This window comes from Eleutherodactylus coqui, chromosome 10 (genome assembly GCF_035609145.1).
Source record: "Eleutherodactylus coqui strain aEleCoq1 chromosome 10, aEleCoq1.hap1, whole genome shotgun sequence".
NCBI lineage: Eukaryota > Metazoa > Chordata > Amphibia > Anura > Eleutherodactylidae > Eleutherodactylus > Eleutherodactylus coqui.
Window position 1 is genome coordinate 26,936,030 of NC_089846.1, and position 71,632 is coordinate 27,007,661.

At 46.1% G+C, this 71,632-nt stretch overlaps 3 protein-coding genes across 6 annotated transcripts in view; 2 read left to right on the forward strand and 1 right to left on the reverse strand.

The window, feature by feature from the left end:
- Positions 1–1,017: 1,017 nt before the first annotated feature.
- Positions 1,018–26,008, reverse strand: LOC136579706 (deoxyribonuclease-1-like). Its single transcript, XM_066579768.1, has 10 exons — positions 25,950–26,008; positions 22,444–22,586; positions 21,335–21,423; positions 19,031–19,114; positions 17,785–17,900; positions 10,199–10,311; positions 8,334–8,491; positions 6,489–6,585; positions 6,336–6,387; positions 1,018–1,275 (listed from the first exon to the last, which is right to left on the reverse strand). The coding sequence occupies exons 2-10, from the start codon at positions 22,579–22,581 to the stop codon at positions 1,061–1,063; spliced, it is 1,062 nt and encodes a 353-aa protein (XP_066435865.1). The 5' UTR covers positions 22,582–22,586; positions 25,950–26,008; the 3' UTR covers positions 1,018–1,060.
- Positions 26,009–32,459: 6,451 nt separating this feature from the next.
- Positions 32,460–50,371, forward strand: HAUS7 (HAUS augmin like complex subunit 7). Of its 2 annotated transcripts, none has more exons than XM_066580676.1 (10): positions 32,460–32,547; positions 36,980–37,095; positions 38,989–39,056; positions 41,455–41,516; positions 42,774–42,877; positions 44,642–44,797; positions 45,593–45,683; positions 46,929–47,138; positions 47,888–47,999; positions 49,918–50,371. In XM_066580676.1, exons 1-10 carry the CDS (start codon positions 32,488–32,490, stop codon positions 49,977–49,979), a joined length of 1,041 nt encoding a protein of 346 aa, XP_066436773.1. In that variant the 5' UTR covers positions 32,460–32,487; the 3' UTR covers positions 49,980–50,371. The 2 variants fall into 2 exon arrangements, with proteins under 2 accessions (XP_066436773.1, XP_066436774.1); XM_066580677.1 differs by lacking the exon at positions 32,460–32,547 and adding an exon at positions 32,561–32,650.
- Positions 50,372–64,265: 13,894 nt separating this feature from the next.
- Positions 64,266–71,632, forward strand: part of LOC136580263 (ficolin-2-like) — an 11,978-nt gene continuing 4,611 nt past the window's right edge. Inside the window, exons 1-5 of one of the 3 annotated variants that reach the window (XM_066580678.1) lie at positions 64,266–64,417; positions 65,722–65,835; positions 66,401–66,454; positions 68,409–68,444; positions 70,621–70,650. In XM_066580678.1, coding sequence (XP_066436775.1) covers positions 64,348–64,417; positions 65,722–65,835; positions 66,401–66,454; positions 68,409–68,444; positions 70,621–70,650 — 304 coding nt within the window. In that variant the 5' untranslated portion in view covers positions 64,266–64,347. The remainder of the gene's footprint in view (positions 64,418–65,721; positions 65,836–66,400; positions 66,455–68,408; positions 68,445–70,620; positions 70,651–71,632) is intronic. The other 2 variants (XM_066580679.1, XM_066580680.1) reach the window with 2 other exon arrangements.

Sequence of the window (71,632 nt, forward strand, 5' to 3'; positions counted from 1 at the left end):
GGTGCTGTATATGCATATGCCCCTGGCTAATGTTACTCTTTCAGCCACTGAACTGAAGATCATCTATATATACACACACACTAATATATATATATATGGTAAAAGCCCTCACTGACTGACTCGCCACTACTTCTCTAACTTCCCGATGCCGTACAAATGTGAAATTTGGCATGACTATTCGTTATGTTCTAAATAGGAAAAGCAAAGAGGTTGCAACTTGATTATTCAATTCTAAGTGCAAAAGTAAGTGACTCCCCCCCCCCTTCCTATGTAATGTACCTAATCTAATTCTCTAACTTGCCAGTAACATATAAACCTGAAATTTGGCGCAACCATTCTTTAGGTCCCAAATAGGAAAGGTACAGGAGTCACAACTTAAATATTCTATGCTAAGTGCAAAAGTAAGTGACTCCCCCCCCCCTTCCTATGTAATGTACCTAATCTAATTCTCTAACTTGCCAGTAACATATAAACCTGAAATTTGGCGCAACCATTCTTTAGGTCCCAAATAGGAAAGGTACAGGAGTCACAACTTAAATATTCTATGCTAAGTGCAAAAGTAAGGAACCCCCTATCTAAAGTACCTAATCTAATTCTCTAACTTCCCGATGACGTACAAACATGAAATTTGGCGCAATCATTCTTTAGGTCATAAATAGGAAAGGTAAAGGAGTCGCAACTTGATTATTCAATGCTAAGTTCAAAAGTAAGTGACCCCCTAAGTTATGTACCTGATCTAATTCTCTAACTACCCAGTGTCGTACAGAGGGGGGGGCACATTCTGCAGAGGGACATCGGTACATGCAGTCTGAGGAGAATCTAATGCTGCTCTATGTGTATACATATTGTATTCCTCGGTTCCTCTGAACTAACCATGACTTCAAAAAATTTTCCATGCGAACAACAGGTAAACATCTGTATCAAATTAACTTGGGCGAAGCCAGGTATATCAGCTAGTACTGTATATCAGAACAGGAGTGGAAGGAGAATTACTGTGCTAAAGAAATACAGCTGCAATATGCTTATCAGGTACTCTTTATTGGCAGCAAGACAAATAATATTAGTCTTTACAAGAGGCCTGATAGTCCGCACAGCACTTATTACTGTTGCTACATGAAGTATTGCAGTTACATGGGAAGCTATTTGAATTGGCACCACAGCGCCCCACACAGGATGTGAAATCCACCCCCAAACAGTTGCAGACACCATTTAGGGATTGGCCTCCACTTATACCAATGCTGCTGCTGATCTTGAACTTCTCATTGTTGTACAAAGCTGAAAAAAGAAGGGAACATGCCCCATTCAGTATGCCATAGACCACATGTTTTGCCCCATTCCAATGTTGAACAACAATTGGCATTCATAAGATTTAGGGTGCAGAGTGTGTAGGTGGTTCATTTAATAGCGAAAGATCTATTTTTTCTATGGGTATTATCAGAGGTGTAACTTCAAGCTGCTGGGCGCCAATGCAAAATCTATAACAGGGACCTCCAACTTTAGGGGTTGTACAAATATTTCAAGATACCCCCTGTCCAGAAGATAGGGAACTTGCTGATCGGTGGTGGTCTCATTTCTGAGACACCCACCAATCTCAAGAAGGGGAGTCCTCTGCCTGTCACTGTGGGGGTCAGAATAATGGAGCACTGGCTGAGCAAGAGCAATCGACTCTCCGTTCAGTTCAATATGGCTGATGGAAATATCCAAGTGCTTACTGCTTAGATACCTCAGCAATCTCATTGAAAATGCGTGGAGAACCAGTGTGCTTGCACAACCAGCGCTCCATTCAGTCTCCCGCAGTGAGGACAGGGGACATCGGACCCCCTTTCTTAAGATTGGCGGTGGTCCTTTAGAAAACTTTCATAAGAGTGTGGTGCCGGCCCACCCTGTAGCACTGGTCTTCCCATATAGGAAAGCGAAACCTTATGGACCCTCTAAGGCTCTAGGGCCCAGGTGCAACTGCATCCTCTGCATTCACTGTAGTTAGGCCCCTGGGTATTACACTGAATGATTCTCTAAAGTACCTGAGGCATAGATGCCCTCCAAGTAATTAATTATGGGACCTAAAAGGTGGAAGAGGTTATGGACCATGAAGGAGTCATGATCCTGACGAAAAAGACCAGCATAACCCATCAATTTGATCATCACTTTCTGAGACAAGTTGTAGAACCTCCTAGCGGCTCCACAGAAGTTGTTCTGTATAACTTGGAGTGGTCTTGTTAATCCTGGTGTCATGCTCTGTATGGAAGGTCCCATCACAATAAGGCAGCACGGTGGATCAATGGCTAGTACTTTTACCTTGCAGCTCTGAGTTCGAATCTGACCAAGTGCAACTGCTGCATGCAGTCTGTATATTCACCCCATGTTTTCATGGGTTTCCTCCCACCTTCTAATAACCACAGATTGAGAGCCCAAAATGAGGGCATGGCCCAATTTCTGTGTAAAGCGGTGCAGAATATATATGTGCTATATCAATGGATAACAAATAAATAAGTGTAAGGGATGGGGAAATCACTTCCCAAAAATTGGAGTGATGCCACTGTAGTTAAAATTGTTTGTAATATACATTATATGATTGTTTGTTGCCAATAGTGAGGGCAATTGTTCAATAATGATCCTTCTGGGGTAGTGGGTATAACACCCTAAATAACATTCTGTTGCATTTTGCATCATGTTTGCCGTATTTCAGTGGTGCACAAAAGATGGAAGATTGAGGAGTGCCATCATCATGTTTAAGTTAATGTTGCTACTGGCCCTTTACATGATCTTCGAGGGTCCTCCCTAGGCAAGAAGTAGGAGCCCCTGTGACATTGGACGTAGACACTGGGTATGGCAGGGAATACAAAAACCTACAGCCCGTAAGTTAGGTTGTTCTTGATAGCGGTGCATGCGGCCAGGACTGTTTGCCAGCCACAGCAGTTACAAGAGAAGGTCTGTTGAGGAGTATTCTGGAAGGAACCTGCCAGTAGGCGCTAGCTGCCACCTGCTCAATTAAGGCAGTGTGTCTTCCACCATCTGAGATCCTTAGATGAGCGCTGTCCAAGAAAAGGCCTGATGAGGTGGGAACAGATGAGCTAGCGGATAGTAAGCAGCTAGGCTTTAGACTGTCTGATTGGCGAACCAATGGGACCAGAAGTGGGCAGCAGCGCAGGCAGTGAGAACAACTGTTAAGTGTGTAGCCAAGTTACCAGTGAGTGACCACCAGCAGCTGCCATCTTGTATGACACAACCTTCAGTGTGATGAGAGACTTTGTAATAGCAAGCTCATTTAAACAAGTAAACTCAAAGTGTAACTGTACTTTCGAAAAAGTTTTGAGATGTCATAGAGAAATGTCAAAGGTTTTGATTGGTGGGGGTCTGTGTGCTGAAACCCCACCAATCGCTAGAACAAACAGAAGTGTTCATCCAAACATTGTCTCTGCTCACTAGCTGAAGACGGCCTCATAGACTTCCTATTGACTTCCTATTGAGTCTACTTTCAGCTAGTGAGCGCTTCTGCTTTGTTATAGCAATCAGTTGGGCTTTTAGCATCCTGATCCCTGGCAATCAAAACTTGGCGTGTCCTTATAATGTGTCCAAAATGTACTGAGAGTGCAGTTACACTTTAAGTTCTCTTTACACCAAGTCATCTGTGTTCAGGCCTCGCCTTATTTCCATGCCAGGTCCTGTGGACTTTTTACCACTTTGGGTTCTTCCTTTAAAACCGCTTGACTGCGTGGACCTTCAAGTTAGTAGTGTTAAAATATAACTTTTATTATAAATAGATAAAAGAAAAAAAGGGAGAAGACAAAACACACATAAATAGAATCAGATACAGAGTGATGGATTAAGAAGTAGGTGCCACTCATATAGATACTTAATGACCAAATTTAGTTGAGTCGGATGATCAGACTCAGTTGATACGAGTTATTGGTCTATTTAAGCATAACCAATAGTCCAAATCTGCTGGACGTGTGTCATTCAGATAAAAGAAACGACACACGTTCGACAGTTAAACATAAAGCGTAACCCAACGCGTTTCCCCCACGTAGTGGGTTCTTCAGGGGTTCCAATACGTTACTTCCAGTAATTGTACTGGGTAGTGGCTAAGAAAATATTTTTCGCCATTAGTTCCAGTGATGTACTGGGTAGTGGCTGAAAAAATAATAACTCACGGTGCGACCTCAGAATATCCAAAAAGTGGCCCCAATGACTAGCCAATGGATACGGAGGAGTCGCTACTAGATCTGTTTGGTCAGGAAATAGCAACCAGATCGATATCAAGTTGATTCTGTAGATAAAGAGGATATTTCCTGATGGATCTAGTTCCGTGGAAATTATGCACATGGGTAAAGTGAACTTAAGAACAAATCTATCCTCTGAATCAAGATATGACCAGGACAATGCACCCTGGTCAGAGACAATTATTGCCGTTAGCTAAGATTTTCAGGCTAGCTTCCTAGCGTCCTCAATCATTATGCGGGTATTCTTTTGATAGATGCTACCTATTCTATATGCTCAATAGGCTAGACCCTGCATTGGAGCCATAGGAACAAAAACTGAAATCAAAGTAAATGAAAAAACGGCGGCATGTCAGTCCTAGTGGTGGACTGACACTGCCCCTGTAAAATTCCTTTAAAACCGGATCCAATACTGGAGATCCTTCTAGGAGGTCAGAGGGCAGGGTCTGGGAACGTTGGATTAGTGTGTTATGACATACATAGAGGCTGAGTTGATGTGTGTAAAATCTAATAATGTTATCAGCAGAGACGAATATACAGAATAATCAAAATGGACATTTCATGTTATTCCTTGTCTTTCCTTTTTGGAAGAGAGGTGGTAAGCACAATTTTTGGACCTGCTTCATCCTTCTTGCTGGGCATGGCCAGCCTTAGCTACATGCGACCTGTGCGGTCACACAGGGCGCTGGCCACCAGCCTATACGATGAGCACCTGGAGGATGTAAGCTGGAGGGAATATAGCCTAAGCAGATGATCCTTCTTCTCTGCGTCGCAGCATCTTGTGGAACTACACAAATCCTCCTCCTCCTGTCTCTGTCTCCTCTCGTTTGATGTTCTGAGACGCCAATGTCAGCTCGTTTGATGCCCTGGCATTACAATTTCTTAATTCTGCTACTGTATTTATGTTATGAGCTTGGTTATGTGTCTGTATTTAGGTTATGAGCTTGGTTGCTGTATTATATCTATGTTCGGAGGTTGCTTGTGCTTTATTTATGTTATGAGCTTGGTTCTGGCATTGTATTTATTTTATGAGCTTGGTTCTGGTATTATATTTATGTACTGAGGTTGTTTATGCTTTATTTACGTTATGAACTTGGTTCTGGCGCTGTATTTATGTTATGAGCTTGGTTGCTGTATTATATCTATGTTCGGAGGTTGCTTGTGCTTTATGTTATGAGCTTGGTTCTGGCACTGTATTTACTTTACAAGCCTGGCTCTGGTATTATATCTATGTACTTAGGTTTTTTTGTGCTTTATTTATTTTATGAGCTTGGTTCTGGCACTGTATTTACATACTGAGCTTGGTTCTGATACACTGTTTATTCACTGAACTGTTCTTGATTGGGTATGCTGCTATCTTGCTGCAGAATACAGGCAGACCACCTATCAATGCAATATATATTGTTTTTTCTTACTGGGGAAAAAAAAATTCCACACTGGGTGCCATCTAATCCAAAAGCGGCACTGTTGCTGGGACTAATATCAAGAGTGAAGGCCTGTGCAGGTCCATACTGTCCAGGGAGTAACCTGAGCTGGATTCCCAAGCAGGAGTGATGGTATGTAATAGTAAGGGTGCATGCACACGGACTGTTGAAAAGTTGCGCCTGAGTCTCGTGTGCTGTACCATGTGCGGGACACCACACATTGATATGTTCTATTGTTGGCCAATAATGAGACAAAAATAGGACAAGTAAAAAAATGCCAATGCGAATACACCCATTCAAATGAACAGTTACCATTTTCATCCGATTTGTGGGCCAAAAAAGGATGGAAAAAACGTCTGTGGGCATGTAGTCTTAAAGAGATTATACAGAATTAGAAGAGCATGACCACTTTCTTCCAAAAACAGCTCTATACCTGCCTATGGGTTGGGTCCTGTAATGTCATTCAGCTCCATTGAAATAAATGTGGCTGAGCTGCAATACCACACACAACCTGTGGACAGGTGTGGCACTGCTTTTGAAAGAATACAGTCATGCTCTTCTAATCCCGGACAACTGCTCATAGTAACACAATTTGGAATCTGCAGGTAGTGCCCCAGTTGCTATCTTCACTTCTCTTCTGCAATATATTGCATTTCAAATGAAGCCCCCAAAGACTTTATGATCTACTACTCACGATCATTAAGTAACTCCACTTCCACGGGATAGTGATCGGAGACATCTTTAGCCTAAAGTGGAAAGATAAGAAGCAGCAGAACCAATTTAGTAGATATATCAGATGATACATTTAAAACAAGCAAACTCAAGCGTTACTCAGCCAGAGCCTCACCATTTCATACGTAAGATCATATGCTACATGGTAGTTGAAAGCTTTAGCTGTGCCTGGAATGACCGCCTTCTGAAAACTTGCTCCACCAACCACCAACCTGAAATCCAAAGATTCATTGGATAGTGAAGAAATGTGGTATTAAGACATAATTTGTGAAAAATATCCTACCGTTCTGTGTATACAGCCCATATGCAGACCTATGTGTCTTCATGGTTATAGACTACAAACAACTCCTGTGTGAGCTGAGCCTGAGTTAAAGCCTGGGGTATTCTGGGCATTTACTATTGATGACCTATCCTCAAGAAGGTCTGCAGCACAGGGTCCCCTGATCAACTGATCCTCAGGCCCTCTGTCAGTACAGCGGGGCCGGACGTCCGCATTAGGGTAGAAACCGGAAATGTAATAGAAACCTTTGCTCCCATTGATTTCAATGGGAGCGAAGTTGACTATTACTATTCCAGCCCTGACCATCGATGCAGATGTCTGGCCCTGCTGTACTGACAGAGTGCCCGAGGATCAGTTGATCAGTGGGGATCTCAAGCGGTGGACCCTTGCCAATCATCAATAGTAAATGCTGGTATACCCCTTTAATATTTTACTCCTTTCCCTCTGTCCCTTCTTCTTTCTAACTACAGACAATAGAAGAGGGGCAGATGGAAGAGCATAACACAGGGCAACAGCCACTACAGTGCCCCTAGTGGTTGTCATATAAATCTTAGGGTGCATTCGCACAGCTTTTGTAGTGTATGCTTAGTTAGTGCGCCAGGAAAGTTCCCGGCATGTGTTATCTTTATCCGTTTAGTCAGGGCCAACTATCGGACACTTTAGAGATCAGCCCTCTCCTTGCGGTTCTATTGTTTTGTACGGCTTCTTTCAGTTCGACCGTTTGCATGTTGGCTTTGATAGTATCAAGTTAGCGCGTTCTTTGACGGCCAGGTCTTCTTTTGCCGCTGACCACTGCAAGCATCATTGATCTTTCTAATGAATTAGCTCTCATTATGAAGCCGAAGTTCGAGAGTCTCTGTTTCGTAATTTTGCCCTCCAATGAAAGCTTTGGTTGGATGCGGTCTAGGACTGTTCTGTTCATGATCTTGGTGGTCCAAGGAATTCGTAAGAGTTTCCTCCAGCACCAAAGTTCGAAGGCATCAATCTTCCTGCGGTCCGTTTTGCAGTCCTACATTGTGATTGGGAAGATGATTCCGTTGCCTATCCGGCATTCCGTTGTAATGCTTATATCTGTGTTGTTCCAGGTCTTATCCATACTTATCATTGTGCTTTGACCCAGCCCGATTTGTCGTGTTCTTTTGGGTTCTGATTCCCCACTGCAATCGATGTTCGATCGAAGGAAGATGAAGTCTTGAACTACTTTGATTTCCTCATTGTTGACTTAGAACTTTCCTGTACCGTTACGGGCTCTTGTCATGATCTTCGTTTTCTTGATAGGCTGGCTTCCTTTACTTCCTATCCGCAGGTCCCCACTCATCTAATGGAGACCAAAAGAGTGTCCGTTGGGCCGGTATATGTTGGATTTCTATTGCTGTATAGAATAGGATAGTCAACTACACTATTCTATACAGAGGCATCCAGTACAAAAAAGTATACTACATACGGTAGTGTTTTTGGTTTTTTTTTAACCTGGGAGCCTATGAGTGACATATGCCACTATATGCCTATGCAACGACATACTTCGGAGGTATCCATTGGGAAATCCTCTCGACATATTCTTCTGACATTCAATGGAAATGCCATGTAAATGCACCCTAAGCTATGCACCTTCACAACCGTGGCTTTCCGATATAGAGATCAAAATGAATACAACTGATTGTCAAACCTTATGTCGCTCACCTGTCATATGGGCAGTGAGTGTTGGTGCTCACAGTAGAGTCTTCAGAATCTCCAATCAACCACTGAAGACTGGTTTCCTGACGGAGTCGAATATTAGGCCAGTGGGAACTCTTCACATAATTGCAGCCGGCGTTGTAATCTCCCAAGATCAGGATGTCCTGTAGGAAGAGCATGCTCAGAAGGGACTGCCAAAATCTTGTATCTTAGTTGTGCTGAGACTTTTCTTCTAGCAAATCTTACTTTCTCTTAGGCTGTATTTACACGGGCGAGTGTGATGTCGGTCAGTGACCCTACATTGCACTCGTGTATCAGTGATTATTCTGCAATTTTCATACATGTGCAATACGATTTGGTGTTGAAATGTACTTGTGTTTTTCACACATGTAAAAAAAATAGCATGTGAGTCCCATAATTGGTCAAGAGGCATATTGTCTCACCTTAAGGAGAGCACCCAAAAGGTGTGTGGAGTCACCTAGGGGGTAAGTGGGTCAGGGAATGGCATTGTCTCTCCCCAAGGATAGCACCCAGGAGAGGGTTTGAGAAGACACTTTAGAGGTGAGTGAGGAGACTTATAAGACTATGCATGCTCCTCTGGGTAATTTATGCAAATAAGGATGATGGAACATTACCTCGGCAGTGCAACCTATTGGAAGGCAGCATTCCTTCAAATCAATGTATGACTCTTTAACTATCATTGTTTTACAGACTTGTTAGAGTCGTACATTGATTCGATGGAATGCTGCCATCCAATAGGTGGCGCTGCAGAGGTATTGTTCCATCATCCTTATTGGTTCTATAGTTAAAATGGTAAAAATGCTCGCCATGCGACTTTTTTTCAATGCCATTTCAAATAATGGACGATTCTTTAACAAGAAAATAGGACATGCTGCAATCTTACTATCCTGGATTATATTAATCCAAGAGAAAAATCGCTTATATTCAGAAGGAAGGAGGTGGGGCTGTGAGAGGGGGCAGAGCCTAATGCCACACTGTTTGTTCCTGTCAGGCTAACAGGAACAGTGTGGCATTAGGCTTCTCCCCTTGATCAACCCTCTCCTGCCTACAGCTGCAGCCTCCTGTCCTATGACAGGTTTTCATAGACTGCATGCATAAGGACCATTCTGTAGCATTTGTAGATAATCCCTTTAATATTTCTTAAGTTACATTTTTCAGGTACAGAGCTTCAAATCCACTGTATTTTTATATACAGTAATAAAATTCTGGCTGCCAATAGCCACCACAAGGGGGAGCTAACTGCATACTATTTCATCATTGAGTTCAATATTTGAAATGTATACGGGAAGCTCCCTCTAGTGGTGGCTGCAGGAAGCCAGAATTTTGTTACTGAGTCCCTGAAGGGGATTTGGAGCCGTAATAGAAGAACAAACTCCAATTGCAGAAATCAATTGGCTTAGAATGTTAGCGCTATTTAGTGTTAGTGTGGACAAAGAATAGCTACTCAGCACAATTCAGCATGTGCCCTTGGCAGAGTAATGGAGGGGATACAGGAAACATTACAGACAGGTCCAGAGGTTACTACTTTAGAGGAGCGCAGACAACAGGAATAGAGTCAGTAAATGAAATGTTGAACACATCACATGCCTAAACATCCAGAAAGGTCTACAGCGGAATCACGGGCCCCCAGCTTGCTCCTTTGTGGCCCTGCTCCCCTGAATAGATCAAAAAGCAATAATCTTCTCTTTATCTCCCCTTCTTCCTAGCAGGAATGGTTTAGTAAATGCTTTAGACTGCAGAGCTATTATGTTCAGTGTCTGTCACTGTCATTCATCCCTGCACTGCTGTAATGTCGGGAATGTACAAGCCTCATAAATAAAAGATAATGCAGTAATAATAAAACAAGTAACCTCCATCAGTAGGCGCTGCTTGGCGTCTTCCCACACATCCTGGAGTGCGTCCACCTCCCGCACTGCATAATCTGGGCTAGTGTGAATGGAGACCAGGGCGAAGTCCTTCAACTCTAAGAAGGAAGCACAACAAGAGAACGTTTCTATATAGCATTGACCTGTCGTCAAGAGCATGCATACCATGGAAGCAGACCACATGGAGAAGAGGGGGCCAGCTCTAGTTGGTTGTATCCCTTTTAGTGTTGGGTGGTGAGAACCTGTGCAGGACTTCTGTTAACCACTGTCACCGTAATGTTACCACTTGGAGACCAACCCAAGGAGTCCTGTATATATATCTGATGTCAGCCTTTCTGTCGAATAGTGAGTGATGCCAGCTGCAGATCTGGGAGTGTCACTGCATACAGCAAACCAAATGAGCAATATTCGCATACCCCCAAATCATTTCTACCTCCGGTCGTTTTGAGGATTTTCTTGGCCTACTTCTTCATGACTATATGGAATGGTGTCATAATCCACCCCATATAGTAATACATATTCCTGAAACCAACAGGTCAGAGGCAAACATATGGTATTTGCAGCCTGAGCCGCTGTCCAGAAGACCAGAAGGTAAGGTGGTCCACTAACATTTTCATGATTATTGAAGATCAAGTGATGGACTTGCCCCATTGGCAACCCGACAATGGTGACAGACCAAGGAACTGCTACAGGGCCCATGATGCAGGGCGTTGCAGGGCTGAATGGGATTGTGAGCAGAGTCAGCAAAGTCCCTTCTCTAGCTCTGTGGCTCCATTTGTGCCTTTTCCAGTCCTAATGATCCTGCTCACCCACAATTTAATCCCACCAGGAGATGAGGACTGCGTGACTCCATGGTGTGAACTATCTCTGGCTGCTCCCTGCTCCATCCAGAACTGTCAAGAGTAGATGGTCCCAGTGGCAAGTGTTGGCGCCTTTTTTGTTTTGTCTTGCTTATTTTTTGTTAGAGGCTTGTCATTTTTCATGGTAACCATAGAGTTTGTGCAACAGCACTAAAGTTCATTAGATCATCCTTGAGGACTGGAAACCAGAGGGCAGTCTGAGTCAATACAGTACTGGGCACCAGGAATTAGGCACTAAATCAATGAACACCAGGGACTAGAGCTCAAAATTACCTGACTTCAGAAACTAAAACACTAAATCAAGGGATGTTAGGGACTACAATATAAAACCAATGGATACCAGGGACAATGACAAAAAGCCAGTGGATATCAGGGACTATGACAAAAAAAAAATAGGCCCCAGACACAAAAGCTGTGGATAATGGGGACTAAGATGTAAAATCATTGAAAAACCAGGGAAGCTGCAAAGACACAAAACTGGTGGATATCAGGGACAGGGACTAATATATAAAACCAATGAACATCAAGAACAAGGACTAAGATGAAAAATCAATAGCCATAAGAGAATAAGCCACAAAACCAATAAAAATCAGCAACTAAGACACCCAACCAACAGACATCAGGGACTAAGACAGAAAACCAATGGATATCAGGGACTAAGATACAAAACCAATGGACATCAAGGACAAGTACTAAGACGTAAAACCAATAGATATAAGGGAATAAGTCACAAAACCAACAGATATCAAGGACTGAGACTAAGACAGAAAACCAATGGATATCAGGGATAAAACCCCTGGACATCAGGCACTAAGGCATAAAACCATTGGACATAAACAGGGGTCTCATGGGCCCGGGTGCAACTTCCCTCAACCCTCTAACTTCTCTCAACCCCTTAACGCAGAGGCGTAATTCGAAGCTCCCGGGCCCCAATGCAAAACATGTAACAGGGCCCCCAACTATAATGCTTTATTCATAGTACTGGGCTCCCTATATGGAGAAGAGAGGCCTTATGGGCCCCTAAGGCTCCTGGGCCCGGGTGCAACCACATCCCCTATAGTTACGCCAGTGGACATAAGGGAATAAGCCACAAAACCAATAGAAATCAGCAACTAAAACACCCAACCAACAGACATCAGGGACAGGGACTAAGGCAGAACAGCAAGGTAAAAAGAGACTGACCCCCAAACCAATGGACATCAGGAACCAGAACTAAGACACCGAAACAATGAACATCAGGCGGTAAAGTACTCAGCCATTCGACTCACCACACATGCGCAGGCGCAGCTTCATTCAATCTCCTCCTCACTTTGGGGGGGCGCTGTAAGCCTGCAATGAGGAGGAAGGGAACATCTGTTCTCGGGACCGGTGGGGGTCTCAGCAGTGAGGCTTCCATTGATCAGAATGTATAACTTATCCTTGGATAGGTGGTAAAAGGTAATCCTGGTACGAGCCCTAAAACACTTTTGTATGGGGGTCCTCTGCTATTCTGGAAGTGATGGGGTCTCTATGGTCCAGAAGAAGCAGAACCTCCACATCTCTGCCAGGTAAGATTTGGGGAGGGGGAAATGAACTCTAATTTAGGCAGAAGCATTAGGCTGGGTTCACACGGCGGATTCCCGTCGGAAATCTCGCGGTTTGGCTGCAGCAAAAACCGCTGGATTTCCGCCGGGAGAACCGCCGCGGTTTAAGCCGCGGCGGCTTTGAAGCGGCTCGGCTGCATGCTTTTCCGTTGCGGCCGGCGCTCCCATAGAGGAGAGCGCGGCCGTAACATAAACAAACAAAAAAGGAAAGGTAAGGCTGGGTTCACACAGGGCGGATTTGCCGCGGTTTTGCAGCAGCAGATCCGCCCGCGGCAAAACCGCCCGCGGCCGCTAATCTCGGGATTAGCCAGCCATGTGGATGAGATTTCTCAGAAATCTCGTCCACACGGGACGGCTAATCCGCTGCGGTAAATCCGGTTGAAACCGCGGCTGCGGCCGCCGCAGCCGCGGTTTCCAAAGATTGAGCAGGTCTGTTTACCTTTCCTTTTTTGTTTATTTACGTCGCGGCCGCGCTCTCCTCTATGGGAGCGCCGGCCGCAACGGAAAAGCATGCGGCCAAACCGCGAGATTTCCGACGGGAATCCGCCCTATGTGAACCCTGCCTCAACAGACCTGCTCAATCTTTGGAAACCGCGGCTGCGGGGGTTTCAACCGGATTTACCGCAGCGGATTAGCCGTCCCGTGTGGACGAGATTTCTGAGAAATCTCATCCACATGGCTGGCTAATCCCGAGATTAGCGGCCGCGGGCGGTTTTGCAGCGGGCGGATCTGCTGCGGCAAAACCGCGGCAAATCCGCCCTGTGTGAACCCAGGCTTACTGCTATGTGATCGGCCCCTATAGTCCTAATCCTGATTTCTGCAACACTGTGTAATTGGTGCAAAACCCAGCAAGAATGAATAGCAGGCTTTATAGGCCTGGAGAGATGCGGTCTGTATTGTCCGAAATAGATGGATTACATAAGCCGTTACTAGGGAAGGAACTAATTACTGATGGCTCTGCAACGACGTGTAAGAGTTTTCAGAACTACAAAGTAATAAAAATAGATGAGCGTATATTGTGTTCAACTTTTAACCTTTGTCACATTTCACGAAGCCCCCACTCCCCTCCCACCACCGCGCTTGTGCGCCATACTTCATCACCTTAAAATCCCATTATGCTGTCACAATCTTGCATTCACTTTGTGGTGTGATTAAGCAGCGCTATTGTACGATACAAACTAATGTAATACAGATGTCTGCCCATCCGTTATATTAAAGCGCCACCTTGTGGACACTTCTATTGCTGCACTGACAAAGTTGCATGTAAAAAAAAAAAACTCCTTAAAATTTTCTGCCTGTACAAACTACCTAGCAGCAGACCAAATATATATATATATAGCAATGTAACGGATATGAGAGACACTTATATTGCAGACATGATAGTGACATAACGATGGAGGTCTGGTGAAGAATCACCTTTCTATTGTATGCTATGGGCGGTATTTGCTGCAGAATCCGGAGACGGACACCCGCTTCGGATTCCGCAATGCAAATCCGCCTGTGTGCAGACGGCCTTAGTGTATTCCTTCCTATCTGAAACCTACTTCTCAGCTGGTCATGTGATCTCAATTCTGACCATCTCAGATTTACTTGGGTTGATGTATGAAGTTTCTAGTCAATTCCTCAGTTTGTATGATAATGTTGCATGAATTCCACTTCAGAAATTGCTTAGAGGAGGACACAGACACTCGTATCACAGCTACTGATGATGATCACACAGCTATAATAGAGGAGATCACAGCTCATCCTCCTGACTGTATAATTACTGTGTGTAGCTTAGTTGGGTGAATACAGAAGGTGATGAGAATAAAACTGTCCCCCCCCCAACAGACACAGATGGTACAGCCGCTAGATAATGTTGTGCTGATGCATCATGGGATTGATGTGAAAGAAAAAAAATCTAAAATTGGTGCCTGATAGGTATCAGGCAGGCAGCTGCACTACATGAAAGTGGAGGCTATACACAGAGGAGACCTCCAGAGTGTGATAGGCAATCAGATGAGGGGTGCAGGGATGGGAAAATGTGTTTTTGCCAGAGTGGCCATTTAAAGGAATTCTCTAGGAGTAAGGGCAATAAATAAAGCCAGTTCGGGTGGTCCTCATCAAGAGAACCTGTTACCATATGCCCTTCACTCTGGTTTTACATAGGCAGTTATTCATTTGTATGCCTGACATGTGATAGTAAATAAGTATATGGCTGGCTGGAGCCTTCCCCTTTAATAAAATGTGGTTTTCTGGTGTTTTTGAAGTTGCATTCATGTCCCAACTTTAATGTAACAAAGTTTCCTCATGATGAGACAAGAGGGAGAGATGCTTTTGGCAACACTTAAAGGTGTTGTCTTGTGTAGGCAACCTCTGCCCATGTCCCATGTATGAGGACATCAGAAAGTACAGATCACCAGCTCAGGACCTGGTCAAATGGAAAGCCGCTCTGTAAGCTGTATTATATGAATGGCTGCGATGCTAGCTAATGGCCATAATGTCACATTTTCCCTTGCAGTCGCTGCAAGGTAAATGGCCAGAAAAGGACCCAACATGGCAAAATCAGCTGATTGCTATATAAAAGACGGTAACATAGACTTGTCATATCAGATGACTTTTCAGAAAAAGCTGCCATATGTTTACATGAGAATAAACTTAATTCCTAAGCAGTGATTGGCTGCAGGGGTCACATGTTACGTCATCGCTGCAGCCAGGTAGACAAAGCCTGTCGGGAAGAACTGGACTGGTGGCATTGGCTCTAATAGGTAAGCAATGCTTGTTTTTGACTTAAAATGAACTACCCCTTAAGGCCGTATTTACATGCCTATTTCCTCTCGCACATTTCGTCCGACTGCGATATAGACGTAACTTGCGCGAGAAAATTACCAATTATTTTCTATATGCTTATACATATGGGCAATTTTTCTCTCAGACCGAAAGTCCGGGATAGAAAAACCATATGCTGAGGCCGCCGCGCCAATGAAGATGTTCATCTTGCTGCTCACTGGCCAGAGTTGGAACGTGACAAATACTTTATAGGGACACTATTGTGGGAATAGGAGGACAATAACATTTTGGGGCCACAGAGGAAGGCTCTATGAGGTTGTGGGAGCACAGAGGGGCACTATAACTTTATGGGGGCATAAAGGCGACACAAAATTGATGCAGGGGGCGCAAAGGGTTCACTTTAGTTTTGTAGGGACACTGATGGTCGCTCTTACTTTGTGGGAGTATTGTAACTTTGTGAGGGCACAGAGGGGGCACTATAACTGTATGGAGCACAAAGAGGACTATAACTTTGTGGCGGCACAAAGGGAGTGTTATTAGCTTCATCATTATTACCTTGCGGCAGGGGCGTAACTATAGAGGATGTAGGGGATGCGGTTGCACCCGGGCCCAGGAGCCTTGGGGGGCCCATAAGGCCTCTCTTCTCCATATAGGAAGCCCAGTACTATGAATCAAGCATTATTGTTGGGGGCCCCATTCCAGATTTTGCATTGGGGTCCAGGAGCTTCAAGTTACGCCTCTGCCTTGCGGTATGGTACATAGGAAAATGACTGCACGGGACATAAAGGGGGTCACTATTACTGTGGGGCACAAAGGATTATTAGTTATAGGATACAAAGGGAAGCACTATTAGTGTGTAGTGCGCACCCAGAGGATGGGGTAGCTGTAAGATGTGGGGTCTGTGCAGAGATAAGTCTGGTCTAGAAGAAGTGGCCATGGTGCTCAAGGCCCGGACAAAGACGAAAAACAAAAACAGAAGACTTCAACTAGAGAAGACGTCACCTGTGATCACTGGAGGTGATTACACTGTAATCATTATTACTTATGTAGAGCTGGTATATGGATATCACTTGGTGCCAGCTTAGCAGTATTTGCTCGCCATGTTATAAAAATTGCCTAACTGATATGCTGCTTCTAAGATATATCATTTTTTTGTTATTATTATTACTTTTGGGTAGGAGGGGTAATGCATGTGTTTTAGGCGTCCTTCACACGGGTGACACAGCATCGCTGCGAGAGAAATCGCATGATATTGCATTGCTGGTCTGTGCGATATCGCTGCATCTTCTCGTGGCAATACCACAATTTTGTAGCGCTACAAAGTCGCATGTGACACTACAAAGTCGCGTGACTTTGTAGCATCGCATGCAAGAATTTTCGGGGGGGCTGGGATGGCTTGAAATATAAGCCCTACCCCAAAAATAAGCTGTATCTGAAGAAAAAAAAAAAAGTATACATCACCTCTCCCGCGCTGTCCGAGACGGCGCCGCAGTTTCTCCCCGGGTCACGGCACTGTTTCTCTCCTTCATCTTCTGGCCGAGGATTGAAAAATCTCCGCCTCCTAGAATCTCTGGCTGTGATTGGCTGATGCTTAGCCAATCACAGCCAGTGCTCGATGAATAGGTTCAATTGGTCGATGTGATTGGTTCAATTGGTTCAATCACAGCCATTCATCAAGCACTGGCTGTGATTAGCTAAGTGTCAGCCAATCACAGCCAGAGCTTCCAGGAGGTGAGAATCTTTCAATCCCCAGCCAGAAGATGAAGAAGAGAAACAGTGACGGCACCCAAGCAGAAGCTGCGGCTGCGGTGGAGAGCGCTTCTAAGGTGATCTATGTGTTTTTATTTATTTATTTCTGCAGCTAGGGCTTAGACTTGGCTTCGACAATAGGATTGCCTACTGTCAAAGTTGCATTGCACCGCACAAAAATCACGTGTTCGTGCGATGCAATGCAACAGAGAGGAAGGCTCCATAGAGAAACATGGGCTACAAAACCTCACAAGTCGCATGCATATCGCCGGACCTGCAAGGTTTTTGTGTTGGATTGTTGCATGCTACAAAACATCGGATGTGTGAAGTAACCCATAGGAAAGCATGGGCTTCACATACATGCGATTTGTAGCAATGCGACAAAATCACGTGACTTTGTCGCCTGAGTGAAGGAGGCCTTATGGCTTGCGTCTCTAATTTTGGCTGCTTGTGCTAAATCAATGGGCCACTTAAGAGACCCAGCAATGCAGCAAAAAGTTCCTGACGGACCACAGCCAGCATCCATGAAGAGTAGGAAGAGGAGTTGGGGAGGGGGACAAGCTGAACTTTTTTACACATGAGCCTCTAACTAGGCCCACCGCCCATATACCTGTTGTAATGGATGAAAACCGGGCCACAAAAGGTTCGCGTATGAAGACGTCCGTGCCGCAGTTTTCACAGCCATCGTCGTAGTGATACCACTGTGTTGGCTTTAATATGTCCTCTCTGCAGAATTAAAAACAAGACAAGGGTAAACCATAGCTCATTAACCCAGTTCCATCTGGCTGGGGGTTTTTAATGGGACGACACAGTCTGCTCTTCACTTTCAGGCATCTTTCATATCTGTCATGGTCCAAGACTCTGCCAAGACAGGTGTTCAGATCTCCCAACCCCGAAGAAATTAGTCTTGACTGATGCTGTCAAGTGTAACTGCACTCCCAGGCTGACTAATTAAAGTACTAATTTTCTCAATTTAGGTTACACATCTTATGAGCAGTCTGTCTGAGGTCTGGTGTGCAAGGAGACTTCCCCCAGCATCTCCCTTAGGCGTCCTATTCATTGGCTGCAGCTCAAGACCAACATATAGAATGGTCTGCAGATATTGAGACGCATCATATGAATATACACTCATTGACAAAAACAATAATGCATCCAGATAGAAATGTCGGTTTGCTGCAAAACTCAGCAAGCAGTAATGTCTCAGGCATTTATGGAAATGATTACAGTTGTGGTCTGATCAGACATCGGGTCTTGCCAGTAGAGGCCTTAAACGTGATTCTCTGTTGCCATATATGTAGGGTCTCAGAGGTGACCTTTGTGTAGTAGACCTCTCGTTGAGAGATCGTTGACCACTAGACGCCTCTACGACGCACTTAAAGACATTTTACCCAGGTAACAGACTTTTACAGAGGGCGTAATATTGGAATGAGCGAAGCAGCATGGTCATTTGGACATATTGCCCACCATCTAGGCCGTTCTGATCAAGCTTGTTAGGAGGTGGTGGGACAGTGAGGCACAAGGCAAACAGACTCTGGGCGCCCCAGACAGACCACCAGTAGAGAGGATTGTTTGATCCACCGACAAGCACGAGAGGGATCCAACAGTTTCATTGCCCACGGGCCAGAGACAGGTGGCACCTTTATTATAGACCCCATTTCCAGACACTTAGCTGAAGGAAATTTGGTGTCACAGCACCCATCACATGTCCGGCAATTAACACCCCAACACCGTCGCCTTTTTTAGTAGCGATGTCCTAAACAATAAACCAGGACTGCTACAGACTGGAACTGTATTAGGGACTGTTTGGGAGCCAGCTATGGTCTTATTCGGGTATGGAGGCCTCAAGAAGCACTTACCTGTATATATACACATACTTCTCCCGGTATGAGCTACGGCCCAGGTGGTCAGAGATCAGCACATTGTAGTTGAGGTTTGTGACCCTGGTATAAAAGAGATAGAGAATATTTATGAAAGGTGCATTCCTAGTACAATTAATACACTGTATTGTGTCCAGCGCAGGTCCTAAGGGGTATGGCACCGGGATTTTAATATCTGTGCCATGGCAGATCCTACCATAGGCCATGCGCTAAACAGAACAGAGTATATAAGCTTTGCTTAAAGTACACTGGCGAGAGCGATATTTGAATGTGATGGACGCCCCGATAACGCTCTCGCAATCCTTCTGAGGGCCTGGATACGAGGCGTTTCCACAGAAAAAAAGCATCCCATCCCAGCAGGGCTAAAGGAATCTCCTGCTGTGGCTGTCACAGCTGCGGCAGGAGATAGTGATCTTCTACCATTGTTTTTATTGGGGCCGGCGGTAGCAGCGCCAGCCCCATTGAAATCAATGGGAGATGCTTGAGATCCTCTGCCACTGCTGTGACAGCAGTGGCAGGGGACTCCCTGTAGCAAGAATTTTTTTTTTTGGGGGGGGGGGGCTTAAAAAATAAGCTTTCACCCCTCCTACCCGAAAATAATCCATGAATTGTAGGAAAAAAATAAAAAACATTAATACATTACCTTGGAAACGCAGTCATCTCTGGCACGTCTTCTAGCAGGTCCCCAGCACTCCAGCACTCTTCTTCTCCTTTTCTTCTGGACGGGGGTTTAAAAACCCCTGCCCCTTGAAACACTGCCTCTGATTGGCTGAGCGCTGTGACTAATCAGAGGCAGTGCTTTCAAAAGGCAGGGATTTTTAAATCCCCGGCCAGAAGAAAAGGAGAAGAAGAGTGTCGGAGACCTGCTAGAAGACGTGCTAGAGATTCTTTCAATGGGGCTGGCACTGCTGCTGCCGACCCCATTTGAAACAGTAGGGCGAGTTTACAAACAGAATGGACATGCCACAATTTTGTTTTAACGCTGCCTTACAAGCGTTAAAATATCGCATATGTGCATGGAGCCATTTGCAGCCATTGGCTTCATATTTTTGTGATTTCTCGCAGCGCTGGGAAATCGTGCGATTTCATCACCAGTGTGAAGGCACCCTAAAGCATACCTGCATTTCAGATGACTTTCTAGAATCATCTGCTAGGTGTATACATGAGGAAGAGCATTATATCTGGCCATTATATGACTTGTACAGTAGTCTTGCCAAGAGACAATGAAAACAAAAAAAGAGACATCAATTTGGGCAGTTAGTATTTTTTTTGTGCAAGTGAAAAACAGATGACACACAACATACAAGCACACGCATGCAGTGAAATCGGTCTGTTTTTCACAGACTGAATTTGCATAAGCCCATGTAAATGAGCTCTAATTCTTGGTCGTTCCTGAGCTGGTTGGTGTAGACTAGCTAATATGATGGCTCCATACATTCCTCATAGAGAAGGACAGGACCTCTTCTTCTCTATCTCTCTGTAGCACACTGTCATAACTAACAGTATCACGGAGGACATTATACAGCTGTACTGAGCAGTGTAGAGGTGATTCCAGCACTAAGGCAGAAATAGAATGTTTACTATTAGCTGCAACCACATCTCTGTGAGTCTCACTCCCTCTGCAGCAGCTTTTATCTCCCTCTCACCTCTCAATAAACTTCTAGAGACAGCATGAGACAATATCCTCCCTTCCCGTCTTGTTGTCTTTGTTACTAGAGACAGATTTCACATGACAACAGGCAGTGGACAGCAAATAAGTTGGAAGGGAGACCTCTAGTGGGCAGTACTTTAGAGGGATCTTTCAGCCCAAAAAACAAACAAACATCGGTTTAGGTAAAATAAACAGATTTGCGCTTTTGTTACTTATCACACAAACCCCAAAAAATTCTGAAACTGACGTGAGCATTTAAGCCTTATGCACACAGGGGGGGTCAGACTCCACATGCGGGATTCCCCCCTATGCCCAGCTGGTGACCCCTGCGTACCTGTCCGGCGGCTTTGCACAGCACTGAGGATGTGCTGTCCGGCACTCCGCAATGCATGCACAGTAGCCGCCGGTGCTCTGGAGTGACGCGGATCCCGCGATACTTCCGCAGTACTCACTGTGGAAGAGCTGTGGGACGGCCGGGTTCCATTGACTTCATGGACCTCTCGGCAATCTGAGACGGCTAGTAACAGTGAACAGTAAATTATATTCAGGGGTAGGACATGCTGGGAGTTATAGTGTTACAACAACTCCAGAGCCACAAGTGCACTGATCTACTATTGTTAACATTTACTCACGAGTTGAGCTCTCGGACGAGGCTTATAATAGCCGTGTCGTCGTTACTCATGACCTCCTGAACAGCGATAAGTTCATATCTCCTGAGGATCTGCAATAATGAGTAAAAAAACATGAATTATAACATGCAGGAAGATCAAATGAGTGGACAGGCTGGGTCTTTTTCCCAGAAACAGCACCACTTTTGTCCATGGGCTATGTCTGGTATTGCAGGTGAGCCCTATTTAAGTGAATGGCGCTGAACTGCAATACCAAATATAGTCAAAGTATAAGAGAGACGCTGTTTTTCTAAGCTAATACCCACCCTCTAAAGGCCATACACACAGACCATGCAATGGCTATGGGGTCCTTGGAGTGAGAAGGTTCAGTTCTGGTTGGTTCCATCCACTTTGCTACTGATTGGCAAAAACCTATGATGGATTCCCCTTATATGGTGCAAATGGTCTCTAGAAACTTATCACAAGTATATATGTGAACATTATTGTAGCAGCGCCTCACCTCACCCTCCATTTGCGGCCGTCAGTCCCCATTGCATCTTCCTGGCTATCAGTACCACCCTTTGGGTGCATGAGCACACCCAGCTTGCCACTTAAAGGACTAATGCACACCCAGCTTTTTCATCTCCAACCAATCCTGATGCTTCCCTGTTTAAGGCACCCTTCCCAACCTGAGGGTGCCTGAGCAATAAGTTAAATCCACTTTTGCAAAGGTGCCATTAATTCTGAATGACTCTTGGTTTCACCCGAGCTTGTATACTCAGCTTTCCTGATTTCTCCTGTCCTGACCTCAGCTTGTACCTTGACCATGATTTCCTGATTGCTGCCTGCCTGTCTCTCTGCTTATGGAAGAACTCCACCAATCCTTATCTCAGACTATGTCTCTGCCCGTCTCTCTGGTACCATGCTGTCTGTGTCAGCTACCACTGTGCCAAGACTACTTTTAGGGATAAAGTTTAGCCGTTCCCCTACAGCAAAGACCAGATCCCCAAAAAAGGGGTTAAAGGGTGAAAACCAGGGGACGTCTAGAAGCTGCCCTCGGGAGCAGCGCAAAGCCAAATCAGTCAGTGACACAGCGGGTCCATGCTAGCTGCATGACAATGATACATTCTTACCCGGATCAGAAGGTTTAGGACGGCAGGGTCTTCAACCTTGGAAATTCCAAACCTTGCAATGTTAAAGGAGGCGATTTTAAGACTAAAACTAGCCTGTAGGAAGCAGGCTGCCAGCACCAGCAGGAGTCCGGACTTCATTCTTCCTACAGACAAGGAAAGTAAAATCGTATTTCCAATGTAATTGAGGAGGATATAGTCAAACGGTGAGAAGGACAAGAATGCAGCAAAGGATGCCAGGTGTATAGGGTTACAGGAGAGTCAACCTGCAACACAGAACAGGCTTTCAGATAGTTATCACCGAGTGGCATCATGATGGTCTCACTGCAGGGGCATCAACTGTAAATGGCTGGTGAACTGCAATACAAAAGTAAGTATTACAGAACACCCATCATTTATAAGTCAACCTAGTACTCTTGAAACAGACTCTCCGACAGATCAGATCCGGATAACCTCCTCAAATAAAGACATTTGTAGCAAGTTAAGATTAGAAGAACCCCACCGAATTTCAAAAACCCATTTATTATATTAAATCCCTGGCTAGCCATAGCTATGTGTGATCTTTGTGGTTGCACAGGGCACTGCCAGCAGCTTGTAGTACAGACACTAGGCGGATGTAGGCTGGGGGCGATCAGTCTCCTTAGGCCTAGTACCCACGGCCATGACGGGCTACGCAAGCGGAATTCCGCAGCGGAGTCCGTCACGGTGCCCACCCAAAGACTCCATACTCACCTCCGGATCCGCTGCCCGATGTCCCGCATCCCGCGCCAGCATGACGCGCCGGCAGTGTCATGTGACGCGCCGGCAGCTTCATATGACACGCCCACAGCATCACATGACACACCAGCCGCGTCATATGACGTGGGCATCGGTGGCGGGAAAGCGTTTTCACCCTATCTAGCGCTGTGCTACAGCGGAAGATAGCGTGACGGACGGCTTCCATTGACTGCAATGGAGGCCGTCCGCGCGTACGCCCGCGGCAAATAGAACATGCTGTGGGTGATTACGGGTGATCTCACGGGATGGAATTCCCCATCATGAGCATTGCACTATTAGGTTCAATAGAACCTAATAGCTGCGGGGCAATGCCGCGGATTTCCGTCCGTGGGAATTAGGCCTAAGCCAGATGATCTTGTTCCTCTGTGCAGCAACTTCTTGTGTAGCTACTAGAGATGAGCGAACGTGTTCGGCTCCGCCCCTTTTCGCCCGAGCACCGAACTTTGCGAGCAATTCCGTGCTCGGGCGAAAAAAGTTCGGGGGTCGCCGTGGCAGCGCGGGGGGGTGCGGCGGGGAGTGGGGGGGAGAGGGAGAGAGAGAGGGCTCCCCCCTGTTCCCCGCTGCTGCCGCCCGCGCCGCCGCACCTCCCCCCGCCGCCCGGCGCCGGCCGAATACTTACGCGCGGACACTGAAGTCCTCGGATAAGCCGGTGTCTGGGTGCGTAAGTGTTCGTTAAGAACACGTTCGCTCATCTCTAGTAGCTACATACATCATCCTCCTCTGCTTTGAAATTCCAAGGTACCACTGTCAGCTCACCGGCACCACCACAACACAATCCTTGGTTTGGTTCTGGTGCTATATTCATGTTATGAGTTTGGTTCTGGTGCTGTACTTATGTTATGAGCTTGGTTCTGGTGCTATACTTATGTTCTGAGGTTGGTTCTGGTGCTGTACTTATGTTCTGTGGTTGGTTCTGGTGCTGTACTTATGTTCTGTGGTTGGTTCTGGTACAGTATTTATTCACTAAGCTGTTCTGGTGTGGGGATCTGCTTTTTTACTGTCTTCTGCACAAGCAGAATACAGGCAGACTGCCTATCAGTACAATATATATAGGTTTTGTACTTAAAAAGGGGGGATGTGGCAAAGAAAACTCTGCCATGTAAACTCGGGCTGGTACTAATTAAGTCTGAAGTAAATAGTAGGTTTGTTAGACGAATTATTAAAAATGCACCATTTATGAGGGAGTCAGAGCTGGAGTTAGAGTTGGGGTATGGAACAATAGAGGAGCTGGAAGTTTAGGTTACTGTCTCCATAGCCCTATGGACCTCGATAAATTAAACAAAGCGGACAGACCTACAAAAAGCATCTTTGTGTCGGGAGGACCCAGCACTTCTTTTTATTTCAATAGGCACCATGTAGTACTTAACTTCTCCTGTGGCAGCAGTGCAGGGGAATTTCTCACTTGCTGTAAGGTTCACCTACAGATTGCAGATGATCACTTGAAGGTCACGGTAGAGTGACAGCTTATGATCAGCTTAATGTCAGGGAACCTTTTTACAAATATAGATCATCCAAAGAGGACGACCCCTTTTATTACTTGTACTATAGAGAATAATACAAGCTTCCAAGATAAATTGTGATTTCATTACTTTCTGTAACCCCCTTTAAGTGTATCCGTAACAAGTTTTGCGCCTATTGGACATGGTCAGGTGAGGTTTTTAGTCTAGGTATATACAATAATACTGTTAATCACTGGCAGCAAGCACATTGCAAGAGCTTATTCAGACAGCTGTGGCTGAGAGCCGTTCAAGAAATCAGATGCAAAATTTCAGACAGCGCACTGACGCGTTCCATGACAAAAATAGGACACAGAGCGATTTTTTTTCACGCGGACCATCGATCTGTAAGCCAATGGTAGGCTCACTAGGTGAGCCCAGAGGTTCTGGACCAATGACCGCTGCAACATCTTACCGGTGCGAACCATTCAGAAGTGGCACAGCTTCATCATGCTAATCATGGCTGGTGTCTCGTGGGAACCAAACAAGATGGCACAGCAGAAAACAACTACAAATGTAGCAGTTCCTTACAAGATTATCACTGTGCCACACTGTTAATGTAGCAAGTCTATGCTATTTACAGAGCCTGTGTACTGTGGATTTTCGTTGTTTATTAGTAATCAAATTATATTTTTTAAAAAACTAACTGCACCCTATATTGCCCCAAACTATAATATCTGGATGAGCAAGTGGAGTAACCGCCCTGAAAAGGGCGACCCTGTACTGGAACCTGACTTGCCTTTCTCTATCTTTCCCTCATTAAAAATAGGGATTGGATTTTTAATTAGAGACAGATAGAGAGAGGCAGGTCAGGTTCCAGTACGCGGTTGCCCTTTTCAGGGCGGTTACTCCGCTTGCTCATCCAGATATTATAGTTTGGGACATTATAGGGTGCAGTTAGTTTTTTTTTTATATAATTTGATTACTAATAAAAATTGAAATTTTAATTAAAGGAATAAAAGGATACAGTATACTTTTCCGTGAATCTCTAAAAACATTTTTGGGCTGTGACTATATATTTTGGGGAGCGTTTACTCTGTGACCATACAAAGGTTTGTAAATAGAGACCCCCTGCAAAGCATCAAGGTCCTGTGTTTCAAAGGGATGATAATTTTAGCACCTACCCCTAATGCTACATGGGTTTGGTACAGAAAATAACTGTAGTGCATGTGCTGAATACAACAATACGGTAGACAAGGCCATCTGGCCCCAAAAAGCAGAAATAGAAAACCTCACCTGCTGCACAGAGATCCCGGCTGGATATGTATTGCTGGACAATGAAATCCGCACGAATGGTAGCGACTCCTCATTGCTTATTTTTATTGGTGCCTTTTATATGCACGATACTGACTGTGAGAAAAGAAAGGCGAAGTCCCAGCTGACGCGTTTTCCTATTTGGTCGCTGTAAATAAGCATATTAATCAATATGTTGGAGGTCATCAGTGTTTTTAGACAGTAGACCTATATTCCTAGATAGGAAATTACCAGAGCCGTGGTCATGTGATTCCTGGATCTCTGACCGTATATACCTTCTTATAGACTTTAAATATCCATGATTTCCTCTTCTTGCAGCACCCAGGTTGATCGTGGGGGAGTTCCCATCAGCAAATCTTAAAGGGGTTGTCTGGTTGACTTAAAATAATTTTAAAAAACACGTATTTACCCTCCTCGGCCTCAGCAATCCAACGCTGCAGCCCCGTGATTCTCCCGATCTCACGGAAGTCAGGTGACTGCTGCCTGCCAATCAGAGGCCACAGTGTCACTGCCCATTCTCCTGGCGTCAATGCTCACATCCTGGGTGCGACATGATGCCAGGAGCTTCGGAATGCTAAAGCTGGGGCTTCTGATTGGCAGGCAGTGGTCACCTGACTTTCCAGGTCAATAGAGACTGGGAGAATCATTGGGCTGTTAAGCTGGATCACTGGGGCGGAGGAGGGTAAATACGCATTTGTTTTAGGTCAATTGGCTCTAAATGTAATAGATGAAGTTGTAACCAAAGAACCTCTTTAAAGGGAACCTGCCTAAAACACTTCTTCTGTAGAAGTCTATGGGAGAGCATGGGACTCTGGGAAGAGTTGGATTTTCGGCTGACAAGCGGACTTTAGTGGCGGGCAATGCGGGAACCAGATAGCGGTTGAGTATGGAACCAGATAGTGGGTGAGTATGGAACCAGATAGTGGGTGAGTATGGAACCAGATAGCGGGTATGAAAAATACATCACCCAGCTCCCTGTCACTTGCCCTAACTTACCCCTGGATTTAAATGGGCTCATTCACATGTGCAATCGCCTGAAAAAGTACATGGCGCGCTATCTTTGTACATGTTACCGTATTTCTCTGAAAATAAGACACTATCTTGTATTAATTTTTGCCCCAAAAGAGGCACAGTGTCTTATTTTCAGGGGATGTCTTAATACTTACCTAGTAAGCGGCGTCTGGGTCCCTCACACTGTTCTCCGGCGCTGCTGCAGGCTTCCGTGTAGTCCTCAGCGCTAAGCAAGCATCCACTTCCTGGTAACGGGGCTTGCATACCCCGCCTCCAGCAGGAGATCGCTGTGATTGGTTAAGGAATGCTGCGTCAGAGCCAATCAGAGCCTCGATGAACGAATGACAGCCATTCAATAATGTCATTCAATGAATGGCTGTGATTGGTTAATGGAGTGCCGGCTCTGATTGACTGAGGTGGCGTTCGATGAATCAATCAGAGCAATCGCTTGATGGAGGCGGGAGATTCAAGCCCACAACCAAGAAGAAATGCTGTCGGCGTTCAGGACTACATGGAAGCCTGCAGCAGCGCCGGAGACCAGCGCAAGGGACCCGGACGCCGCCTTCTAGGTATTACTTTTTTTAATTTTATGTAGTGTAGTTAGGGCTTATTTTCAGAGAAGGACTTATATTTTAAGCCATCCCCCGAAAATCAGGGTGGGACTTATTTGTGGGAAAACACGTTACGTACTGTAATAATAGCCCATTTAAATCAATGAAGAAAGTTAAAAATAAAAAACTTTATCTGCGCTTCTTAGGAATTGCCTCATTTTCCAAAAGCCTCTGGATGACCCAAATCCAAAAAGGGAAGTTTATTTACATAAATAAAATCCAGAGGTGATTAACCTCTCTTTTGCAGAAACAAACCAATAAAACATCCAATAACCCTGCGCAACGCGTTTCGGCGTTAACAAACGCCTTTATGAAGAATAATAATCTCTAAAACTGGTCACTATATATAATAAATGTAACCTTTTGCAATCCAATTTTGGATTCAGAGTTTCTTAGAGGGCTTTCTCTTTCTGCCATTATATAATGGCGCCATCTGCTGGCTAGAGCCAGTACTGCGGTATGTGACATGCTGGAGAGGCAGCCGACAACGGAGGGGCCAGTAATCTACAGTAAGAATACCCTGCCGGACGTCTTCCGACATCAGAGCTGTACAACCTCCAATCAGAATGTCTTCAGACGTCAGACAGTGGATTGGAAAGGGTTAACCATGTGAGCTGTTAGGAGAGGACCAACCTCTATTCCGCTCCGGGGTGCAGCGCCATTTTCAGCGTTCACCATCCAGTGATGTCATCACAATGCTGCTGGAACGCTCAATGCGCTCCACGGAGCATATCACATGACTGCATCCCTCCGTGACGCGGCCACTCCTATTCAATCTTATGGAGCGCAAGCTGCGTGTCACCGGACTGTGATGCGGGGCTCTAGAGTGGCACGTGACTCCTCAATAATGAGGACATCTCAATACTGCTGAAACGCTCCGTGCGCTCCACGGAGCGTGCCATGTGACCGCAAACCACTGCGTCACAGCGGATACACCAGTCCCCAAAGGTCTCAATGATTCTTTAGAAAAATTATGAAAAATTATTAAAAAAAAAAATTATGAAAAATCATGAGAGGGATATTTTATGATCATTCCGGGTATATTTATGTTTAAATTGTGTTTATACATATATGAGCGTTGTGTGCACAGATAGTCCCCTACTTGCGAACATTCGATTTACGAATTTCGCAAGATACGAACAATCTGTCCTGCACAGTATGATGTCATGCTATGGCATTACATCATACTGTGCAGGGATCGGGCAGGCTTCTATCAAGCCTATCCGGTCACATCACGGGACACTGTGCGGTTGCTAGGCAGCCGGGGACCTCCTGAAAGGCCCTAGGGCTGTCTATGCAGAGCGCCTATCAAGCCGTGCGCTTGATAGACACTCTGCATAGGCAGCCCTGGGGGCTTTCAAGAGGCCCCGGCTGCCTAGCAACCGCACAGCGCCCCGCGATCTCATCGTGGGACGCTGTACGGGCCCCCTGAACATCAGGTGCAGGCTGTTCCTTACAGCGGGCACCCGGCGGCGGCAGTTCCGACGAGCCGCGCCGCTCGTCAGAACTGTTAACACTTTAAATACCAGTCAGAGCGGTATTTAAAGTGTTAACAGTTCCGACAAGCGGCGCGGCTCGTCGGAACTGCCGCCGCCGGGTGCCCGCTGTAAGAACAGCCGCCACCCGACGTTGTGTGGAGCGGGATCCACCCGCGATCCCGCTCCATACAACCATTTGTTCGGACTTGCGAACAAAATGGACTTGCGAACAGACTCCTGGAACGGAACCTGTTCGCAAGTAGGGAACTAACTGTATATATTTAGATATTTATATGTACAACATGTATGCTTTAACCCCTTGAGTGGCAGGTTTCCTACCACCCTGTCGTGCCCACCAGGGCAGGTTCTTTAAAATGGTCTAATCATTGAATTTCAACTAATTTTGCAGTTGCGTCTCAAGAGCCATAACTTTTTCCTTTTTCCATTGACATGGCCATATGAGGGCTTGTTTTTTGTGGGACAAGTTGTGATTTCTTAAACAGGGAGGAGGAAAAAAAGAAATGGGGAAAAAAGAAAAAAAGGGGCCATGTCATTAAGGGGTTAAATAACGTATTAACTTCCTTCTCTGGGTCATTACGACGCACGGATACCACATGTGTGATTGTATTTTTGATTTTTTTACAAAGTAAAGGGAGACAAGTGTTTTTATTATTTTTTTATATAATTTTTTACCTTTTTTTTTTTTTTAATTTTTGTTTTTTGTCCCTTTAGGGGACTTCCACAGGGACCCATCAGGACCCCTGATCACATTCCGGGGGTCCGATGGTGACAGCCCTTTACATGCTGCAGTGACAGCCCTTTACATGCTGCAGTCACATAGACTGCAGCATGTAAAGGGTTAACACAGCAGAGATCGGAGGTTTTCTCTGATCTCTGCTGTAAGAGCAGGTACCTAGCTGTCCTCTCACAGCCAAGCACCAAGCTCTCCCTGCCACAGAGACCATGGGCTTGCTTCTGACAAGCCGATGGTCTCTATGGCAACCTGTAAACAAAGCAGGAGACATTAGAAGCAGGAGATTGCCGGTATATCGGCAATATCTTCTGCTGGTTTTTCAAAGCCCTTGCTTTGTTCTCTGTGGGACTGTGCAGGCAGAGCACACTGACACAGCTTGTGGCATTGTGCTCTGCAGCTCCCATAGTGATACACAGCCCGGAAATCTTCCGGGCTATGTCGCTATGAGCAGTGGAGCTCGTCCCGGAAAATTTCCGGGCGTGCCACTCAAGGGGTTAATCTATGTGCATATTTATTCATGATGTGGGGGGTTTTGATAATGTTCATGATGAATCTGATTTTATGTCTATATGAACCTAATGATCCTGTAATAGAATTAGATCTAGTACACAGTGCTGCCGTGTATTTAGGCAGGGAGGGCAGGACGTCTGACATTGGTTCTATACTCGGTTTCCGTTTGTCATTTGGACCCATTCTTTATTTTGTGCATCTTTTAGGTATGTTATACATTTATCCTCCCCCGTGTTTTATGTGAATATTGGTATGTTCTTACGAGTCTTGTTCTGTAAGATTGTATGTAGGGGGCTGTGACACGGTGGTCTGCAGTCACGTGGATTCGGGTCATCCAGAGGTTTTTGGAAAACGAGGTAATTCCTAAGAAGCGCAGATAAAGTTTTTTATTTCATTTTCTTCATTTATATCTTCCCCCGGCCTTTGTAAAAGGAGCGGAGTGTTACTTGGTCCGCAGCTCTCCAGGCGACTGGATATCGGGGAAACCTCGGCAAAGATATCAATATACTTCTACTTGGAGTCAAGGTGCAAGCGGGTCACCATTAGGGGATCACCATTAGGGGGGGTCACCATTAGGGGGTCACCATTAGGGGGCATGTTTGGCACCGGGTGAGTTCAATTACATCCCTTTATATCCATAAAAGTTCTAGTCGGTGTGCGAGGCGCTCTCCTTGATATGTTTCCCATTTAACCCTTTCCAATCCATTGTCTGACGTCTCAAGCCATTCTGATTGAAGGCTGTACAGCTCCAATGTCAGAAGACGTCCGGCAGGGTATTCTTCCTGTAGATTACTGGCCGCTCTGTTGTCCAGGGGGCCTCTCCAGGATGTCCCATACCGCAGTACAGGCTCTAGCCAACAGATGGCGCCATTGTAAAATGATGGAAAGCGAAGGCCCCCTAGGAAACCCTGAATCCAAAATTGGATTGCAAAGGGTTAAATCAATGGAGGAGCATAAATAAGCACAAAAGGCGCAGGATACCGGTGTCTATGCTTGGTTTTCACGCACAAAATCAACATTTGTTTTATTCAATGTGTGTAAATACGCAGCATCCTTGTTTAGGCCGGCGGCACACGGGCGGATTTACATTGTGGTATCTGGAGCGGGCGTCCGCCTCCGGATTCCGCAGCAAGTAGAGCCCATAGCATGCCATGGAAAAGCGTTTTTGCCTGCGGCACGAGCGGAAATCAATTGTGGTTTTCTCCTCGCAGAGGAAAAATTGTAGCATAAATTCGCAATTGATTTCCGCTCGTGTACCGCAGTGGAATCCGACCGATGATCCCGCGGGTACCTGTCTTTTCTTCTTTTCTGTACTGCGGATGGTCCCTCCCCCCTCTCTAAAAAAGAAAAAAATGTAATAAAAGTTCTACAACACATTGGATGTACCCCAGCGGGCCGTTAAAAGTACAACTCATTGAAAAAAAAACCCTTGTACGGCTGTCGGCGAGTTATGGTTCTTGCAATGCGACAATGACAGTCGCCTGGTCCGTAAGGCACAAAATAGTCCGGTCACTACGGTGTTAAAGGGGTAAGTACATGGTGTCCGGCACGGTCTATGGTGTCCCTGACCGGCAGGTTACGGTGGCGCCTGAATGTAAAGGTGCGTTTATTTGCTCCCTGGAATCTGCTAGGGTACTATCACATGTAGCGAGGAATCGTTTGCCTGAGCGAAGGAACAAACGATGACGCCGTTCGCTCGGGGCGGTCAGTTTAAACGCAAAGATAAAGCGTTCATCATGCAGTTCGCTGTATAAGTGAATGAGAACGACTGAACGCGCGCTGCTTGAATGACGAACGGAAAGCGAACGATTCTCATTGGTCGTTCAGTCGTTGGCGCTCCTCTAAACCCAACGAGTTCCATCTAACAGCCCCCTTAGGAATTCTCTATGGAAAATGCTAGTCTCATCCCCGGGCTGCACACACAACGCCACTACACTGCAAGCGCCACACAGAAGTAGTCACAGAAATGCTTAGCAACCAATAGCAGCCAGGGGTCTGATGCGCAAAGCTAAAACAACCAATCAGCAGTTCCAGAAGGCGGGTCTTATGTAAATATTCCATCAGCCAATGAGGGCCGGCTACGCTATCATACGAAAGCACAAATCAGATGGCAGCGCTGAATCGCGCCAGCCAATCGGAGGCCGCGGCGGGGAGCGATGAAGATGGCGGGAGGAGAGGAGTTGCTGAAGGCGGCTGAGCTGTTCGAGCGGCTGCAGGTGACCGGTCTGTAGAGAAGGCGATGCCGCTTGCGGGGCGTGCTGGGACTTGTAGTTCTACAACAGTTCTGGAGAGTGATCCTAAGAGAAGGGAGTTGGAATGGTGATGTTTAACCCCTTCATCTCCCAGTTATGCTATAAGTGCTGGGACTTGTAGTTCTCCCACAATGCACTGCTGCTGGGGTCTCGCTGATAGTTGTCAGGTTTTGATGATTTCCAGGCGGAGTAACTGAGGGCCCTGGCTTACCCCATTAGGTTGTATGTTGCCTGCATGTGATACACAGTAACATACGTGTTTTACGCCCCGCGGCCGGGCTCCCTGCAGTTTATCATTGCCAGAGGCCCCCATGTTGTGGCCCATGGGAATTGCGCAAAATATCTGTGCCAGCATATCTGCAGCGCGTTCTATCTCTGTGTGTATTACACGTGCGGATATGGCAAGATGGTGTGTGGCCGCAGCGCGTGTTATAGTGCACCGGCTGTCTGAGCCGCCTGCAGGCTATCATGGGGCGTATCAGGCGCCAAAGTAAGACGGAGAGTCTTAAACACGGCCGCCGAAGGTGAGCGCTCGTTCACTGGTGGCTGCGTGTCACCTAAAAGTAGTCGTGGGTTGACCAACCCCTTTAAGACCCGGTGCGGTACGTATACGGCGCTCGGTCCCATCCGATAGCAAAAAATACGGCGAGGGATTAAAGCCTCTGCTGCTGCAGTCACACAGGTCGGGGCCTCAGCTGTTAGTCCCAGCCGAGGACCCAGAGGAGAAGTGAGTAACGGGGAGCTACATGCTGAGAGGACGGGGAGCTGCATGCTGAGAGGACGGGGAGCTGCATGCTGAGAGGACGGGGAGCTGCATGCTGAGAGGACGGGGAGCTGCATGCTGAGAGGACGGGGAGCTGCATGCTGAGAGGACGGGGAGCTGCATGCTGAGAGGACGGGGAGCTGCATGCTGAGAGGACGGGGAGCTGCATGCTGAGAGGACGGGGAGCTGCATGCTGAGAGGACGGGGAGCTGCATGCTGAGAGGACGGGGCGCTGCATGCTGAGAGGACGGGGCGCTGCATGCTGAGAGGACGGGGCGCTGCATGCTGAGAGGACGGGGCGCTGCATGCTGAGAGGACGGGCGCTGCATGCTGAGAGGACGGGGCGCTGCATGCTGAGAGGACGGGGCGCTGCATGCTGAGAGGACGGGGCGCTGCATGCTGAGAGGACGGGGCGCTGCATGCTGAGAGGACGGGGCGCTGCATGCTGAGAGGACGGGGCGCTGCATGCTGAGAGGACGGGGCGCTGCATGCTGAGAGGACGGGGCGCTGCATGCTGAGAGGACGGGGCGCTGCATGCTGAGAGGACGGGGCGCTGCATGCTGAGAGGACGGGGCGCTGCATGCTGAGAGGACGGGGCGCTGCATGCTGAGAGGACGGGGCGCTGCATGCTGAGAGGACGGGGCGCTGCATGCTGAGAGGACGGGGCGCTGCATGCTGAGAGGACGGGGCGCTGCATGCTGAGAGGACGGGGCGCTGCATGCTGAGAGGACGGGGCGCTGCATGCTGAGAGGACGGGGAGCTGCATGCTGAGAGGACGGGGAGGTGCATGCTGAGAGGACGGGGAGCTGCATGCTGAGAGGACGGGGAGCTGCATGCTGAGAGGACGGGGAGCTGCATGCTGAGAGGACGGGGAGCTGCATGCTGAGAGGACGGGGCGCTGCATGCTGAGAGGACGGGGCGCTGCATGCTGAGAGGACGGGCGCTGCATGCTGAGAGGACGGGGCGCTGCATGCTGAGAGGACGGGCGCTGCATGCTGAGAGGACGGGCGCTGCATGCTGAGAGGACGGGGCGCTGCATGCTGAGAGGACGGGGCGCTGCATGCTGAGAGGACGGGGCGCTGCATGCTGAGAGGACGGGGCGCTGCATGCTGAGAGGACGGGGCGCTGCATGCTGAGAGGACGGGGCGCTGCATGCTGAGAGGACGGGGCGCTGCATGCTGAGAGGACGGGGCGCTGCATGCTGAGAGGACGGGGCGCTGCATGCTGAGAGGACGGGGCGCTGCATGCTGAGAGGACGGGGCGCTGCATGCTGAGAGGACGGGGCGCTGCATGCTGAGAGGACGGGGCGCTGCATGCTGAGAGGACGGGGCGCTGCATGCTGAGAGGACGGGGCGCTGCATGCTGAGAGGACGGGGCGCTGCATGCTGAGAGGACGGGGCGCTGCATGCTGAGAGGACGGGGCGCTGCATGCTGAGAGGACGGGGAGCTGCATGCTGAGAGGACGGGGAGCTGCATGCTGAGAGGACGGGGAGCTGCATGCTGAGAGGACGGGGAGGTGCATGCTGAGACACAGAAGGGTTTCCTTGACGATGCGGAGCCGGCTGAGCCCGGTCCCGGAGTCAGGCCTCATGCACGCGGGCAGATTTGCAGAGTTCGCGGCGGGCGTTTCCTCCGGGCTCCGCAGCTAATACCGCCCACAGCTATGGAGGAGCGGCTCTTCCTGCACACGAGCGCAGAACCATTGCGGTTTCTGCTTGCAGAGGAAAATCGCACCTTGCTCCGTTTTTGCACGGCTTCCACGCAGACGGCTTTCATTGAAGTCAACAGAAGCCGTCCGATCCGCAGCTCGCCCGCAATTGCCGCTGTGGAAAGGTCGCAGATTCCGCGTCATTGCCTGGTGACGGCGCGGGAAAAGCAGGAGATAAAAAAGAAAAACCACATGTACTGCGCAGAGAAACTGGAGGAGCCCGGGGGGCGGGACTGAACCCTCACATTACACATCATGAATAATAATAGCGCCAGAGTCACGGGAGACCAATCACAACTGAAGGGGAAAAAATATGGCTGTAACTCCACCCCCAAAACAGCCTGGTCCTTAAGGGGTTAATCATCGTCTGATGTAAGCAGATAATCGCTGTCTCTCATGTCCATCCAACAACTTTTCAGGGCGGTGAGCGCCCCCTGCTGATTGATTTCTGCCTCTTTTTTAGGCCATTTTGCCCCTCCCACTTAATGCTGATTGGTCCCTGTAAACGCATAAATACACGCAAGTGATCCGCGACTGAACGGTCCCTGCTGGTCTGCGAACGAACACGTTGCTGCGGGCTGGTTGGTTTTGGTCCAGCGAGGGACTACGCTGTTTACTTGTAGACCGCTCGCACGTGTTTATGTGGACTACCCAATGATGAGCGTGCGTTGGGGAGGGTCGAAACTGAAAATGCATGCCTGCCAAAGAACCTCCCACCCCTAACTAGTCGGAAAAACTATATTTTAGCCCCCCGTGTCAATGATTGCAGCGGTCCATTTAGCTGTTATGAAATGGAACAAATGAAGATGGAACAATACCTCCGCAGCGCCACCTACTGGATGGCAGCATTCCTGCAAATCCATGTCAGGCCCTTTATACAGGTCTGTAAAGCAATGATTGGGAACTGGAAGCCGTACAACAATCGCTCGGTGTAAAAGGCGTCCCATGTGACAGCGCTGCATCTGTGTGGCCCAAAGCCCCTACTGACGTATAATGGGGTCTTGCATGGCCCAAGTAACCTTATACATGGATGGTGGGGAGTAACGATCAGGACGTTGTGTAACGCAGGTTTTCCGGCTGTGATGTGGTTGTATTTTAGCACCCATATTATACTTGCGCCCCCGTATCCCCTTAATTCTGGCTTAAAGGGGTATTCCCATCTCAGCACGTTATCCCCATTCACAGGATAGGCAATAACTTGCTGCTTGGTGGGAGTCCGACTAGTGGGACCCTCGCTGATCCTGATATCCCACCCTGAAGCTCTAGCAGTGGAGTCCCTGCATGCTTGCCTTCAGTGGGACCCCCAGAGATTGCCGAGTTCAAGCACTCCGCTAACTCCAGTGGTCCCATTGAATTGAAGGGAGCGGACATGCATGAGATGTAATAGGCGGGACGACCCCTTTAAGCTGCCCACCCCACACAGAGCTCTGGTGGCTTGTCAATCATCCGGTGGTCTGTTCATACATACAAACCCGCTAGCAACAAATCAGACTAAACTGGCCAACGCAAGACGAAGCTTAAGAAAAGTCTGAAAACCAAAGTCCGTGTGCCCAAAGTATCAAATTCAGCCGATCCTGCCGTACGGTTATGGATTTAGCCGACCATGCTTGAAGTTTTCCGACTTTATGGATCACATTGTTTTTGCAGACTAAGGCTGCCGTTGGCCGCCACAAACAATAGTAAAGCTCTGTGCCGGCCGGGCAGAGGCCTAAAGGACACACATCTGGCTGGTGTTGGGTGAAGGGAGACTTATGGGTATCACAGGGGGAACAAGTGTTCCTAAAGTGTCCTAACTTCGTATATACATTCGGTTGCTTATCGTGTTGTGATTCGGATGCCCATGCCAGTCTCCAATGCCAACTGTCAGAACCGCATGTATCGATCTGCAGGCTGCTAACATGTAACTGTTGCTTCTACTCTTACAGAAGTTGTCTTGCCCGGCTCTTGAGGGAGTCTATGTGACGGAAGCGCAGAATATTCACGAGCTCCTCTGCACCCCGTCTGCTCATCGCCTGGACATCCTGGAATGGATCTGTACAAGGTAGCGCCCACAGCGTCGTAGACCGCATACTGGTTCTGTTATCCTCTATGGAGGAGATGCCTTGTATGGAGCCTTTAAAGGGGTATTTCTGTCTCAGTAAGTTAGCCCCTATCTGCTGGATAGGGGATAACTTCTTGATTGGATGAGGTCTGACTCCTGGGAGTCCGGCCAATCACCAGATATTCCCTGGTGGATCCCAAAGTTTTAACAGCTCTGGCGGCCACTCCAATTATTTCAATGGGACCGCTGGAGATTGCCAAGAACTTGAACTCTGCTATATCTTGCAGTCCCATAGAAGTGAATGGAGCGGTGGAATATACGTGGCTACTGCTGTCAAAACTTCAGGCCACATTGGGTATAACATCTTGGGATTGATGGGGTTCCCAGCGGCCAGACCGCCACCAATCAGGAAGTTATCTCCTATCCTGTAGCTAGGCAGTAACTTGCTGAGATGGGGGTTGTCCATGATTACTGAGACATGGCTGCTTTCTTTCACGAACAGCACCACACTTTTCCATGGGTTGTGTCTGGTATTGCAGCTCAGCTTCAGTGAAGTGAATAGGGATGAGCTGTAATACCACACAAACTGTGGACAGGTGCCGTGTGGTTTTTGGAATGCAGCGGCCATATTTTTCTCACCTTGGACTACCTCTTGATTCTATTACATTTCTAGTATGATATCAGAGGACACCAACGTTTCCGTCCTTGAAGTCGCTTCTTTAGATACCCCTTTAATTAGTCTATCGCTGATCAAAAGTTTATTAATGGACTATCAGTATGGCCCTACCGATCAGATATCAGCTGATGCAGCCCATAGACAAGAGTGACGCGGTTTCTTGAAACACGCATACTTTTATATTTGTTCATTGATGACTTTTTAATTGCGAATTGCCTCTAAATCAGTTGGACAGCAGATAAGGGTAGAGCAGAGGACAACCTTCTACAGGCAAATAGGAAGATGGAACAATGCCTCAGCAGCACCACCTATGGGAAGGCAGCATTCCTGCAAGTCAATGCCAGACCTTTTTAACAAGTCTTGTAGCAATGACTGGGAATATAAGCCAAAGCCAGAATCTTCTCCAGAAGGAAAAGATCTGGTTTTGGCTTATATTCCCAGTCATTGTTACAAGACTTGTTAAAAAGGTCTGGCATTGACTTTGCAGGAATGCTGCCTTCCCATAGGTGGTGCTGCTGACACATTGTTCCATCTTCCCACCATTTACATATAAACCCCCCCCCCCCCCCCCCCCCCCCCCGATACAATTGACATGCCGCAGCTTTGAATTCCGTGCGGCATGTCCATTTTAGCCCGGCTTGGCTGCAACAGGATCTCTGCAGCATGTGAATGATATTTTTGCAAATCTCGCCCACTTTGCTGGGTAAGCTCGGCCTTAAGATTGCCGGCGGAAAGTCTGCATGGAAATTCTGCAGCAATTCCGCCCCGTGTGAACCTGGCCTTATAGCAATCTGACAAGAACAGCCATAGCTGCAGTTGACGACAACCCCCAAAAATGTTACACACCTGCAGCAAACAATCATCATGTCACCAACCAGTGCTAAAGGGAGTTCAGCAGTGACATCCTGAGGCTTCCATAGCAGAGAATTGGGTTTTCAGCTATTGCCTTTCCTCTGATCAGTAAAGGCAGAGAGACTTGCATACAGACTACAGTAGTGGCCATGGGTAATAGTTGGACATCAGAAGTGATGTATCCCAGTGAGCGCTCGCTGCTGGATTCCAGCCCAGATCCAGTCATTACAAACTCTAATTATTAGTCGTGAAACCTCTTCCACGTCAAAGTGAGCGGTCGTCATTCTGCTGTACGATCCTGATATTAATAACGTGCTGCATCCACCGGTACAGGAATGTGACGTGTTGGTCTTCTCCCTACGCAGAGCTTACCCCCCTCTTCAGGACCTCTTCTCTACTTTGAAAGAATCTCAGGCAGAATTAAAAGTGAAAGGTAACGTTCTCACATTGCATTTTGTATACTTTAATATTACATCATAGATCTAGGAATCTATTACAAGATTCATCTCTGATGTATGATGAAAGGAATGCTTACATCAGGAGTGTAATGAGAACACCTCAGATTGAAGCCAAGACGGCGATCAGCTTGGCCGTACCTTACAGCATCCACCATGAATGACTATGTAGTAACTTGTCTCTCCCTTCCAGTCCTCTGTGGGGTCTGTAGACCCTCGTAGGTCAGATGGAAAGGGTTGTGTTCAAAGATCATTTGTCATCAGGCTAAACCCCATTTACTTGTAAGGTGCTACTATAAGTGGAGACGACTACTCCTGCTCTTCAGTGTCCCTAAATCTCATTGTAGCCGCAAATGGCTTACAAAACAACGGCCCCTCTCGGCCTGACTGGTTGGGAGTCGACCGTGTGGCTGAATCCGCAGTAGTTTTGATGCGCCTGCAAGGTCTGATTTCAGCCAATCTAGTCATGAGGCGACCGTTTTCCGTGTGGCACACAGCCAGACCTGGATTTAGTGATGCTGATCGTGGTGTGTAGTAGCATCTAGATTCTGTAGGATGCTCTTAGTAAGGGTGAAATTCAGTTCTCTATATGGAACTAGAAAAAATGAAACCACAATTTTTTTTTTCTGCAATTAAAAAAAAAAAAAAAAAGTTCCTAATATGCCCTAAAATATCTGGCATCCTTATGACCACAATAACCTTCTATTTACTTGGTGTAAGTCAATGAAAGGGAGGGTAGAAAACAGAATTGACTAGGGAATTTGTACCCCCTAAAATAAAGTAAGAAAGATTGAATACAAATGCAAAAAAAATTCCTGCCATTTACCCCTTAAGCACACGTCTAATTTGTATTAAATTTTTTTGTCATTTTGTTTTATCCTCACCGTTTAAAAAAACAATAAAGAATAAGTATTTTTGTTAAAAAAATCATTAGAAGCCGAGTCCAATGTTCCCCGCTTGAAGAGGGCTGCAGCCAAACGTGTGCACTGCCACTTAAACTTAAGTGTAGGGAACTGATAGAGGTAGTGGAGCGCTGTACTCTATGTTGGACATTCCCATAGAGGCTAAATGGAGCAGCAGCATGCATTCTCGATTGCTGCTTCATTCACACATGTGAACCCCACCCCCCTTTTTTTCGGCATTGGGATTCATCTCCAGCGATCAAACATTTTATCTTGTGGTTAGGTGACAAGTGACAATCTTGGGACAACCTCTCTTATGTGGATATTCTCATTTCATACATTTATGGCATATAAATGTCTAATAGAGGCGAGTCTTCACCACCTTTTGCCAGCCTAGGGGTCCTCCCAACCTGACTTGCCTCCATGACCCCCAGAGGTAGGGATTTGAGAAGTGGCCTATTAGCTGTTCTACGCTTTAACTTCAGTAGAAAGTAATGGGAGTTACAGAAACAGAGTAGCGCAGTCAGGTGGCAGCAGAATTTGTAGCTGGTCCCATCTTGCATCACTGAGGGTCACTTGTAGAAAAAGTGTCTTCTGCAACAGAAAACGACTTTTTGTGCAAGTAGCAACCTGTACGGAGAGGGTCATCAGCATCACAAGAGGTCAAGTGATTACTAGATGACTCGAAAGTACTTGCCTTCAAAACGTACTAAGAGGAGATTCGTACTAAGAACAGATTCCACAACATTATGTAATGTACTAATTACACTATGGATCGTTTTACTGTAGGAAACTTGGGCTTTGAAGAAAGCCCTTCATAGCGCAGCGGCAACAATGAGTAGAGGCACTTGTTGGGTATGGCTCTCTTCAACGCGCCAATAATAACGTCTGTCTGTCGCCACAATTTGTGGTTTTGACCGTTGAGCTAGAGTAACAAGGATAAACCTGTATGTAGTTCTACTATAATGACTAATAGTGGGATGTAACAATGGGATATTCAGGCCATGTTTAGGAGTTGTGAGACTGGTTGTATTGCTTCAGTAAAACCCTGTTCCCCATGCTATAACACAACTAACCAGCTCTCACCGCTGTGTGCCACACTGCCGCTCTGTGCCTCCCTTCTGACGTCACGTTTACAGGCTACCCCAGCATGTTTATGGGAAGTCCCAGGTGCTGCAGCCAATGACAGAGCTCAGCGTTGGACCACTGAGCTGTCATTGGCTGCAGTGCCTGTGACCTCCCGTAAACCAGGCAGGACTGCAGTCTGTAAACAAAAGTTGAGGACCGAGCAGTACTATGGGAGTATACGCTGACTGGTGGTTGTTATATGCGTAACGGGGTTTACTGAGAAAATAAACTGACACCCCCTTTAACTGTTGCACAATAATATTATGACAAATCCGATATAAGTATGTAATATAAACTCTGTAATCTGTAGCATAATTTTGTTGATGTTTGTATTTATGTATTGCAGAGATGGCAAAACTTGGCTTTGAGCTCATGTTGTGTCACCCCGATGATGTGGACCTTATAACGGTACGTGACTGTCAATAGATCAGTGGCGATCGACTATTTATGGCATTCACAGTAATGTTCTACTAGGTTTCTACACAAGAGAGGAAACCATTTAGTGCTGTGGAAAAAGTATTTGCGCCCCACAATCCTGTTATTTAAATGAGTATTCTCAAAATCTAAAGTAATTCCCTATCCACCACTGAGATCCCAACCAAACCCGAGAACAGGGCTCCAGTGTCCCCTCTCCTGTCACAGTGGGGTATGCTTCGCCCATGGAGCAATGGCCGAGTATTCACCAGCCGCAGCTTCATTCACTTCAATGGGGCTGTCAGAAATTGCAGTATGCTTGTATGTCGGCTATCTCCGCAGTCTCATTGAAAGTGAATGGACTTTCACCATGCGTTCGCGGCCATCGTTGCATTCAGTCTCCTTTTCACTGTGGGGAGTGGAAGGGGGTTCATGGGATGCCCTTTCTTGGTATCTATGGGGGTCCGGGTGGTGAGACCCACACTGGTCATAAAGTTATCCCCTATCCTATGGCTAAGGATTAGCTTTAGATTTTGGGATAACCACTTCAATTGTTACTGACCCTGTCGGGTCTTGTATGGACAGACGTATAATTGGGAGGAACACGACTGGTTTTAGGTAAAGATGACAAATGTCATGTTGAAGCATCAGTGGAGGTCCGGGCGCCGAGACCACTGCTGATTGCTGACATAAAGGGGCTGCAGCGCTGTGCCCCGCAGCTGTCTGTTGGCTGCTCTTGGCAGCTGAAGATGTAAGCATAGATTCTTTTTTTTTTTTTTATATATATTTTTTTTTGTGTCCATCTTCAGCTAGTGAAAGGAGCCAACAAGCAACTATGACGTCCAAAGGGGCTCAGCGCTTGAGTGAGCGCTACTTCCTCTTCATTTCAGCAATCGGTCAATCAGCTGGGGAACCAACTTGGCACCCTGACCCCCACTTCCGCGTATTGCTCTGACAAGTCAAAATTTTGTGGGTTTTTTGGTTTTTTTGCTTTTTATTGAAGCTCAGTTACTCTTTAAGAAACTACATTATGTAGCCCTCACCTCATCCGTATAAACGTTATTACCTATGGCAGGAGTACTTGCAGGTGACACTTTGCTGTGCGTGTGACACGTGTTTTCTGTGTAATGTTCCAAAAAAAACACCAGTCGCTATTACTTATGTAATAAAGTATCTAGAGAGGGGCGCATTCTTGTATGATGTGTCGTGCCTTAAAGGGTTTCCTCCCATAATGCTTTATGTATTCTACAGGGAAATGTTAGTCCAAGCAGACAGCTGGTGTTCATGGGACACTTGCTGGATATTATTCAGACTTGTGAGGATGCGTTCGCCAACTCTGAGTCCGTAACGCCAGGGTAAGTGATTGTTTCCATTCTTTACCCTAATGGAGTTTCTGACCGGGATGCGCACGCCGTGGCCTCCCACCGGGTCTGTGACCGGGGTGCGCGCGCCGTGGCCTCCCACCGGGTCTGTGACCGGGGTGCGCGCGCCGTGGCCTCCCACCGGGTCTGTGACCGGGGTGCGCGCGCCGTGGCCTCCCACCGGGTCTGTGACCGGGGTGCGCGCGCCGTGGCCTCCCACCGGGTCTGTGACCGGGGTGCGCGCGCCGTGGCCTCCCACCGGGTCTGTGACCGGGGTGCGCGCGCCGTGGCCTCCCACCGGGTCTGTGACCGGGGTGCGCGCGCCGTGGCCTCCCACCGGGTCTGTGACCGGGGTGCGCGCGCCGTGGCCTCCCACCGGGCCTGTGACCGGGGTGCGCGCGCCGTGGCCTCCCACCGGGCCTGTGACCGGGGTGCGCGCGCCGTGGCCTCCCACCGGGCCTGTGACCGGGGTGCGCGCGCCGTGGCCTCCCACCGGGCCTGTGACCGGGGTGCGCGCGCCGTGGCCTCCCACCGGGCCTGTGACCGGGGTGCGCGCGCCGTGGCCTCCCACCGGGCCTGTGACCGGGGTGCGCGCGCCGTGGCCTCCCACCGGGCCTGTGACCGGGGTGCGCGCGCCGTGGCCTCCCACCGGGCCTGTGACCGGGGTGCGCGCGCCGTGGCCTCCCACCGGGCCTGTGACCGGGGTGCGCGCGCCGTGGCCTCCCACCGGGCCTGTGAGGGCTTCTTCACATCATGTGGAACCATGTTCTTTTTGTAAATTTCCGAACGGGTTCTCAGTCCTGTTCAGGAACCCATAAATGTAGGCCTTGTTCATACTACCTGTGTTAGGCATACATATTGTAAGTATGTGCTAAGTGTAAAGAAGTATGCCTTTTTTGGCTTTCATCCATAGACCCATTCACTTCAAAGTTAGAAAAAGAAACTTATAATATGAAGGAAGGGGAATTACATAATTTTCATATTTATAAAAACTGGTAGTTTGATGGGGGAGGACAGAATAGTATAGTAAGCCCGCAACCCACCGACACCACTGCAGTGTGATCAGGGGGTGCTGATGGGCTAGCAAGGCAACATCAAAATCACTGTATACTTCAGTATTGCCGTATGTAGTACAAGTGATCAGATAACTGGCAGTTCGGGTCCCTTGTGGGGCCTAAATAAAAGTGGAAAAAATAATTAAATCCCAGTTCCCAAAAATTGATCAAAAAGTTTTGTTTCCCAAAATGGTGGTAATAAACTACAGCTCCCACCGTGCAAAAAAAAAACCAAAAATAAATTCTCAGATCTCAGAATACGGCAATGAAAAGCAATTTTTTTAAAAAGAAAATGTTGTTCACTTTTAAAAAATAGAGAAACTTAATCCAAATAAATTTGGTATAGTCGTAACCGTACCGCGCCATAGCACAGCGTTCAGATGTCATTTATAGTGCACTGCGAACAGTGTGAAAACGTGATCCATAAATGGCGCAGTTCTGTTTTGTTTTTGTTTTTTTTTTGTTTTATTTCTCCCCACTCAGAAATTTGTAAGTGGGTTTTTTTTTTTTTAAGATACTACTCAAAAATACTCATATCGCCAAAAACAATGACTCGTACAGCCGTGTCAATGGAATAATTACGTTATGGCTGTGGGAATACACTGGGATGAAAAATCTGTGGTCCTGAAATGGTTAAAGGCCGCAGCTCCTCTTTTCAGATGTGTAACCTTTGCATCGTAAGAATATCTCTTTTCTATTGCAGTGGCGACCGGAACTTTGTTACCTGCACTCGTGAGAATGCGGACCTCTTAAAGGAACTCATCACAAGTCCCCACTTCCAGGCAACCCTGGCACCAGAGTGCAACCCCTGGCCTGCGGACCTGAAGCGTCTGTTAGTCCCAGAGGAGCTGCAGAAAAGGTAACTCGAATATGGGGTTCCTAGCCGTGAATGATGTGCAGCAGCATATTCTGTATCAAGTGCTTCCATAGACCAAAGCGTCCAGAAAAGTCAGTCTTAGTTTTGTAGAAGCAGCGGCACGCTTAAACACAAGCTGTGCCGCTTATCTCCATTCAAGTGAATCGTGCTGAGCTGCAATACCAGGCACAACCAGTGGAAGCAAGCGACACCGTGGGGCTGTACTGTAGTAGCAAAGAAAAATGTATCACAATGCCATCCCTTGCTCTATTAGTGCATAACATCCTAAGGGTGTGACAAGGAAGGGGGGGCTGGAATGGGAGGCTTTTTGACCTGGCGCTCCTGTTCTGGCGACTGTCTGACTGGTATTACAGACTGGCCATTCATGTGAATGCTGGTCCTGTCATACTACGCTTCCACTGCAGGAGAAATCTGTAGCTGGCTGTGAACTCCCCAGCTGATTGCTGGGGTGCAGAGAGCAGGACTTGGGGCGATGCGCTATTTGGGCCCCGCACTCATGGAGGGGTTGTGCTGATACAGCAGCTACACATGAAGGCGTACAGGTCTGCCCGCAGGTCATTCTCTGCTGTGAATCTTCACTGCAGGTTTCATTGCTCTCAATGTAGAGAGACCTTTTTGCTGTGGATTTATGGTGGAAAACGGTCTGTCTGCACTTAAACCTAATTGTATTGTCCTCCTCCCTCCTATTACTGCTGGTTTACCGTCTGTGTGTATATATAGCTAGATATAGAGTCGTTACCTCTTGTTGCCATTTACTGTACACTGTTTCTCACACAGGACCCTTCCTTGCAGCAATGATGACTCCATCAGTCACCACATCCAGGAGTTACAGAAAATCTCATTGCATATTGAAGATCTTAAACATGAGGTACGTTATGCATACAAAGATGACTCCAAACCTTTGCTCTGTTGCCTCATTTACTGCTGGATTATCACTTCTTGTCAGTGGAAAGAGCAGTCCATACCAGCCACAGTGCTGTAAATTGTATAGTGGCAGTGCCTGGTATTGCAGTTCAGTCCCTTTAACATTACATTCGCACAACAATAAACAGTATATAACAGTGCAGATATAAATATATAACACATGCAGTTACACCTGTACCTTCCCCACTTGCATACTTGTACTTTGCACTTGGAGTGCAAAGGAGTTTTCCCATTTCTAATCGTGGGGGGACGCAGTGTTTGTGAAGCTTAAACATGCATACTCTCCTCCTGCTGCGCTCTTCATCCCCATCGCTGCTCCAGTCCTCTGTTTACTTTAGCTGCAGCGGTGATGTGGGTTGTTGACTGCTGCAGCCAATAGGAGGCTGGACAAGGACATTATCGGTGACGTCCCATTAACCTGCATCGAGGCATCTACATTACAAGTGCGCGTGACCTGTTTATGGGATGTCGCCACACCTTCTGGCCATGTGACCTCACCTGTTGCATGCCGTTGTGGTGGTCTGGCGCCATGGTAAATTTATTTTTTATATAGGTTTGGATAGGGGGTGCCCAAAACTATATAGAAGAAATTACTTGGAAAACCTATTTAAACATGAGTCCAGTATGTGTGCCAAGCAGGATTGTCCTGTCTTGTGCTTATAAAATCTGTATGACTCCATACACATTACATATTGATACTTGAAGCTCTTTGGCAAATTTAAAGAGAACCTGTCACTATAGAGCGGTATTGTAATAACTTGTGTATGATCTATAATTTAACACGTTGGTACCCTGACAGTCATACCGCTAAGTGTGACACTGCCTACTAAAATGTGTCAAAGGGGGGCCTAAAGAGAGAACACTCCCTGGTGTGTGTGTGTGTGTGTGTGTGTGTGTGTGTGTGTGTTTTTGTTGTTGTTTGTTTTTGGTCACCTGGTTTGGCACTTTCCACTGTCTTTGTCACTTTGACTATTTAGTTGGCACGATTATGCCCCGTAGTATCTGAACAGACGTTTCGTTGTATATCTTAATGTTACATTCTTGTGGTGTAAAGTGTCCCTTGGAAACCAAAGGTAAGATTTTCACAAGATTTATTTATTTTTTTGTTCCCCATTATGCAGGTTTTACAACTACAGTACCCCAATATTCATCAATGTTTGACCCAATGTTATGTTGTCTTTCTCCTTAGTGCCCGTTCCTCTGCAGCTCTGTGCCCGGGGAGGAAGCTGTCATTCAGAAGCTCAAGTTGGCGCTGACTGACTTCCACCAACTCATTGCAGCTTTTCTTCAGGTATATGAGAATGACTTTCAAGAACACTGCGGACACCCGGCGCCTCCTATGAGCCCCTCAGGCCCTCTCTTCCAATCGGCTCACCAGTTGCTGACTGCATTCTGCAAGGTACATTCATTTTCTATTTCTTACTTGAAGGGGTTGTCATGCCAGAAAATTCATTTTTCCACTGGATAGGTGATAAATGTATGATTGCTGGCACCGCCCACGGGGTCACAGAAGAGTTGCACCCAGAGCCTCCCTCCCTCACCACCCCAGGTGAATGGATCGGCATTGCACACGTGTGACCAACAGTACACTTGTTTCCTATGGAGATAACGGAATGCTGCACATGGTTATCTCCTATAGTAGTGAATGGTGGTAGTCTCACATGCACAGTGGCTTTACATTTACCCAGGAGACCTGGGGGTGTGCCATTCTCATGGTTGTTGGGAATTCCAGCAAACATACCTTTTATCGCCTTTCCTGTGGATAGATCAATTGTTTTTAGTAGTAAAAACCCTTCAATGTTTTCAAGACCAGAGATTTTAATCTTTTTTTTTTTTTTGTCTCAATCTTCCAAGAGCCGAAACTTTGTTTGTTTTTTTCTGTTGGCATATCTAATTTGAGGGCGTGTTTTGTTTTTTTTTGTTTTTTTTTTTCCTACATTTTTATTTTGTCCCACTAGGATCTGAATGTGCGATCACTTGATTGCTTATATAATATACTGAAATATTTTTCTTATTTCTGGAAATTGGTGGTGGTCAGAGATCAGACTCTACCAATGTGATCTCGTGCGTGGCCAAGACATATCAATAAATCATTTTGACTGGATTTTCCTTCTAAATGTATCTGTGCTGTCATCTCCTACTTCTCAGGAAGTTGAAGCAATAGCCCAGTTTATAGAATCTTCCAGAACGATTGAAGGCGTGGTGAAGAAAACGCAGCAAGCGAAGGAGTGCTGGGGAGGAAGCGGCACGGCCACGCTGTGTAAGTAAGCCTATAGTATATAGCGGGGTCATTGCTAGTAGATGGCCAAGCCAATGTCTAAGCTGTAGGCAATAGACTCACATCTAAAGGAAATGGCAGCTGCAGACTCGGCCCGCCAAGACTAGCAGGGTTATGAGCAGGCACAGAATACACCAATAGACGGGGATGTAGCTCTGCATGGATGCCTTTCTCAAACCTTTTCCCTGTTTGTTTTTTGTTTTTGTTTTTTTATGCTGGTGTAAAGCAAATGGGTGACTAAGTACAGCATCGTTGTCACTCAATGTAAGGATAACTTAACATTTTTTTTTTCTTGCGCTGCCAGCGGAGGATGCAGACGACAAGCAGGGTGTCCCCCCGCTTGTCTTCTGCATCCAGCTGTTCCCTGCTCGGGGCGCCTGGCTGTTATACAGCTCGGAGCGGAGGATGCAGAAGACAAGCTGGGTGTCCCTGCTTGTCTTCTGCATCCAGATGTTTTCTGCACGGAGCCCCTGGCTGTTATACAGCCGAGCGCTCCGAGCGGGGTATGGAGAGCACAGCTGGACCGCTCTGTTCTTCATACCCATCCCATTATCAGGGAGCGGGATACAGCTGAAACAATAGTATCAGCTGTATCCTGCTGTGAATCCCTGATAAGGCTCATCATTGTCTTTCAGCACGCTGAAACACAACGAGTGACGGCTTAACGAAAACTGCACAATATCAGTGCAGTTACACACAACGATTATCGCTCAAAAGACGGCTTTTGAGCGATAATCATTGTCTAAATGAGCCTTCACAGGCCAAAAGGGGAACCACTTTTAGGGCCTCAGGTGACAAGACCGTTCATCTAATCACCACAACTCTAATTATTTACATATCTGCCTGAGGTGTAACTGCACACTCGCGGGAGCGATATCTGGCTGTGATTCACGGTCCAAGATCTCCCTCACAATTCTTCAGAAAATCCCCGGATGCGAGGTGTTTTCACATGGAAACAGCCTCGTATCACAGCAGGGCTGAAGAAATCTCCTGCTGCAGCTGTCACAGCCGTGGAAGGAGATGGCGATCTTCTTCCATTGATTTCAATGGGGCCAGCACTGCTGCTGGCAGCCTCACTGAAAACATGGAAACCCCTGGATGCGAGGTGTTTTCATTTGAAAACTACCTCGCATCCCTGCAGGGGTTCCCCTCATATCCACTGCGGCTGTCAGTTTTGGCAGAAGATTGTGCTGTTTTTAGTGCAGCCGGTTACAGCTGCATCGGCTCCTTTGAAATCAATGGGAGAAGATCGCTGACTCAATCCTCTGCTGCAGCCATCACAGCCACAGCAGGGGATAGTGATGTTCTCCTATTGGTTTCAACGGGGGAGACGCTGCTGCCGCCTGCCCTGTTGAAGACAATGGGTGATTTGTTTTCTGCATCGCAATGCGGTGCCATGCAGGGAAACCTTGCAAATGTGAATGACCCCGTTCAAAAGAATCGGTTTCATATTTGCGTCTCGCAACCCACAAATCGCGCATGATTTTATCGCCAGTGTGAAGGCGCCCTAAGATGTAACTGCATGCCGAGTTTTGCAGCAAAATGACAACTTCTAGGGGAGATTTTTCAAATATATTTTTTTTCTTCTGCCACTTCACCTTGACAAACCACAGCCCTGTGTACGGCCTGGGATTCAGCATACCTTGAATACATGTGCCATTTTACTTCACGTTGAAGGACATCCACTTTTGGATTGAGCACTAATAGCATTTATGCTGAAGGCTGGACAGCCGCAGACGTGGCAGCCTGCCTGGGAGTCAGCAATACACTTAATAGGACTATCTCTCCCTCCCATGATAAGCAAGGGACTTGTCACAAGGTGCGACACATTTGGTGCGGCCGTATTATGCTGGAATGAGTGATCTATTTATTCCTTTTTTTTCCCTTTTTCTCTGGTTAGATGAGAAAATCCAGGAACTAAAGCAAAACTACGAGTCCTTCCAGAGCTCGCTGCAAGACTGAGAAAACAAGTGACCGGGGGACCTGTCAGCGGGACTCGAGTCCAGGCTTAAAGTGGCCGCCATTACTACAACTCATCATATCTGCTAGCACTGTAAATGAGGAGCGCCTGTCACTTTAAAAGTCAATCATGAGACAAAATGGCAAAAATTAGTGCAGATTGTTTCCCCCTTTGCTGTGGAGTTCTGCGCTGCCGCCAGGGCTGCAACAGTCACTCCGTGCCATAGGAGTATGTAAGAGGGAAATCTGCACGTGTGCCTCTTTAAGAAGCAAACTATTATGTTTTGCACTGTAAGACTTTGTATTGTACATATATTGTGTGAATGGAACATTGATGCGATATTGTAATATGTGGTCGTAAGGATTAAAAATAAAATAAATATCTCCCTAATTGAGTTTCTTCTTCTAACCTGTTTGAGAGGCCAGATGACATTCTGGATACTCTATAATGAAGAAGAATGTGGCTAGAACAGACCTCTTCAGTACAGGGACTGACTACGATGTCCTAATACTTATACTAGTGAGCATAATCGTATGCAAACAGGTGGGAAGGAATCATCAGATACGTCATGTGACTAAACAGAAAACCGTGACATTTTCTGAGGGCAGACTTTCGCTCTCTGCTCCTCTGACCATTATAATGTCTCATATGTTACACACAACAGGTTCGCTTTTAAATTTGCAGGACCGCTTAAAGTGAATGTCAGCTCAAACAGGCTGTCCAAACTGCAGGCATGAGGCTACGGAGCAGGAGGAGCCGAGCAGATTGATATACAGCTTTATGGGGAAAGATTCAGTATAACTTATTCAGCTTAGAAAAGGTTTAAATGACTGAACAGTCCAATGGGCGGTCCTATCTTTTACAGCTATGATGGCATCCCATTCTTGCCTAATCAGTGCTTGGGGATTGTCTACCTGTTTTTCAAAGATGGACCACGGATACTCAATGGGCTTAAGATCTGGGGAGTTTGAACCCAAAATTTCAATGTGGTGTGTGTTTCTTTTTTCTCCTTCCTGCTGGCACTAGGCGAACCAGTTTTAAGTTAGGCCTCATGTCCACGGGGAAAATCAGGTCCATTGCGGATATGTATTGCGGATTTCTGCTGCGGATGAGCTTAAATTCCCTTTTTTTTTTCCATGCGGGAGATCAATTGAGCTATGAGCTCCCACACGCGTGATCCGCACTTAAATGGAGCATGTCGCGGGTTTTTTAACGCGCATTAAATTTTTAAATCACTTTAAAATACCATCTGCGGCTATTTATCTACCCGCGGGTGGTCAATGCATTCCAATGGGAAATTTTAGGTGTGGATCACGCACGCGGGTGATCCGCTGCGGATTTTAAATATTATTTCCCCATGGACATGAGGCCTTAGGCAGCGTTTCCCCCGCACGTGGATCCGCGCCCCATAGGGATGCATTGGACACCCGCAGGTAGTTAAATACCTGCGGATGTCATTTTTCCTGTCAGGCGCGGATCCGCGTGCGGGGGAAAAAAAATGGACATGCTCCATTTTCGTGCGCGAGACCCGTACCAGAATTAAACTTGCCTGCTCCGCACGATGCGGTTCTTCCCTTCTTCGCAGCCGGATCTTCTTTCTTCGGCCGGCAGATGTGCCTGGCACGCTTCCGGCGGGCCGAGCACATCTGCCGGGCCGAAGAAAGAAGATCCGGCTGCGAAGAAGGGAAGAACCGCATTTTCCGGAGCAGGTGAGTTTATTCTGATTTTTAGGCCTCCTGTTTGTGGGGCAGGAGGGACCCGCTACGGATTCTACATGAAGAATCTGTAGCGGGCCTGATTTTCGCCGTGGACATGAGGCCTTCGTGTCCATAGCAGGCAGACTTCTTCACTGGTATTCAGCTGTTATTCTTCAAGATCTGGGAGTACAGGGCTGGCACTGGACTCTATTACCCCACCGCAGAGGGCAAACAGACTAGAGTTAACCAGTCTGAGCCTGACCCTCAGAAGATGAAGCATGGTCAACCGTCATTGATCCTGACCTGCCAGCTATAGTGGCCCACTGTATTGGAGTACTCTTTCTACCTAAAGGCAGTGGTGCACACTGGGCATCTCGGAGGTTTACAGTGGAAATGTGAGTATTCTTATCCACCTACCCCTTTTCTTCCCACTGCTGCTACCAGCACTACATCCCTTCCACTCTTCTCTCCCACGCCACCATACCCTCTACAGTGGACGTTCCTCAGTGTGGCTGGACAAGCAGAAGATATGGATAAAGTATTTCTACATCAGATGGAGAAGTTCTGCAAAGTACAACATAGTGATCATGGGAGATTTTAACTATTCAGACATTTGCTAGGAATCTCTCTCAGGCAAAAGTAGTGGGTTCAACAAATTCTTATCGGCTCTGGATGACAACTTTATCTTCCAAAATGTAAAAGGGGGGGGGGGGTGGACAAGGGGATCTGCTATCTTGGCCCAAATTCTTACCAACAGGGAGGAAATGGTTGAGGAAGGAAGGATGGTAGGGATCTTAGGAGACAGGGATCAAGCTATCCTTGAATTTTGAATAAGAAGGGGAGGGGGGGGGGGGGAGTGATGGTGTGGATAGATCATCAACTCTCCCAAGTCTTTCCTCATCATCGCAACATATGGACTTTCTGGGTCTCTCCTTTGACTTTTGCATGTGCCTGTATCCTACCCCTACCAAAGAAATTGCATCTCCTTCAGGGGCAGGTGCATGCTGCCTGTAACCTCAGACTCCGCTGACGATTTGGGGCAGTCATGGCAGAGGAAGCGAAGATCGCCTTCCAGCGCTCTCGGCAGTATTCATTCCAGGCGTGGACAATTTGGATAGCTGATTTTCTGAGCAGGGAGACAGTCAACCCGGGAGAATGGGAGTTGCACCCTGAAGTGTTCTAAACACTTAAGACACCCGGGTGACCCATATTTTTGTCATTTGTATGCCCTCCAGCATCAACTGCAAGCTCCTGACTTTTGTTCCAGGTCTCAGGAGCTCGAGGAGTGTCTACCCTCGTAATTCCCTGGACCGACTTCCATTTCCCATAGTCTTTTCATTCATTCCACAACTTGTGAGAATCACCAGAAGGCCTTCTATCCTGATGTACTTCACTCTAGACTGTCCCCGATGTGTGGTACATGGATCTTGTCAGCACTCCGTGGCGCCTTTATCCTCTCTTACAGGGACCCCTCTTCCACCTGAATTTCTCCATGCTTCGTATAACGGCGTTGTAGTTGAATCTGCAGTCCTGAGAGCCTGTGGATTTGCGGAACCCATTATTCAGACTATGATGAAGGCAAAAGAGCCCTTCTCTTCCAGGGTTTACCATTGTGTGTGGAAGACTTTGTTGTAAACAGCGCAACTACCATCCTTTGCGGTATTTGCTATCCTGCCTTCTGTCTTTTCTTCAGGAGGGTCTGGACATGGGTTTGGGCCTCAGCTCCCTGATAGGACAGTTGTCTGCACTGTCCATTCTGTTTCAACACTCCCTGGCTTCTAAGTTAGCTTTCCATACCTTTCTACTAGGGGTTGCCCACACCATCCCTCCATTCTGTTCTCCTGGCCCACCTTGGGACCTCAGTTTGATACTGGACGTGATGTAGTCCCATCCTTTCGAGCTGTTACATAACATTCCATCTAGTTTTTTTTTATCATGGAAAGTGGCCTTTTTGGTGGCAATCATGACTATCCGCTGGGTTTCTGAGCTTGCAGCCTTTCCGGTCAAACTTCCATTCATCATCTTCCATCAAGACAAGACTGTTCTGCATCCTGTGCCATGCTTTCTCCGTAAGGTGGTGTTGACCTTCCACATTAATGAAGACATTGTCTTGCCTTCATTCAGCCACTCATACTAGAAATGTACTCTCAACAAATTGGTCTTGGTTCAAGTCTTGAGAAATATACCTCTCACAGACGTCGTCTTTCAGATGCACTGACTCTTTGTGAACCCGGGTGGCCCGACGTTGCCCTCTGCCTTCCGAAGCTGTTGGATCACATCAACAGTGGCGGAGGCCTGCCGTGCAAGGGTAAGGAGCCTCCATTCTGTATTAGGCCTCATGTCCACGGGCATAATTGAATTGCGGATCACCCGCAGTTCAATATGCCCCACAGGCAATCAGTGGGCATCCGCAGGTAATTTATTACCTGCGGATGTCATTCTTTTCCCGGCGTGTCACTTGCATGTGCGGGCAAAAATATGCAGCATGCTCAATTATCTGCGGATTCCTGCACTCATGGCTTCCATTAAAGTTGACACTGTGGACGTGTCGCGGATCCGTGGGAAAGCAGGACATTTGAAGAAAAAAAATGCATGCACATTCGTGCAGCGCGCCAAGCACATCGGCCGTGCAGAAGAAAGATCGGGCCGGGATGGAGAAGACTCCCACCAAATCTGGACAGGTGAGTAAAATGTCGATGGATGCGGGCACGGGTGCATTCCACTGCAGATTTCTGCACTTGGAATCCGTGTGTGCCCATTGACATGTGACCTTACTGTGCATTCGACTCAGGCAATGGGTGTTTCCACCCTTGAACCTCTCTCTCCACACCATTTCAAAGTTCTACTGGGTGCACATTTTTGCATCTGATGTTGCCGGTCGGTCAAAGAGTTTTGTAGACAGCCATTAACTGACCGCGTGTGTCATTGTATACCTTTCCCCACCCCCTGGGACTGCTCTGGAACGTCTGGTCTTCAGCTGTGTCCCCCAATGCAACCGACGAGTAAATTTAGATTTTTGTACTTGCAGTAAAATCGTTCTTGTCAGATTTATTAAGGGACACAGAACCCGCCCAAAGTAATCTTAACATTCAGAGATCAACCTTCTGGAGCGGTTTCCCTACCGTTGCATATGGTGTTAAGCTGTTTTTATGGGGGAGGTTTTAATGCTTACCGTTTCACGTTAACCATTTTAGCCTTTTCCAGCTTACTGCCAGCTCCTATTGCTTGCATACAAAATGGTTAGCTTAGTGCCTGCAGGAGGGGTATAGCTGGTAGGAGGAGCTAACACTTTTTTGCTTGGTGTCCAACTCCTAGTGGCAGTAGCTATACCCACGGTCTTCAGCTGTATCCCCCAATGCAAATTAGGTTTATTTAAATACTTCAGCACTAATATAACAAGAATAATAATCTTATACACTGTAAAATTTAATAACATAATGTGCTATTTTTTATTTTTTTTTAACCAATTAAGGACCAGGTGCAGTAAATATACGGCGCCTGCCCCTGCACTTAAAACCCCATTGATAGTAAAATTACGGTGGGACTTTAAGCCTCCTGTTCTGCAATCAATCAGAGGAAGGACGGGTTATGAGCTGTTAGTAACAGCTGATAACCTGGAGGAGAAGGTAGGTTGGTTTTTCTTTAACCCTTTCTGCCTTTTCTTTCCCCGAGCACACCGTGCTCAATGAGCACTGTTTACTCAAAAGTAAAAGTTCAACTTTCACTCCGGAAGCCGGGGGTCACGTGACTGCCAGGGTTCCCTGCTACAGCAGAGCTGGAGGGTCATACTAGAACCTTTGTGACTATCACCTATTGTAATATGTGTCTATAATAAATAATCGGGGGATCCTCAGTACCTGCGTTTGTGTACTTGTGGTGTTTGATGGGCATGCTGGGATGTGTACTTGGTAGTTGTTTCTACCTTGGGCTCCTACTGTGGCACTTGTGTTTGCACCTATTTTCCCTTTTTTTCCATCACATTGGCGCATGTCCCTGGATGAAATATTCTGCAGAGTTCCCTATTCTGAATAGCAGGCGCCTGCACCAGGAGGAATGTCTCACAGGGTATATACAGTAAGAGAACCCCGACGGACATCTTCCAACAGCGGAGCTGTAAAGTCTTAAATCAGAATGTCTTCAGAGGTCAGACAGTGGATTGGAAAGGGTTAAAACTCTGAAGTTTCTTTATTGTTATATATACCGCTATGTAGCTTGTGGAAATAGACATTACCCTATTACTGCAGATTTGGGTTGGTAATAGAGGACACTGAATCGGTTTGTAAAACTCAAAAATAAGCCCCCCTGACTTGTTTTTTACTGTAGATGCGGCTTCATCAGAGGGTCGGGCTCAGTAAATGCGAGGCACGCCGTAGTTAAGGGTGATTTATGCACTAGCAACATAATACAAAAAGTCAGTGCCAACAGTGCTGTCCAATCATAGACCTAGAATGGCCGCAGCCTCTCAGTTCAGCCATTTGTCGGCCGAGGAATTACACTAGGCAACTAAAAAAGATTTTTTTTGTGTCTGGGAAATCGGTGGTATTTTCACAGTATTTGGATAACAAATGGTTATTAACAGTTATTGAGCCAAAACTTTGTCACATTGCTGACCAAGATTATATGTAGAGTGCAGGGTCATGATTATATGCAGAGAGTTCATCAAAACACGGGCAAAGAAGCACTCTTTGGCAACAAAGGCAAAAATGAATGCAACCTACAAAGCCTATTTTGGGATAGAAAAGGAGTCAAGGAAAGCGCCAAACACCTTTCCAGATATCGATAGTATATTGTATCAACTCACCTGGTGCCAGACATGTCACCCTAGGGTGAACATGTCAGCACCTAGTGTCCAGGTAGGCATATAGCATTTTTCTTTAACAGGAAATCCACTGAATTATAGTTCACTGGAGAGCTGCAGATGTCACCCAAAAAAATCCGTGCCTCATAAGAGGTCGGATCATACAAAGATAGAGAAAAGAACAAAACGGTACTCCGCTGCTTTATGTAGAACAAAGACCGATTCTTTTAAAAGATTACAATGGTCAGTAACGGTTAATAGTCAAAAAACATTTATTATTATTACAATCTAAGGTCACAGCCTCATATAAAAAGTAAGTAGATACTTGCGGGACAAATATGCGACGCGTTTCGACGTGCTAGACGTCTTTCTCAAGCATCATTTTGGGATGGCTGTGGGTGATCAGGATAAGTCATGGGCACCTGACTTCACTTCAGCTATGATAATTGCAAGAAAACTCTTGAGAGTTGGTTCAGAGGCGAAAATAGAGCCATGAAGTTTGCAATACCAAGAATTTGGCGGGAGCCAACTGATCATTCCTCCAACTGTTATTTCTACATAGTAGACCCTTCCAAACGTAAAAGGGGAAAGAATGCAGTTGCTGTGATGTATTCAAACATTCCTTCGTCTATGGCCCTGGTAACACATTGCTCTGATCCCAAGGATGTCGCTCAAGGTTCATATCCGGGATTCTTATCTACATAAATTCAAGCAGAACATGGGATCATACTCCGAGGAACAAGGAGAAAGGTTCCACCAAGATATGCAGCAGTTTGAGCGTCGCTATCAAGGATAATACAGCGGGAATATGATGGGCGACTACATCTGGGGGCCTGTCCGGGAAAGTGACCAAGTACACAATCGTCAATTGAAAAGAAGCAGATATTTTCATTCATTGTGAACTGTATGCACATACCCTGCATGGTATAATGACTTTGGCTCAAGATTGTAAGCAATTTCTTTTCTCACTGCGTATGTTCTTAAAACATTCGAAATTCAAAATCATATATTTTTAATTATCGACGTCCTGAACACAAAAGCAAACTTTTTTTGAAATGAAAGTTTATTTTCCATTATATTTTACAATAAGCTGACAGGAACAAATAAACTTTTCTTAGACACAAAAATCGCATTGCCTAGTGGTACCTGAGGAAGGGGATCCCATCCAATCATGGCACTGTCCTCATATAGCGCATCAGCTGTGACCTCCAGGTCCTGCAGCACCAGCTCAATAGAGACTGTGTCCAGGATAGATAGATGTGGTGAAAGCCCTCATTGACTGACTGACTGACTGACTGACTCGACACTAATTCTCTAACTTTCTGGTGGCGTACAAATGTGAAATTTGGCAGGAACATTCTTAAGGTCCTAAATAGGAAAAGGGAAGGGGTCACAACTCGATTATTCAATGCCTATTGCAAAAAGCAAGTGCGCCCCTATGTAATGTTACTTCCTGGTGCTGTACAAGGCCGAAATTTGGCACAAGCATTCTTTAGGTCCTAAAGCGGAAAAGTAAAGGCGTAACAACTCGATTATTCAATACTACCGTGTTTCCCCAAAAATAAGACAGTGTCTTATATTAATTTTTGTTCAAAAACGTTTAACTTTTTTTTACATATATAGCTGCCTGGACACTATTTAAATTGACTTTTTTAATTAACTGTTAGCAGGGCTTAATTTTGGAGTAGGGCTTATATTTCAAGCATCCTCAAAAAGCCTGAAAAATCATTTTGCATCCTCAAAAATTCTGGAAAATCATGCTATGTCTTATTTTCAGGGTATGTCTTATTTTCAGGGAAACAGGGTAATTGCAAAAATAAATGCACCCCTATGTAATGTAACTTCCTGGTGTCGCACAAGCATGAAATTTGGCGCGAGCATTCTTTAGGTCCTAAATGCCTAATGCCTCTAATGCCTCTCTATGTGTATACATATTTTATTCTTCGGTTCCTCTAAAGTAACCTTAACTTCATAAAATTTTCTGTGTGAACAACAGGTACCAAATTAACTTGGGCGAAGCCGGGTATATCAGCCAGTTATATAATAGAATCAGACTGCTGGAGAGCTCATACCAGACATAAATGTATTACCTCTGACATTATATCTCCACGTAAATGCGAACAACATCTATTGGACCAGTGGCTGCAAAAGAGGCAGCAATGCAAAAGACACCCTGGCAGAAGCCGCCATCAGACTTCCAGTCTGAATAAATCCAAGGTGCAAGTTAGAAATCTAGTGATGACATTACAGTAGAGATGAGCGAGCGTACTCGGAAAAGCACTACTCGCTCAAGTAATGTGCTTTATCCGAGTATCGCTGTGCTCGTCCCTGAAGATTTGGGTGCCGGCACGGAGCGGGGAGCTGCAGGGGAGAGCGGGGAGGAACTGAGGGGAGATCTTTCTCTCCCTCTCTCCCGCCCGCTCTCCCCTGCTCCCCGCTGCGACTCACCTGTCAGCCGCAGCGGCACCCGAATCTTCAGACCCGAGCACAGCGATACTCGGATAAAGCACATTACTCGAGCGAGTAGTGCTTTTCCGAGTACGCTCGCTCATCTTTACATTACAGCCCCATATCTAACTTTAAGAGACTGTCCGGGCGAGCGGCATCAGGGTGCTTAGAAAGTCCCTGACTGTAGCAGGAGGCTCCGTTAGAGTACCGTAGTTACTCAATACCAGTAATGCTGCAGTTAGGTAGTAGATTTACATCAGAGATCTAGAGTACATTTGACAGACAGTTATCATTCCGTTATCCATGGGAGCTATGGTTTTAATTTACTTGGGTATTTTTGTTTTTTTAATAAATGTCAAACGTTATATTTTAGTGGGACATTACTCTGTATCGCTAAGCCTTCGGCGATGTTTGTGATATACTTCCTACTAAGTACAGGGTATTCGGATTTTCTTTTTTTCTAATAAACCACACTATCGTCGGTGGGGACAATCTGCCCGTACACTATGTTCCCATTTCCATGCATTGCACATGCCTGAGGTATCCGAACTGAAAACTTTTTAAGTCTGATTTTCACTGTAGTGGGCATGCACCAAGCCACAGATCGGGCACATGTGCCCTGTATACACTTAAGTTCAACCTTCCGATCAGTCGTGGGCACACCTGACTGGCACATAACATCGCTGAATGCAGGACAATGGTGGCACTTTTATTGGTGGACAGAACTTTCCATTATATGACTAGTACATCTATCATTTGTGGACGATACAACTAATGGATATTGCCAGCACGGACTGGTTGTATAGATACTACCAGGTACCTCTTATATAATCGCCTCTAGCAGCGGGGTCATGAGGCTATAGCCCCTCACCCCTGAGAACGCCACCGCACGATGGCGGAACATGTTGAGGGGGAGGGGGCTTTCTGTTTTTTTAATAGGGCTTCCTGATGACCATCTCTGTAATTTAGCGTGACTCTCGTGCTGCAGACGTAAGTCGCATTGTCTTATTACCAGTCTGGAGTGATGGTAATTACTACTCAGTTCGCTCCTTACGTCCATCATAGTTTACACATGTTATACGGTACTATATAATGGGTATTTATTTCTCAGGAACTCTGGGTTTCTAATTTTTTGCCTTTTTAGGTCTAATTTTATTATGTTCTAGTGAAGTTTTTTAGTATAGGGATGATTTACTTAGGGGAAATTTTAGCTTCGTATACAAATTTGTTTAAACAATAGCGACTATGTCATGAAGTTCTAGAGTCCCTAGAGAGAAATTTGTGGCTTAATTAATGACAATTAAGATAAGATAGAAGGCAGGAAGTTACATCCTAGGTTTTTTAGTCCTCAATGCTCCTATTGTATTCTATCGGAAAGGCTTCTTCCCATTTGACGCATAAGTATTTGCATAATTTAGGATTAATGCTTCCCAATAAACACATCCAAGAACAATCAATAGCAATACCTGTTCTCCCCTCTTTTGAGTCAGTCGCCGAACACACTGTAGTCTTATTCATAGGGTTCATAACAATACAACACGACGCGCTTTTGTCCCTAGAGAGGAATTTCCGTCCTAATCATAACTAAGATGACATACAATACAATAAGAGCATTGATGGCTAAAAAAACAAGAGGCAACAAAAGACCGGTATTGCTGTAGATTTTTTTAAATATTTACTAGCATGTATTAAACCTAAATTACGCACATAATTACGTGTCAAATGGGACAAGAAGAAGCATCTCCGATAGAATACAATAGGAGCAATGAGGACTAAAGAACCTAGACTGCAGGAAATTAAATCCTAGGTTTTTTAGCCCTCCATGCTCCTCTTGTATTCTGACACGCTCCAGATCTAGTTTAGCCACCTACTCCTTAAAGTGTCTTTGTCCCTTTTTTGAGCGCATACATGTTAATAAAGTCTACAATTTATTATTTTGTGTTTGGGGGGGTATAACCATCAAGCTATTCTCTTGCCTCTGGCAATTTTCTTGGTAACAGATTAACCATCACTGTGAATACCAGTATTTTACACCAGAATGGTCATCAAGCATCCAATACACCCCGATGACTGGTGGACATGCGCCGGCATTGGCATATGATAGTAAGATATACAGTGGCGATCGGAATTGGATCATTCTGTCAAGAACCCTCGGTAAGCACTGGTGATATCTCAATGTTGGACATCTGCCTCATATGTGATCTTACTAGATACTTATTATACTATTTATAAGACCTGTCATTGATACTGTGCTCACTATAGCCCGGTTCTTGCTGATGACGCCTGTATAGGCGAAACGTGTCGGGAGAGGCTACATGTATTTTAGCTCAGAACTAATTGCCGTTTTCTCTTAGTGTCTGTAGAGATCATGGCCGGCGCTCGATCCCAGTACGTTAGTTTATCCAAAAAATAATTCATTACTCTCCAAAGTAAGTAGATGGGTTGGAGATGAATCCAACATGCATTTGTCCTAGATTCTTATTATACTTTATATGGCGTTTTAATGATTATAATAAGGTTATGTTTTAATACTGTAGGGGGTCATAACCTGTAGGCCTTGTGTTGCCCCTGGGCATTTTTGGTTTTGTGTGTAGTACATAATAGTGATGGTGTCACAATGGAGAAGGTACAATGTCACCATGATGATGATTGGTCAGTGACTTTACAAGGAGCGATTGGATTGGTTTACTGGATTATCATTCAAGTATGCATAGGCTGATATACTTCTGTGAAAATTAGATTGGTGTACAGACTTTATATGTCTCGCCTCTAGTCTTTTTGAGATCTATCAGCCATGGGGTATTTATCATAAAGCCCCGTCTCCCTTTATGAAGGCAGATTTTCTGCTGAAACATGGGAAAGCTTTGTGTGCTTTTAGGTCAGGGCCACTTATGGATGATTGAGAATATAGTGTAGTGATCCAGAAGGTTCCTATACAAAGCTGTCGCTGGGGTGAGGTGGTTTGGGCATTCAGCTACATCCCACAACAAGTTAAACGTAGTGCCCCTTAAGTGGAGGGAAATCTGCATAGCAACAGGGTCCAATAGGCCTTAGCTATTGGTTGCTGTCAGCCCCATTTCTCATTGGCTACTTTGCCCTATGAGCAGGTTTTTAGTATTGGCTGATAGACAATGAGAGGGAGCCCGTGATTGGTCAGGGGAGAAACCGAAGAAAAGGTCCTGCATGGGAAGACCGGAAGTGCAGAGCGATTGTTTAGGGAAAGCAAGCAGAGCCGACATCTGTGCAGTGAGGAAGAGAGTAGTGAGAGATGGGGTGAGGAAAAGCCGAACAATGAGCGGAGCGTGGAGAAGTCCTGGTACGGGTGCACAGTGACTGCTGTTTGGGAAAGTGCTGGTGATTAGATTACTTTTTTTATTATTAAAAATATGGTAAAAGGTTTTTTTTAAAAAAAAAAACAATTCTATTACTTTTTCTAAAATTGATTTGTACTTTTTTTTTTTTTTTAAGTCCCCAATGGGCAATCTATCAAGCCAGGCCACATGCATGGGAGTACTGATTGCAGCTGTTACAGGTGTCAGTTGTGAGAAATGGCCAGCACCACATTCTGTGTAGTGTAATTGACCCCCCGATCCCTCTCCATACAAACCCCGAATCTCCATTATGTAGCTGTACATCATGGAATGTTATGGCGTCCATGTATTTTGTGCGGATATAGCCAAAGAACATGTCGGTTCTGCTACCGCTGTTTATGATTTTCCTTTTATAGCATTCCCCATTAATGACATAAGTTGTTTTTTTTCTGTGGGTCGGTATGATTAAAACGATACCAAAATTATGTGGTGTTTTTTTTGTTTTTTTTTTGTTCCTCCACTTCGGAATATCGATTAATTTTTGGCATTGCTGCATTTAAAGTCGCATAACCTTATTTTTCATGTCGCGCTGCTGTGTGGGGGCTTGTTTTTTACATGACTTGTTGTAGTTTTTATTGGCACCATTTTCGTATACATATGATGTTTGCTCACCAATGACAGCCAAGCGAAACACGAGCTACAGGCTGTACCCAATGCTCTCCCAGCACCGGACTGTGGCTCAGCAGCACCTAAGGCCGGCTTCACACAAATGCATGAGCGTTCCTTTTTGTGTGCACATTGTCGTATTTTACTGTACTTTTTGCCTCCACAAGACATTTTTTTTTTTTGCGAGACCGAAATGTGTTTGCAAAATTATGGGAATGAGAACTAACTAGAGATGAGCGAACCTACTCGTTTCGAGTAATTACTCGATCGAGCACCGCGATTTTTGAGTACTTCCGTACTCTGGTGAAAAGATTCGGGGGGGGCGGGGGGAGGCGTGGCGGAGCGGGGGGTAGCAGCAGGGAACAGGGGGGAGCCCGCTCTCTCTCCCTCTCCCCCCCACTCCCCGCTGCAACCCCCCCACTCACCCACGGCGCCCCCCGAATCTTTTCGCCCGAGTATGGAAGTACTCGAAAATCACGTTGCTCAGGCGAAAAAGGGACGTGGCCGAGTACGCTCGCTCATCTCTAGAACTAACCCATTGAAATCGATGAGTTGTACTCTGTGTGCACAAATATAAGTTAGCGTGAAGCCGGCCTAAGAGCAGAGCTGTCCACCACACTGTAGTCCCGCCACATACAGCTGCTCACATTGTGGACTATGGGTGAAACACAGCAGCAGCCAGAGCGCTATAAGTAATTTTTCTCTTCGGATGCAGTTGCTCTTCCTCCACCATGCCGCAGTACTACATGTTTCATCAATGTACCCGGACATGTTACTTCAGGCAGATACTTTTGGATTCTTGGAAGGCCGATCTACAGATGGCAGCGGATGGGTAAACATGTCTAAGCAAGGAGTTTAGTGTAAATACAGACCTTTTGTAAAGGAGATGAAGTCTCTATTTTTTGGACATGATGTGTAAATAGTGTTTGAATGGTCATCGGAAGGTTATGATATCATCACTGAGCGCCAGCTGGTAGTCTGGACCTGTAGTAGTCAGTACTAGCACATTGTTGTCCCATAATAGTTGTGGAAATGTTGGTGTGACTCCAGGCTTTAGATGTAATGGTGGATTAGTAGGATTCCGATTGCAAACATTAACTCTTAATTATACTATATGCCCTTGTACTTGCCAGTACTAACTATATATATATATATATATAATGTATACTTGGGTTATTCCAGGACAAATCACCCAAGGACATATTTGTTCCTTACTAGAATGTATATGAAAAAAAAATCAATTTTCTTACCCATCGAGTCAATGAATACAGACGGGTCAATTTTCCACAAGGTCACTAGTTTTTGAGAACTGCTTAAGTTTCTAGTGCTGTCTTGTGTTCCCAATGACAGAATAGGGAGGGGCTCAGACAGGGTGATGGCTATAAGACGACTTGTTCCTTACACCCCTGGCTTTGTCTGAGGGATCTGAGAGAGCACAAATCACATCATCATGTGGATGTCATGGATGGCAGTGATCTGGACGGTGGCCGTCTTCTGTGATGCTGACGATTCCTGCCCAGGTGAGCCTTTTCTCACTTTTATACTGGTTTGGTTAGTAATAAGGTGAGTACTGATATTGAATCCATGAACTGGAATAAGGCTATATATATGTTATCTGGAAATACTGTAGTTCTGTTGTGGAGTTCTACTTCAAGTGGACATTTTATTTCAACTTTTTTCCCTAAAAAATTAGTTGTTTTTTTTTTAAGATCCACACCTCCCCCCAAGTAGATCTGCAGCCATAGAATGAAAACATAAGCACATTCTAGCAAAATGCATATTTATGGAAGATCTAACAAGGTATTGTAACAGATACCTATGCCCCCATAATTGGTACTTGTCTAGTGATAAAATACCTTTGGTACTAGTGACTCAATAAGTTGGAACCGCTAACATAATTGTGATGAGACTCACATTAAAATCGATCATCTGTTTCGCCGGGGTCCCAAGTGGTGACCCCAAACTGATCAACTCTTGATGACCCAAGCTAAAGATAGGGCATCAATAGTATCTTCCCAGAAAACCCCTTCAGGAAGCTTATCTCCACAAGAGGGAAGGATTGGGGATGTTTAATTCCAACAGCTTTTTCCTTCTTACCCGTGACATCTGCGGTTTGGTTGAAAATTGGGCCATTCCTGTACCTGTTAGATGGTCAGCGTTCAGTAAGGTGTATGGCCATCTTGGCTTATGGGGGAGATTTTATTTACAATTTCTTTTTATTGGATAGACCTATACCAAAGTTTACAAACCATGTTCAAGGAAGTACAAAAATGTTATTGGTAATGTTTTCTGTTTGGCCAACTTACTAGCTCCTCCATACGCTTGATCCGATTGGCCTTTGCCACAATTTTGCAGCAGAAATAAAAGTGCAGATATTGTGTTTAGAGGGGTGATATTATTGGGTCTAGCTAGGACAGTCATATCCAAGGTGAGTTTAACATTAGTTAAACCCTTAGTTAGACCCTTTTCACCGAAGGTCACATCAGCCTTATGGTTGCCTTCAAAGTACCATTGTAATTGTAAGACTGTATAGGAATAGTGCCCCCCCCCCCCCCCCTCATAGTCGCCCCAGTAATAATAGTGCTCCCATAGTGGCTGCAGTAGTAATAGTTCTCCCACAGTTGCCCCATAGTGGCCCCAGTATAGTGCCACCACCGCTGGACTGGAGCTGCAGGCTGGGTATGTGGGATGCATGTTAAGCTGCTGCCTGGGCAACATTAATTGAGATGGCGGGACAAATTCGGCCTACGTGACTTGTGTGCTGTAATACATCTTTAACTTTTGTCCTTTTCCTTTTTTCGATCATTTCCATGTTTGGTCACAGAAGTGAAGATTTTAGGTGTTGGAGACTCGGACAAGTTGACCATACTCAGAGGGTGTCCAGGCTTTCCTGGATCTCCTGGACAAAAAGGAGAAATGGGATCAGCTGGAATAACAGGTACATGGTAACCCAACCTGGATGATATAATTCAAAGTGTGATCTGGTAATTAGTCTGAATGGTATATAGCAGTGTTTCCCAAATCCCAGTCCTCATAGACCTCCACAGGTCATGTTTTCTGGATTTCCTCAGTATTGAACAGATGATGTAATTGTCGGTGCATCAGACATTGCCACAGGGGTTCTTACTATAGGAGATCCTGAAAACATGGAAAAGACTGGTATAGGCTATGCTTCATATAACCATAGACTGGAAGCATAAAAAGAATATACTGTACACCGCATACAATTGTTCCTTCTTCCGTCCTTTATAGTATTGCAGACGGATGCATAAGAAGGAAGTTTCAAAATGTTAAAATTGCAAATACACGGCTGTAATATGGGCGTATATGTCATCCGTATCACAATCTTACTATCTGGACCAGACTTGACATCACTATAGGGCTCTCTCTGTTGGGCACCAATGCCATTTATATTATACGCCCTGAAAGTATAATAGATGTTTTTGTATGACTTCTTACTTCCTTTCATGTTCTTTCTAAGCTATGTTCCATTAATATTTTAGGAGAAAGGGGACTTCCGGGCAGCGCTGGAAAGGTTGGTCCTCCTGGTATAAGTGGTAAGTCGTAATGGAACGGTCTCCATAGGATTTCAGTGGAAAGAAGTTTGCCCATTAATGTAAACAAATCCACAAGTAATGCTATAAATGTCTGATAGATGGCGGTCCTACCAATATATCATCAGCATTTTGGAAGAATAAAGGTCCCTTCTTCAAGCTGATGTAACTGGTAGCATAGATGGGGAGGCTGATGGCACACATGCCATTCTCTCTTGAAGTTGATGGTCCGGAAAGCCAACAGATCCTCTTTAGAAGGGTTATTCCTACCTCGATATATCGCCTCGTGTTCATTTGACCGCTCCCAGCCATGTCTAGGTTCTCCTTTTGGGTGTTTTTACATTGATTGACATTTCATGCCCTGATGTCATTGTGCCGCTGGCCTTAATGTGCGCTCAAATAAAAGGAGAATTGGCGAACCCATTGAAATCAATGGGCTCTATTTTCTGCGTATTGCATGCACAAATTTTGCACACACAAATACACCCGTGTGAAGCCGTCCTTACAGTTTTCCAATCCCATCTCCCGTGGTTATAGCCCCTTCTCCAGGTCTGCTTCAGTTCTGCTGCCTGATCCCTTCCCCAGCTGATTGGTAAATCCTCCTCCCTATTGGTGACTTAGTAGTACATGCAGAAAGACGACCCACCTAGCTTTTATAGAACCACTTCAGGACTTCTACGCATAGCCACAAGCTGGCCTATAGAACTGAATAGATGTACAGAGAGGTGTCGGTCAAAGAGCTATTACACATGCACATCCATGCACGCTCCCTAGAACCTAGCCATTAGCAATGGAAAAGCTTCTGTAACAATGGCGCATGCGCAACCAATCATGCCGGACTGTGGAGTGGCTGTAAATCCCTGGGAACCATCTGTCACCAACCTGGATGAATCATCAAGAATATCTGGAGAACAAGAAACTTTAAGAAAATGAAGCTAATTGGTCAGAGTATTGATTCTGCTGTAAGAGGGGAGATGATAACCTGGTTGGGAAAACCCTTTCACGACCTTTTTTTTTTTTTGTCCCCACCTTCCAAGGACCATAACTTTTTTTTTTTTTTACATCAACGTAGCTACATAGGGTTAATTTTTTGTGGAACTAGTTGTATCTTCTAATTTAAAGTACCATATAAATTACTGAAGAGCTTAAAAACTGTTGCGTGGGGAAGAAAAATGCAGGGCAAGCTGTACTTTTTATTGGTACCATTTTGGGATACATATATCTTTTTGATTATTTTTTATTCTTTTTTTTTAAGAAAACTAAAATAAATTCTGGCATTCTGTACTGTTTTTGCATTGTTCATTGTGCAGCAGAAATGGTGTATTTTAATAGTTCAGACTTTTACGAACATGGTGATAGTAAATATGCGGGGTTTAATTTCCATTGCTTACATTTTTATGGGAAAATTGTTTTTTTTCTAACTAATATAGATTTTAGATTTTATTTAACCTCTTTTGACATTTTTTAAACCCCCGTAGGAGACTTCAGTAAGTTTCAGTGTTGCCTATTAAGCCCTGCCACTGGCAGAGCTTTATTTCCATCCGTGCATTGCAGCCTGGGGCCTTCACTAGCCCATCAGCATCCCATAATTGCATCTTGGAGAACTGATGGGGCCTTACTCCAGCTGGCTGTTTAGACACCCTAACAGTTTAGACAGTGATGTCTAAATAGTAAACTGCTGCAGTCAGAGCTAACTCCGATTGAGGCAATTGCTGGTAGCTGTCAGGTATCAAAAGCAGTTGATGGCCACCGGGTATGGGGCGGACATGGCTCCTAAGCTTGGTACTTGCACCGCATAATGTATATTTAAGTGATGTAGTTGGGAAGGGGTTAAACATATTTGTCGTAGTTAATTTCTAATTAAAATACAATTTCCTTGTAAAGTCTTTGCTTCCTGTTAAATAGATGCCATCCACATCTGTTTTCTTATTGCATGTATATCTTTGCCTTGGTATAGGTGTTGCAGGCTCCAAAGGCGAAAAAGGTGAAAGAGGTAAGTCATTCCAATTCACAATCCTATATATAACATCCAGCTTAGAAAAAGACATCAGTTGTAACCAGAAATGGGTCAACAATGTGATGCAGCAGCCAAGAAGGCAAACACAATTCTGGGATGTATTAAGGGAAGCACAGAGTCTAGATCACGTGAGGTCATTATCTCCCTCTACTCTTCCTTGGTCAAACATCATCTGGAATACAGTGTCCAGTTCTGGGCACCCCACTTTAAAAAAAGACAGAGACAAAATGGAGCAAGTTCAGAGAAGAGTTACCAAGATGGTGAGCAGTCTGCAAATCATGTCCTATGAGGAACGGTTAAAGGATCTCGGAATGTTTAGCTTGCAAAAAGGAAGGCTGAGAGGAGACTTAATAGCAGTCTACAAATATCTGAAGGGTTGTCACAGTGCAGAGGGATCAGCCCTATTCTCATCTGTACAAGGAAAGACTAGAAGCAATGGGATGAAACTGAAAGGGGGGAGACACAAATTAGATATTAGAAGACCCTTTCTGACAGTACGGGTGATCAATGAGTGGAACAGGTTGCTATGGGAGGTGGTGAGTTCTCCTTCAATGGAAGTGTTCAAATAAAGGCTAAACAGACAACCGTCTTGTATTATTTAAGGTTATTGCATTGAGCAGGGGGTTGGACCCGATGACCCTGGAGGTCCCTTCATACTCTACTATTCTATGATTCAAGCAATGGGAAAGCACCTGATTTAAAGGGGTTGTCTGCTCACAGAAAATGAACAAGGTGGCCACTGCCACTGGCCCCATTAAAAACTATGGGCGATATCGCAAAAAGAAAGGACATGTTGCGTTTTTTTCCCCCCTGCATAGCATTGCAATGTGCTGCAATGCAGGAAAACATCGCAACTGTGAATGAACCCATTTTATGTTCGTGTAGCGAATATCCCGTCAATCTAGTTACAAAAGACCAATACAGAAATGAATGCCTGGTTCAACTTTTGCGTGTGCAAGAGACTGCACTTAAAAAGCTCATGGGAAGAGTGTAAAGGGGGTTGAAGAGAGCTGAGCACAAATCAGATGGGTTGGCAGGCTCAGACAATCGGGTGACAAGGCAGAGACAGGAGGAGACTGTTGAGGAGAGGATGACAGTTGGGAGCACAGAAAGCTGCTGACGCGGTGGCCCTGACCGGAGATCCTGTTACAAGTGAGACCGAGGATCCGAGTGATGATATATCTTATAATGAAATAGACAGACATGGGCTACAGACTACTGCCCTGTAAATGTCCCCTGTGAGTTATACAGACTTTTGGGACCATCCTGCTACTGAGAGAGATCAAACACCCTCTTCCATCATTAGGTCAAGTGTCAGGCCCAATGCAGACGGGCAGGTTTTTGCTGCGGAATCCGGACCAAGCATCCGCCTCCAGATTCCACAGCAATAATCCTCCATAGCAGGCAATGCAAAAAAGATTCTTCATGCGCACGAGCGGAAGTCAGTTGCGGTTTCTGCTCGCAGATGAAAAATCGCAGCATGCTCCATTTTCCTGCGGTTCCCGCAAGGACGGCTTATATTGAAGTCAGTGGAAGCAATCCGATCCGCGGCACATACGCAACTGACATTGCGGATGGACCACGGGTTTCACAAGAAAGCAGGAGTTTAAAAAAAAACAAAAAAACTCTGCTGCGCATGCACGGCGGCGCTTTTGCACACATTCACAGTGAAGACCCAAACAGGTAAGCACTGCCCTTGGCTGCGGGCAGGGTCGGATTCCACATGCGGAATTCGTGTGCATTCGGCCTAACCTGCAACACAACTGAAGTCCAGTAAAAGCAGTTTAAAAAAAGAAATAAAGCGCTCATCCCGCCAACACTTGGCGTAGTCGGCAGGATGAGCTTCAGCCGGTCCACCGATGGCGCATGTCATGTGACCAGGCGACATAGCGGTGTTCCTGACCTAATTGAAAGCCAACACCTACGGCTGCAATCCAGCCCATACTTGCGCATACAACATTTTATACATATATACACACACGTGGACCTCGATAGAAATGGTGATTTAGATCTGCAAAATGTCCCAATGACAAGGCTGCACAGAAATAAGGTGCTGCCAGAGGGCATACAGGAACTGCATTTAGTCTGCCATTAACCAGGATTACACGATGACCCGCTGTAATACAAGCTTGTCATGTTTTCCTCCATACAGGTGATGCTGGATTACCTGCCTCTGTGTATGGTAAGTGCACCAACCGTATGGCGCCTTCATGAGGCTCGAGGTAATGTTTCTAGGGGATTCTAATCCATAATCTGTGCGTCTATTTAAATTTGAGGGCACATGGAGCCGATGTGTAGGCCATACTTGGGATGGATCTTGAACAGCGCCGTGTGTATGGGACCTGAAAGTCAGTTTATTCTGCCCTATAGTGCCATCTGGTTCCTCTGCAATCACATACACAGTAGTAAAATGCCATCGGTATCATTCGCCCTGACGTCCAAGGTCCAGCATAAGATCGAGGTCTGTGGAGGTCTCTGGGCCCGACATCCTAGACCGATTGTCATGGTGCATCGAATCTTCTATAGATTTGTCAATGTCTGTTTGTTGGAGCCTCACACACTAACTACAACCGGTTGACATGACATTTGGCACACAGTATAATCTCGACCCGGAGAAGGTTATAGGCTAAAAAAAAAATCCTGAAATGTTGTTGTCTTGGCAACCTTAGGCCGCCTGCACACGAGCGGAAATTCCGCGGCAGGATTTCCCGCGGAATTTCCGCCGCTGAAAGCCTTTATAGGATTGCGTTAACAAACGCAATCCTATGCAGACGGCCGTGATTTGGCCGCGCGAAATATCGCGCAGCAAACAAATCGCGGCATGCTCTATTTCTGTGCGGGGCTCTGCGAGCCCCGCACAGAAATGTCACTCGCCCGTCGCCGGCTTCGGTCTGCGCATGCGCCGGCTGCGCAGCAAGCCAGCACATCAAACAGCCGGAGCCGGCGGGAGCGGGTGAGAATCTTCGCCGCTGGATCCAACCCGCCCGTCTGCAGGCGGCCTTATTTGCATTTTTTTTCGCCTTTTCTTCAATTTTAATGCAGCAACCCCCAAATTTGCTTTCACCAATGGATTCTAAGAACTCGATTTAGTAGTCCTGGTTATTTCCAACAAGTAATTCCCACTAGAAGAGTCATACTGAGGCATATCAGGCCTGCTTTCTAGC

Coding starts and splice junctions, on each gene's coding strand:
- LOC136579706 (XM_066579768.1), bottom strand. CDS start 22,581: ATGAAGTCCGGACTCCTGCTGGTGCTGGCAGCCTGCTTCCTACAGGCT. Junction 19,115..21,334: donor CTCGTCCGAGAGCTCAACTC/GTGAGTAAATGT, acceptor CTTTTATACCAG/GGTCACAAACCTCAACTACA. Junction 1,276..6,335: donor AGTGGAGTTACTTAATGATC/GTGAGTAGTAGA, acceptor TTCTTTTTTCAG/CTTTGTACAACAATGAGAAG.
- HAUS7 (XM_066580676.1), top strand. CDS start 32,488: ATGAAGATGGCGGGAGGAGAGGAGTTGCTGAAGGCGGCTGAGCTGTTC. Junction 39,057..41,454: donor GGCAGAATTAAAAGTGAAAG/GTAACGTTCTCA, acceptor TATGTATTGCAG/AGATGGCAAAACTTGGCTTT. Junction 48,000..49,917: donor AAGCGGCACGGCCACGCTGT/GTAAGTAAGCCT, acceptor TTCTCTGGTTAG/ATGAGAAAATCCAGGAACTA.